This window comes from Lolium perenne, chromosome 7, assembly GCF_019359855.2.
Source record: "Lolium perenne isolate Kyuss_39 chromosome 7, Kyuss_2.0, whole genome shotgun sequence".
Classification (NCBI taxonomy): Eukaryota; Viridiplantae; Streptophyta; class Magnoliopsida; order Poales; family Poaceae; genus Lolium; species Lolium perenne.
In genome coordinates, this window is record NC_067250.2 from 245,430,028 (window position 1) to 245,502,116 (window position 72,089).

At 42.8% G+C, this 72,089-nt stretch overlaps 2 protein-coding genes and 1 long non-coding RNA gene across 4 annotated transcripts in view; all 3 read right to left on the reverse strand.

Annotated features, from left to right (window-relative positions):
- LOC127313155 (uncharacterized) overlaps positions 1–5,675 on the reverse strand; it is a 17,002-nt gene extending 11,327 nt beyond the window's left edge. Inside the window, exon 1 of the long non-coding RNA XR_011748636.1 lies at positions 5,595–5,675. This is a non-coding gene — a long non-coding RNA (uncharacterized lncRNA). The remainder of the gene's footprint in view (positions 1–5,594) is intronic.
- Positions 5,676–29,971: 24,296 nt separating this feature from the next.
- On the reverse strand, positions 29,972–39,461 carry LOC127313156 (NAC domain-containing protein 75). 2 transcript variants are annotated; one of them, XR_007858812.2, is made up of 7 exons: positions 39,044–39,461; positions 38,759–38,951; positions 37,444–38,054; positions 34,032–34,349; positions 33,825–33,926; positions 30,693–30,830; positions 29,972–30,368 (listed from the first exon to the last, which is right to left on the reverse strand). XR_007858812.2 is itself a non-coding variant. In XM_051343705.2 (6 exons), exons 1-6 carry the CDS (start codon positions 39,194–39,196, stop codon positions 30,744–30,746), a joined length of 1,464 nt encoding a protein of 487 aa, XP_051199665.1. In that variant the 5' UTR covers positions 39,197–39,460; the 3' UTR covers positions 29,972–30,743. The 2 variants fall into 2 exon arrangements, 1 of the variants encoding a protein (XP_051199665.1); XM_051343705.2 differs by having other exon boundaries at positions 29,972–30,830; positions 39,044–39,460.
- A 4,149-nt stretch (positions 39,462–43,610) lies between these two features.
- On the reverse strand, positions 43,611–47,968 carry LOC127313158 (deSI-like protein At4g17486). Its single transcript, XM_051343707.2, has 4 exons — positions 47,687–47,968; positions 45,291–45,578; positions 44,150–44,233; positions 43,611–44,050 (listed from the first exon to the last, which is right to left on the reverse strand). The coding sequence occupies exons 1-4, from the start codon at positions 47,817–47,819 to the stop codon at positions 43,935–43,937; spliced, it is 621 nt and encodes a 206-aa protein (XP_051199667.1). The 5' UTR covers positions 47,820–47,968; the 3' UTR covers positions 43,611–43,934.
- Between the last annotated feature and the right edge of the window lie 24,121 nt (positions 47,969–72,089).

The following is a 72,089-nucleotide window of genomic DNA, read 5'->3' on the forward strand; positions in this document are numbered from 1 at the left end:
CAGTGAAGACAGACAGTCAGCCTGGGAACTGCACAGGGCTTGGGCCGGACATTCACCTCATTTCGCATCATATTATATCATTTTTATTGTGGTAGAGGCAGCTTTCGGCATAACCCCGATGACGCTTGTTTAGAGGGAACCCATACTAAGACACACAAACTTCCAGTTAAGCCCTACCCAGATTCAGGTATTGTGGGGGTACCGGTAAAATTGGAATGGTATCGCATCCGAACCCAACCATCAGTGTTTTTTTTGTAAAATTCACCAAGTCATTCACCAGTCATATTCACCTTCAAAATCTTTCAATAGAATGACTCATCATTCCAAGGTTTTCAAAATCATTTCAAATCCCAAGTTCCCAAATGGAGTAGTCACTTTCAAATTAGCACTAGCATCTATGTATGAGGGGGGCTAAGTATTTTGCTTTGCTTTTAGGCTAACTTTGATACTCTTGTACTAATCCAATACTAACCAAGTGAATCATGAATCAAAAAGTACTTTGATAAAACAAAAGTAAATAAAGCTTGTAAAGTAAAGCGGGAAGATAGGATCATAAGCATAAAGTAAATAAGGTAATGCCTTGCTCATAGTGAACTTTGCAAGTTGCAAGATTATTATCTTGCATTGGGGTCAACTTGCAAAGGTCTAGCTTGCATTGGTAATAGCTTGCTAACTTGACTACTCTAGTAAACTTCTTTACTTGACCAAAGTTAACTATAAAAGTAACTCATTTAGAAAAAACCAGTAAACTTGTAAAGTAAAAAACTTGGGATGGGTTCGTATAAGAAAAGATAAGAATCATGGTGCCTTGCCCCAAGGGGCTTTTCACTTCGCAAGAATATTAGCTTGCATGGGTAATAGCTTGCAATAATCTCAGCTTGCAACATTATAACTTGCATTGGTATTGGCTTGCATAGTATTTTAGCTTGCCTTGGTATGAAGTGAGGGTCTAAGTTTTCTTCTCCTCCCTCTTGGTAGAAGTCCTCCTCTTCTGGATACTCCTTGGTACTAGCGCCTAAAATACGAATACGGAGTATACAATCATCATACCAAATTTACATACTAAACTAAGCACACACAAGCTTTACACAACTTAACTAGCATCACCCACTACTATTAAGTGGGTGGATGTGTTCCTCTTATTTAAGAGAACAATAATTTCCTCTCATTATCTTATTAAGGTTTAATTTCTCTCATGAACAAAATATGACCTAGGTTGACCAAAGTCAACCTCTTCATACTCATCATTTAAGAAAATGATTTAAATGAGGTTCCATACCTCATACAATTTAATACTAACATGGTAGTGATTTAATGTCACCAAATACTCAACATGAGATTATATAGACTATGGTCCATACCTCATGTTGAAATACTTGAGACCAAGATTTAAATGAGAGGAAAACCTCTCATATGATTTAACACATAGTTGTAACTAGGTTAACAACTATCATTGAGGTGATTTAATATTATCAACTATTCATTGGTGATCCTAACATTACTTGTACTCACACCAATTATTTTATTCACACAAATATTACAATTGGGGTGCATTGGTTGGGTTGCTTGAGGAAAATAATTTCCTCTCCTTACATAGGTAAATGATAGTTTCCATCTAGTGTTTGAGAGATACTTTTCTCCCATGGAAATATTCTTAAGATTAAATTTCTCAAACAATCATACATGAAATCATGTTGACTCAAGTCAACCATTCATCATCATTTGAGAAATTGATTTAAATGAGGTAGAGTACCTCATACCATTTAATAACACTACAAATGATTTAAATCTCTAAATAATTCATATAAGTGAGTTTGGCCAGGGGTCCAAACATCACATGAATTCATGTGAGACAAGATTTAAATGAAGTATAAGACTTCATAAGAATTACTTAATAGTTCTGGACAATATCAACTAGTTAACTAGCCATATTATCCACTACTTAAACTTGGGCATGATCATGCAAAGTGACCACACCATTTTATTGCATAAACAATTAGTGTAAGTCAAAAGTGAGCTATTGGAGTTGGAATTGACTCAATATATATTTTGGTTGATTTTTAAGAATTATTCTAAGGCAGAAAAGTCCCTGTCTTGTTTATTTTTCTACATTAATTCTACAAATAATTTTGAGATGGGACCAGTGGCATTTGATAGATAATTTCACTAGCTTTCCAAATATATAAAATTCATCAATTTTGGTTCAGTAGATTTGAAACTATTGAATTTCTAAAACCGGTTCAGTATTTAAATTTATACCAAATTTATCTAACCAGATTTGAAAAATGGGCCGGCGGGAAATTAAACGGGCCAAAGGATTTGAAAGAGCCAGGGGCAGAGTTGGGCCGGCCCAGCAGTGCGTCCGGCGCAGCGGGCCAGCTGACAGGGGGACCCACCCGTCAGTGGGCGATGCTTACCGAAACGGTACCGTTCAACGTGCGCCGTCGGATTAGAAGCAGATCAAGTGGCTGGGGTTCGTCGTCGTCGACGATGCGAGAGAGGCGCTAGCACGGCGGAGGTCGGGGGTCGGCGGCGAGCTGGAGCTCCGGCGATCGTCGAAGGGGTGCGCAGCGACGTTGTTGATGACGAGGAACCTCCTGGTAGCAGTGGCGTTTCCTGGGGCGGCCTCCTTCTCCGGCGAGCTTCGGCGGCGGAGAGCGGCGGTGAGATAGCGATTGGGCGGCTCTGGTGGGCACTGCGGCGAGGCGAGGTGGCTAGGCTACTCAGGGAGGAGAGGGGAGTCGAGAGGCGTGCTCAATTTGAAGGGAGGGGTGCTCCTTATATAGCAGCGAGGAGAGGCCGAGGGTGCGGGGAAGGTCGACAATGGCGACGGCATTCTGAGGCGCGAAGAGGCAAACTAGGGGGCGCATCTTGTAGGCGACGGCTAGGCGGAGCTAGAGCGCGTGAAGGCGAGGTGGGGGACGGTCTGGTTGGCGCGCGCGACGTCGAGCTCTGGCGACACGGGCGCGGGATTCCGGCGATGATGTCGACGGTGGCGGTGCTTGCGCGAGCAATGGCGCGTGTCTGGCGGGCGCAGGGTGTGGCGGTGAAGCTCAACGTGCAGCATGGGGGTCCAGGGGAGGCGGCGTTCGTCGGCGTCGCACGTGGCCAGGGTCTGTCCTCGCGTGCATACTTGTGACGCGAGCGGCGTCCTGGCCGTTTTGGGCGCGCGTTGTGCGGACGTTGTCGACGGCGTCCGTGGCCGTGGCGGTGCTAGGCGTGGCTAGGGTGGTGAGGTGGTGCTCGTGGACACCAGGGCCAGGGCTGGAGGTGAAGGAGAAGGGAGGGGGCACGGCATGGCCGGCATGGCTAGAGTGTGGCCATGGCCAGCTGTCCTCCTAGGGGTGCTGTGCAAGGATGAGTTGGAGGGGACCAGGGGACATGTAGGCACCAAGTGGTGAAGGGTTTAGGGTTAGGCAAACACTATTTCAAATAGTGTTGGTATAGTTCCCTATTTGTAATTCCTCAATTTTTCACCAAATTTGGTTGGATTCAATTGATTCGAAAATTTGAGAATGGGGTATTTGAATGAGTTGCAAAAGACCAGAGCCAAACATGTGTGGTGGTGGAATTTAGAAAACCAAGGAAAAGCAAAAAGTGACAAAGTGAGATTGTTGATCATAATAAAAAGTCCCAACTTTGGATGAACCTAGCTATTGATCAAAGATGATTTTGGCATGGTGGTCTTTACCAAAGTTGTTCACCTTGATGTGCTCTTGGATGACATGCAAAGAGTTGGGAAAGTTTAGTTTGAAAAACTTGAAATAGAGAGGCTCAAAGTAGTGACCAGAATATAAATGGCAGATTTGACCATTATTGTATGTGAGCCAAATTTGAGTTTGAAAAACATTTGAATTGGGTTTCTTGGATTCCAATAGTTGTAATCAGTGTGTAGTAACATTGTTCAACTAAGGGTGAAGGCCGAAATGGTCTAGGGTCAAGATTTATAAAAATGGCATACACCATATGTAAGGGTTTTGGGATTTTCTAGCTTTTATTCTTTTATTCCTCTTTGCTTCATTTTGACAAGAGTGAGGTTTATTTGAGGTTAATTTGAGTTAGGTGAAAGGTTCAAACCATTTTGAGACCATGGAGGTGGCTAGGTCAATATTTGATAATTTGGCCCTATGTGTATGTGAGTGAAAATGGAGTTATCTCACTATTTGATTTCTCTCCATTTGATTTGACCTTTCTTGACTCTAAGGTGATTCTTATTAGTTTAGAAACATTTCCAAACCCTTGAAACCATTTCAAATGGTCTTGCTCAAAGATTTGCAAAGTTGGCCAAAACACATGAGAGGTGACAGGTCAATTTTTCTTATTCTTGTAAGGTGCTCCCCTTGCTTGACTTGAGCAAGGTTGAGGGTCACTTTAGGGTTAGATTAGGTTCAGAGATGGTTTCACACCATTTGGTTAGGGTAGAAGTGCATAGGACAAGAATTGGTGAAAATGGCTATGTGTCACATATGCCTCTATGCATATGTGGCATTTGGTTTTTAATTTGGCTAGGCTTGACCCAATTGATGTTGTTGAGAGTTGAAATGGTATATAGGAGTGATCCAACCATTCAATTTCAAGTCTTAGGGTCAAGATCCTCAATTTCACAAATTTGATATTTTGCTCTCATATGCCTCTATGGCACTATTACTTTCTTTTTACCATCTTTTGTTTCACTTTGGATTGGGTTGGAGAAGTTCTAGATAAGGTTTAAGAAGGTTTTCCAATCCTCTAAAGAAAGTAGAAGGCCCAGGGTAAAGTTTTACAAAATAGCCATAGGCAGATATGCCTCTTTCTTAAATAAGATTTTTCCTTTTTATTTTATTTCTCAAGGATTGATGACAAGAGGTATGTGGTTTAGGGTTTAATAAGTTTTGCAATGGTTCACCACTATTTAGCAAAATAAGAAAAGGTAGGGTTCAAGATTTACATATTAAGGCTATAGGCCCACATATGGCTTTTCCTTTATTTTAGGTTTCTCAAAATAGATCCAAATGATTTTTGAAAAGGTTAGGGTTTAGGGTTTTTTTCTTATTTGATTTCTTTCTCTTTTAATTTTATTTGGTTCGTGATCTTCACTTGATCACTTTAGGGTTTTAGGGTTTATCACCTAAGCATACTACACTCATCAGGGCAAAAGCACAAGTAATATGTATGAGCACTAAGCATAGCACTCTATTTAAGAAAAGTTTTTGTTGGTTCTCATTTTTGGAAAAAGGGAATTCATTTTCTCTTTATTTTGAAATTTTGGGGTGTTACAGAGATTCACACACAATTGGATTTGGGTTCAAATTGTTCCTGAAACTCTCACAAATGGGTTAACAAGATTACTGCATGTCTGTACCATTTGCTTTAACTAAGGAGTTACACAACAGATAATGGTTTGAAACTGGTTTGAGATGATTAAGAAAGCATTCAGTAATCCTACAGAATTGGAATCACTCAATTTGGATTAAAGATGGATTTTTGGTGATTTAAAAGCTAACAGCCATGTCTGCAGAACACATAGAACAAGTTTAATTCACCAATAATCTTACATAAATCATAAAAATATGAGGTCAGCTGCATATGAAAGTTATTGAATAGGTGGTTCTTACCCAATTGGTTTCATTCAAAAATTCGTTTCCAAGCTCCTGGTTTAATTCGACAAAGTTAGATCTGACCAGATCTTGATCTATGAACCATTTCAATCCCAGGAGGTCATTTGAAGTCAAACCAACGCCAAAATGAAGGTACTGGAGAGGGCTTTCATTTGCTCAAAAAGGTTTTGTAAAACGGAAGAAATCTAACAAACAGTGATTCTGCATGTTTACAGAACTTTATTTACCATGCAAAATCCGTAATGAATTTGATGATGAGATCAACGCCAAGTTGTAGATATTTTCAATACCTATCTGCGGAACTTTGAATCTCTCGATTTGGATCTGCACACAAGATTTGGCGGATTTTACAAGTTCGTACCAGAATCTGAAACAGCAAGATACAGAAATTACTGCAAGGTTTTGGACGAACTTTGCTCAAGAACTTCAGATCTGAGGATAGCTCAACCTTCTCCATGCTTGGACCAACATGCACCTGCATCAAGATCCAATCTAGTGAGAGGAGGAAGGAGAAATAGGGCTGGATTCATCAAAGATTAGGGGAGAAGAGAGTGAGATGGATGCTCTCATGGTGAGGGGAAGCTTGAGGAAGGAGGGGAGCTTCATCTTGGTGGCTTTCCATGGCCATGGCCGGCCATGGAGCTAAGAGGAGCAGCATTTTCGTGGGGAGTGGAGGAGGAGAGTGTGAGGGAGTGTAGGGTGAGAAGAAATGAAGCAAATGAGAGTGGGGGTGGCCGGCTAGGGGTATTTGTAAAGGGAGAGGGGTGGCTGCCTCCTTTTTCATTGGCCAAGGAAGGTGGCTGCCCATTTATTGATTGGAGTAGTTGGGAGGCAATGCTTGCAAGAGAAGAAAGTGAGGAGGGTGGGCTGGCCGAAATTGTCATGCCAACCACAATAGTCGGCTCCAATTTTGCCAAGAACAAGTGAACAATGTGTGAGAGACTTCCATGTCCATGTGCATAGGCTATGGCATGGTGTTGTGGAGATAATGTGAAGGAGTGACTTTGATAAAAATAAAAATATGAGTAGATACATATAGATAGAAAGGAGTATGAGGGTAACATGTGCCGTGAGAATAATCTCCACCACTTTGGTTGAGACCAACTTATGAAGAAGATAATTCCCGAGGTAGAGTTGATGAATAGAAGTTTTCATTTGAATTCAAAATTGAAAAGATTGGGATTGGCCACATGCAACAATGCATGAGCATGCCAAGGTAGATGGGATGGTGATGGTGGTTTAGTCAATGATAGGGCAAGGTTAAGAGAGATGATGAGAGAAGTAACCATATACCCACAATGATGAATATGGTGACATAAATTATGAATTCATGAGGTCAAGGTGATGATGGAAAAGAATATAAATTGTTCTACAAATAAGAGGTTAATTGGGAGTGGTTGGAAAGTATCAAATGATCATCCATTTGATCAAGAATTGGAGGATGAAGGAACATTATGGGGTAGATCAGAGATGTACACAAGATGTGCAAGAGTTGTCATTTGAAATAGAACTTATTGGAGAAGTATTTGAAACACCTCAATTGTCTAGGGACAATTGGGAATGAATTCAAGTGGGATGAAATTTGAAAGTGTTGAGATAAAACTAGTTGGAACCTAGGGGTTCAAAATATTCTACTTACTTTCTCAAGTAAAGTAGAGTTTTTCTCAAATGTAAAAATAATCAAGAGGGAAAACAAGAGATGGTATAGGTATCATAAACAAGCCTTTTGCTAAAAAGAAAGCAAGATAGAAAATAATGTTTTAGAAATCAGTACTTGGTAGAAATGGGATGAAAAACAAAACCCATTTCAGTTCCTTGTTTTCCTTGAAGAAATATCTTGAAAAGATTTAATAAAACTAGAAGCAGTTTTGTGATCAAAACTAGAGAAGGAAAACAATAGGGTTTTTGAGGAGGAAAAACTAATTTAAGGAGGAGTGTTCTCAAGGGTAGATGATGGCTACAAAATGTATCCATCATTCCCACTCTTGGTTTTGTGAAGATAAACTTGGATGAAAACAAAAACAAGAGGTAAAAGAGGAAGAAGTGATCTGGTGCTGGAACATGGGATAGGATACCAGATCAAGTTGAATATATAAGTTGCAAGGATTGATTGAGACATGCAAGACGTGGAGGTTGAAGAGGGTGTTTCATAGATGGGATCCATGCACTGAGATCAACAATAACAGTTGTGGGTGCTTAGAGATCAATTGCCAAAGTATGGACATTTTAAGCCTGTCAACACAGATGGTCGACATGGCCTCAAAACCAACAAGGATGAGTGGGTATAAGAGAGGGATGTAGCTAGGGGTAGATGATCCCAAGTTTTGAATTAAGTATGATTGAGCTATCTTGTACCACAAAGAGGAAGATCATGATGGCACACTCATGTTACCATCAGAAGAAGAGTTTGATGTAGTAAAAAGGAAAACAATTTTACCTAAGTCACACATGTGTTTTATTAGGTGAGTTGTATGTCTGACCACTAGAGGTGTTGTTCTTTGAAGCAGCTCAAGACAAAACTCAACAGGCAAAACAAGACAATACTTCTACCAACAGATCAAAGCAATTCATCTTAACAGACAGATCAAGGCAATTCATCTAATTGGCTTAAAGAAAAAAAAAATTCCCCCGATTTTTGCATTAAGGACAATTAATCAAGGTTGCAAAAGTTGGGGTGTTACAGAGAGGCTTGAGCCGGCGGCGCGTGAAGCTCACCGTGGCAAAGTTCGCCGGAGATGAGATCTGTCGGGCGGTGCGGCGCGAGGAAGAAGATGACGTGGGTGAGAAGGTGAAAGAATGAGAAATTACCGCGGGCGAGGGTTATATATAGGCCACGCGCGGAGATTCGGGATTCGGATCCAACGGTGGAAATGGAACGGTCGCACCGTTGGATGGATGACACGTGTCTTAGGTCAAGTGCGGTAAAACGATGTGGAGGTAACTTAACCATGCACTCCCGAGATTTCCGGCTAAAGATTTGCATCTGCGAAAATTTAGCGCGAGAAAAAAGGAAGTTGTGCGCGGGAAAAGCGGAGTCTCCGCTGCGATACCTAATCTGAAGACGAAGGATTTCCGAATGAATGAACCCGGAATCAAGTAAGAAGTTTTGAAGCTCTTCAAGATTCTCTTCGTTTCCGAGCTGAATGAAGTCGGAGGAATGATGAATCTCGGAGAACTTCGGGGGCTACTGTTGTGGGTATACTTTATGGGTATATCAACGACATGGCCTGGATCCGGCAAGCCCGGGTGGCCCACCGACGGTGATGGTGGCATGTGGCCCATCGGGCGGCCCAGTTGCTGTTGATCGTGAAGGATGAAGTCCAGCCCAGGAACGAGGAGCCGGATCTTAACCGACCTACGAAGGAGGCCGGATCCGTGGAGGCCCATAAAGTATCCGGATCCAGCACAGCCTAGAAGGAAGGCGGATCCTTGACGTACACGGCAAGATATTGTACCGTAGTTAGGTAACTTGTATTCCGGCTAGGATTCTCCATGTAAACCCTAGATCCGTGCGCCTATATAAGCCGGATCCCGGGAGCCCTAGAGGCACAACCACAACTCATTGTAACAACGCGAAAGCGCCCAGATAATTCCAGACAAGCAGCAGTAGGCCCTGTCATCGTGCAGGTGTTCCGAAGCTGGGTAAATCGCGTACCACCGTCCCGTGTGCACTCCGCCCTATGGCCCCTACTTTCTTTCCCCCTCGTGAGGATCCCTCCTCCGAGGTACCGTCGAATAGGCAACGACAGCGCCACCCAGAGTTGTACCAGGACAAGTTCAAGCGCTCGGTAATCCTGGTTGAGACGGAAGGAGATGAGGACTCTGCGGGAGATCAGGAGGTAGCCGTGGCTGAATGGACTCGGGGGGCAAACCCCGTGTCCTGCAAATGGGTTAAACCACAAGGTCCTGCAAAAGGGTTTGACTTCGACGTAAGCAAAGCTGAGCAGATTTTCGACCTCTTACTCAAGGAGAAGCAGCTGAAGTTACCCGAAGGTCATAAAATCCCTACGGTGCAAGAGATGAACGGAAGGCCATACTGCAAGTGGCATAACTCGTTCACCCATACCACCAGCGACTGCAGGGTGTGGCGTCAGCAGATCCAAATGGCGATAGAACAAGGCCGTCTAATTTTCAGCCAGTACGCCATGAAAGTTGACACGCACCCCTTCCCTGTCGTTAACATGGTGGAGTGCACTTATCCCGGGAGGTGCCAGCCAGGTTTCTCGTTCAGCATCAACATGGTAGGACCTGTGTACCACCCTGGTAAGGACAAAGACGAGAGCAGCCGCTCCCGTGGCAAGGAAGAAGAAGAGGCCGTTCCATGCGACCGGCCCCAACGTAATGACAAGCGCTACATCACAGAGGAGCAAGTGAGGAAAGTGCGATACCAGCGACCTCTCTCCGAGCACCTCCTCAACAAGTATGAGCGTCAGTACGACCACCGCCGGTGATGACGACGAAAAAGATCGTCGGTCTAGTGTGGATAACAGGAGACATCGTCGGTATGATCGAGACGACGAAAGATATGAGCTCCGTGCCAAGGAAAAGTCAAGAGAGCAGGACGACGTGGACAGACACTGGGATTGTCCTTTCTTCAAGCATTGCTGGGATTCAGGGATGAGCCGATTGCCTACAATCGGCAACCGCCGCAGTGTAGACAGAAAAAGAGGGACGCAGGAGACGTGTCAGTGTTCAAGCGTCTAGGGCCTCTCCCATCTCGGAACAAGCAAGCTGAGTCCTCTCGGGTGGAAGATCTCGAGGAGTTAGAAGATGACGATGAAGAAGAAGATAGATACCACCAGCCAAGGTGGTGCCCTGATGGACTCAGTCATTCTCAAAAGCGTAGGGTTCAGCGACTACGTAGCGTAGAGGAAGCCGAGAGACGATACCTACACGCGTTAAGGAAAGCGCGGCCTGATCTGGCCGCGAAAATTCAGCAAACTCTGGACGAGGAGGGTCGTCCACAGAAGAAAGAGTGGCGCCCCAAACAAAAGAAAGCCGATGATAAGACATCGGCTGGCACGAACATGGTGTTCATTCTCCCATCGGAGTTTTGTGCTCCAGGAACAGAAGAGGCGCCTATAGCACAGCTTGACTGTGGCCCACGACAGGTCATCTTTGAAAAACCACGAGAAAGGAGCTACAGGCATCTGAAAGCCATGTACTTAAGAGGTTATATCAATGGGCAGCCTGTCAATAAGATGCTGGTCGACACGGGAGCGGTAGTCAATATAATGCCATACTCCATGCTACGTCGCTTGGGACGCTCTAGCGCAGATCTGATCAAAACCAACGTCACTCTGAACGACTTCAACGGCCAAGCATCAGAAGCGCAAGGCGTTCTGAACGTGGATTTAACTGTAGGCCGAAAGACCATCCCTACGTCATTCTTCATCGTCGACAGCAAAAGCACCTACGCTGTCCTACTAGGGAGAGATTGGATTCACGCTAACTGCTGCATTCCATCCCCGATGCACCAATGCTTGATACAGTGGGATGGAGACGAAGTGGAGGTCGTCCATGCAGATGATTCAGCCGAAATCTCAACGGCTGGCATGAACATTTGGGAAGCGGGAGGCCAAGAGCCGCTCTCCGGGATCAATCTGGACGGCTGCGAGTGCATCGAAGTGACAAAAAACGGGGTGAGGCTGGTCTTATCCACCGGCCTGACAGTATAGCAAGAGCAAAGGCAACAGACATACGTGGCAAGGCCGATCCCTGCGATCGGCCCCAAAAAATAAAAAGTGGTGATCTCGTCTCAAGCATGCCACGTAGTCATAATAAAGCACGAACAAGATGTAAACCTTCATTGAGCAATTCAATCAAAATAGGGGCCGATTCCAGCAATCGGCCCATACTATCCTCGCCATATGTTTTGCCTGTGTTTAACATCGATCTAGCGGGCGACGGAAAGCTAGGGTATGGGTTTACATCGGCTGATGAGCTAGAAGAGGTTGACATTGGTCCTGGGGATAAGCCACGACCAACTTTTATCAGCAAAAAGCTAGATCCACATCTCAAGAGCCAGATGGTAGCTCTGTTAAAAGAATACCCTGATTGCTTTGCATGGGATTACACAGAGATGCCTGGGTTAGACAGGAGCATCATTGAGCATCGGCTCCCTCTCAAGAAAGGATTTCGGCCGTTCCAGCAACGTGCACGTCAGATGAAGGCCGATATCCTAGAAGAAGTCAAGAAAGAGGTCGAGAAAATGTTGACCGCCGGGTTCATCGGGCCGTGCAGGTACGCTGAATGGATTTCCAATATAGTGCATGTACAGAAAAAGGATGGCCGATGGCGCGTTGCCATAGATTTTCGAGATCTCAATAGAGCCACTCCAAAGGATGAATATCCCATGCCAGTAGCAGAGACATTGGTCAATGCAGCTGCTGGTCATAAGGTCTTAAGTTTCATGGATGGCAACGCCGGCTACAATCAGATCTTCATGGCTCCAGAAGATATACCCAAGACCGCATTCAGAGTACCGGGTTCAGTGGGCTTGTTTGAATATGTAGTCATGACCTTTGTACTGAAGAATGCCGGTGCAACATACCAACGAGCCATGAATTACATCTTTCATGATCTGATCGGCAAGTTGGTGGAAATTTACATCGATGACGTGGTGGTTAAGTCCGTCTCCGTAGAAGGACACCTGGAGGATTTGCGATGCATCCTGAACCGAACCAGAAAATTCGGGCTAAGAATGAATCCAAAGAAGTGTGCTTTTGGGGTGACGGCCGGTCAGTTCTTGGGTTTCTTGGTTCATGAACGTGGAATCGAGATTGGCCTGAAAAGCCAGGAGGCAGTGCGCACCATGCAACCACCTACCACGAAGAAGGAACTCCAATGCCTCATTGGCAAAATCAACTTCGTCCGAAGATTCATCTCCAATCTGTCGGGACGAATTGAGCCGTTTATGGGATTGGTGAAAATTAAATCTGATGACGAGTTTCACTGGGGGGCAGAGCAGCAGCAAGCGTTTGACGAGATTAAGGAGTATCTGTCAACACCGCCTGTGCTGGTTCCACCTCAGCAGGACAGACCATTCTGCATTTACTTATCGGTAGCTGACACTTCCATAGCGTCAGTGGTGGTGCAACTTTATGATGGTCTGGAAAAGGTGGCTTTCTACCTCAGCAGAAGGATGTTGGATGCAGAGACGAGGTATCCTGAGATCGAGAAGTTGTGCCTCTGCTTGTTTTTCACCTGCACCAAGCTTCGTCACATCTTTCTGACGGCAGAAATTATCATCATATGCAAATCAGACGTCGTCAAACATATGTTGTCGGCCCCTGTTTTAAAAGGCCGACTTGGTAAATGGATGTTTGCATTATCGGAGTTTGATCTCCGGTATCACTCCGCGAAAGCAGTCAAGGGACAAGCGTTGGCCGATCTCATTGCTGAATGAATCAATACTAATATAGCAGCACTATCTGTGCGTGCATGGGCTATGTTCTTCGATGGATCGGCTTGTGACGATGGTTGTGGCATCGGCATTCTGCTCGTGTCGCCTCGGGGGGCAACTTATTCCTTCTCCATCAGGTTATCTACCCCTTGTACCAACAATGTCGCTGAGTATGAGGCAATACGCAGGGGAATGGAGTTGCTTTTGGAAGCCGGGGCAGAAGCGGTGGAACTTTTTGGAGACTCTAAGTTGGTGATTTCCCAGCTCACGGACGAATACAAGTGCGAGAGTGAGTCACTCTTCCCATTATGGATGGAATGCCGTGAGCTAATGGCACAATTTCGGTACATCAACTTCAATTGGGTCCCAAGATCTCAAAATACCGAGGCCAATGATCTCGCACAGATGGCGTCAGGCTACAAGGACATACCAGACGGGTCAGAAGTTCAGGTGCAGTTCCTGGAACAGGATGACTGGAGAGCCGATATCTTCAATTACTTGAAGGATCCGGCTCGGGGGGCACCTAAACGGATAAGGTATAAGGCCATGAAATATGTCCTTATAGGAGAGGACATGTTCTACAGGACGTTAGAAGGGTTACTGCTCAAATGCCTGGGACCAACCGAGTCTAATCGGCTCTTACACGAGGTGCATGAAGGCGCCTGTGGAACTCACCAATCGGCTCATAAGATGAAGTGGCTGATTAGGCGATCAGGGTTTTACTGGCCCACCATGCTTGAGGACTGCTTTAGGTACTATAAAGGGTGTCAAGCGTGTCAGATGTTTGGGAAAATTCAGATGGTGCCTGCATCAGCAATGAACCCCATCATCAAGCCTTGGCCATTCCGAGGTTGGGGCATGGATATGATCGGTAAAATCCATCCTGCATCGAGCAAAGGCCACGAGTGGATTTTGGCCATTACAGATTACTTCACTAAATGGGTGGAGGCCGTCCCTATGAAGAAGGTAAAATCGGAAGATGTTATCAATTTTGTGAAAGAACATGTCATTCATAGATTCGGGATTCCCCAGACTATCACGACCGATGGAGGATCGGTCTTTGTTTCTAAGGAATTCAGAAAGTTCTGCGATGACATGGGGATTAAGCTGATCCGATCGTCTCCATACTATGCTCAAGCCAACGGGCAAGCTGAAGCGTCCAACCAGAGCCTTATCAAGCTGATTAAGAGGAAAGTTGACGAGAACCCTAGGCGTTGGCATGAGGTATTGTCAGAAACTTTGTGGGCCTATCGCATGTCATGCCATGGAGCTATAAAAACTTCGCCATACCAGCTGGTCTATGGGCAGGAAGCCGTATTGCCTTGGGAAATTACGGCTGGATCGAGACGTGTTACGTTTCAGAATGATCTAACAGCTGAAGAATATGCAGCCCTGATGAGTGATACTATTGAGGATTCAACGGAACTCAGACTTTGGTCGTTGGAGAAGATTAAAGATAACAAAGCCAAGGTAGCCCACGCATACAATAAGAAGGTGAGACCAAAGGAGTTTCAGGTTGGTGATCTAGTGTGGGAAGCTGTGTTGCCATTAGGGACTAAGGATAAAGAATATGGTAAATGGTCTCCTAATTGGCACGGTCCGTACAGAGTCGACCAGGTTTTGAAGGGTAATGCATACATGCTCGAGCAGCTGGACGGTGTAAATTCCCAGTAGCTGTCAATGGTCAACATCTCAAGAAATATTTCCCAAGCATGTGGGATGACGAACAGTGAAATATGGGGGCCGATGCATAAAATCGGCCAGTAAAAATTTTTTTATATACAAATCACAGCCGATGCACAGACATCGACTTTAGAAATATGGATACCAGTACAGCCGATGCACGGACATCGACTTCAGAGTAAAAAAAAACCGATGCATAGCCATCGACTCTAGAGGAACAAGCTCAATTGAGCAGTTAACAGATCATTTTCAGGCCAGAGACCGTGGCATTTGGGATGATTCTCCCATTGGATTCGCTGAGAAGTTGAATCTGTGCGTTTGAGATTTAAGGTTGGCGTGGACACGGATTGGACCTGTTTGGACGGCAATTTGGGGGATCTGATGAAGGTTGCAGATGACCGTGTAAATAGGCAACTGATTTGGCCTTAATCGCGTTTTATGGTAAAGGCCGATGCCCTGCCGTCGGCTCTTTGCACGTTGACTTACTTTGGCTATCGGCAAATTTGATGTGAAAGCAAAATCGACAGAGGAACATTTTCTTCATTAATAGAGGGGATTTCTTACAAAGAAAGAGCCGATTGCTCAAGGGAGGAAGAACAAAAGAGAGGTCTATTGACCAATCTGCTACTACTACTAGACCTATACTAGTAAGTGCTGCTCTACGGGCCGTCGCTGCCCTCGTCGTCGCCGTTGGAGCTGCCGTCGGCACTGCTGCCGGCGGGCTCCTCGTCGCTGCTCCCGTAGCCCTCATTGGGAGCCTCCTCCTCCTCCTCGTCGTCGTCGTCGTCGTCATCTGATCCGGCGCGGAAGCGCTTCGCCGGCGGGTAGTCTTCGAGGGAGTCGTCGTCCTCCTCTTCTTCCTCCTCCTCGGAGGAAGTGTAGTCATCCCAGGAGAACGAGTCATCCTCGCTCTCCGCCTCCAGTTCCCCATCGGTGAGGAACTGGAGGTCATCGTCTCCGCTGGTCAAGGACTTGTCGTCCTCAGACCAGACGGAGGAGTTGTGGTCCTCCTGGTCCCATTCTTCTGGGGCGCGGTGGTTGTGCGCCGCCGTCAAATCCCACTCCGACGTGGGTTCGCGGGAGGAGGAAGATGAGGAAGAGGAGGATTGGGAAGAAAGACCCGACGAGGCGGAGGAGGAGGAAGAGGAAGACATTGCTACAGGAGAAGGGGTTTTTTTGGTGCCGATGGCTAGAACAGAGCAAGGGGATGAAGAGGCGAACTGTTCGGCACGGTTAAATAAAGGGGATATAGTGGAGATTTAATACCATAGCAGTGTCCGAGGAAGTGGTGCCAAAAGAAAAAAAAACTGTCAGATCACGCGGAGAAGTTGAGAAGGCAAGGCATCATGATGAAGGATACTGTGACGGTTCTGCTCTGCCACGACATGACCCGACGAAGAAAAAGCAGAGTGGTTTTGGAATTATCATTACCAAAACCAGGGGGCATGTGTTATCACCAGATTTTAACCAAATCAGAAGTGGGCCGTGATTGAGATGGGCTTGGAGAATATACACGGAAAATATGCATGAATCGGCCTTGTACAAGAGTTTGGGCTAAATTGCCCGTGTATCTGTAAATATAGTAGGATACGTGTCGGTTAGGATTAAAAGGTAGAGTTTAGCTCGTACACGGTTGGGATTATTCCCACGATAGAAAGTCTACGGACTATAAATATGTATCTAGGGTTATTGAGAAAGGAGGACGATCACGTTCACAACAAACCAATCTAGGCGCATTGCCACCCCTTGTTCGAGGGTTTCTTCCGGGTAAGCGCTATGCTGCCTAGATCGCATCTTGCGATCTAGGCAGAATCTTGTTTATTCGTTGTTTATGTGTTGCTCGTACTGAAGCCTTTTTGATGGCGAGCAACACCGTTATCATGGATATGTTAGGGTTAGCATCGGTACTTTCTCGATGTATTTGATTAGTCATGCTATCCCTGAATATCTAGCCACCCTTGTACCGATCTTAGGTGCAAGGGTGGCACCTTGCATAGTCATTGTTTAGTAGATTCGATCCGTTACGATTGCTCCTTGTTCTTCAAGGATTAGTTTGATATCTACATAGTTAGGCCTTGCAAACGAGTTGAAGGATCCAGTAGCACGTAAGGTATAGTTTGCTAGTCCTAGAGAAGATGTTCCGGGAATCAACTCCACGTTGGTTTTTAGGCCTTGTCTAGGGCTGGTTTATTATCATCTTTCATATCTGCCAGGCTCAATTACGTGTAGGACGTTCCAGTTATGTGGTGAAAACCCTAGATCGTCGTCGATCGTTTTAACCTAATATTGATCAAGCAGGACCACCATGTTATCATAGATTTCATGCGAATCATGGGTGGATCGGCTCCTTGAGCCGATTCACAGGACAACCTGAGAGCCGATCGAGGCTCGTATTTAATGTTTACGTGTATGCCATGCAGGAAACTAGTCGAAGCAATCCATCACCTTCCTGACCAGGTATAGGTCAGGTGGCACGCCCTTGCACCAGCATCGGACGTGCGTGCCGGAGCATTGCGGGCCGTCGCTCGAGGGACCAGGGCCCACCAGCAGTCCTGGGAGCCTCCCGGCTCTTCGTGTTGCCCGTCGCTACTCGTCGGTGGGTTTCGGTGGTCAACAGATTACCAAAAACAATTCCCTTAATATGCAACTTGTTTACCATGTTCAAATTCTTGATAATAATCTTGCTCCAATTACTATTAATGAGAAGAACTCTTCTTATGCCAAAATTAATGATACTTCTATGCATATGAACCATGATAAGAATGTTTTAAGTGATAGGTATATTGTGGATTTTATCAATGATGCTACTGAAAGTTATTATGAGAGAGCGGAACATGGTTATATGCATCTTAATAATATTAAGTTTCCCCTCTTTATGTTGAGAATCTTGAAGTTACTCGTGTTTTATCCTCTTATGCTTGTCACTTTGCTCTTCATGAATTCATTTGTGTACAAGATTCCTTTGCATAGGAAGTGGGTTAGACTTAAATGTTTTTTGAATTTACCTCTTGATGCTCTCTTTTGCTTCAACTCTTATTTCTTGCGAGTGCATCATTAAAACTGCTGAGCCCATCTTAATGGCTATAAAGAAAGAACTTATTGGGAGATAACCCATGTGTTTATTTTACTACAGTAATTTTGTTTTATATTTGTGTTTTGGAAGTTGTTACTACTGTAGCAACCTCTCCTTATCTTATTTTTATTGCATTGTTGTGCCAAGTAAAGTCTTTGATAGTAGAGTTGATACTAGATTTGGATTACTGCGCAGAAACAGATTTCTGTCTGTCACGAATCTGGGCCTAACTCTCTGTAGGTAACTCAGAAAATTATGCCAATGTACGTGTGTGATCCTCAGATATGTACGCAACTTTCTTTCAATTTGAGCATTTTCATTTGAGCAAGTCTGGTGCCTCTTTAAAATTCATCTTTACGGACTATTCTGTTTTGACAGATTCTGCCTTTTATTTCGCATTGCCTCTTTTGCTATGTGGGATGGATTTCTTTGTTCCATTAACTTCCAGTAGCTTTGTGCAATGTCCAGAAGTGTTAAGAATGATTGTGTCACCTCTGAACATGTGAATTTTTGATTATGCACTAACCCTCTAATGAGTTTGTTTCGAGTTTGGTGTGGAGGAAGTTTTCAAGGGTCAAGAGAGGAGGATGATACAATATGATCAAGAAGAGTGAAAAGTCTAAGCTTGGGGATGCCCCTGTGGTTCATCCCTGCATATTTCAAGAAGACTCAAGCATCTAAGCTTGGGGATGCCCAAGGCATCCCCTTCTTCATCGACAAATTATCAGGTTCCTTCTCTTGAAACTATATTTTTATTCTGTCACATCTTATGTACTTTACTTGGAGCGTCTGTTTGTTTTTGTTTTTGTTTTTGTTTGAATAAATGCTTGTGTGGGAGAGAGACACGCTCCACTGGTTCATATGAACACATGTGTTCTTAGCTTTTAATTTTCATGGCGAAGGTTGAAACTGCTTCGTTAATTGTTATATGGTTGGAAACGGGAAATGCTACATGTGGTAAATGGTATGATGTCTTGAATAACTTGATACTTGGCAATTGTTGTGCTCATGATTAAGCTCTTGCATCATGTACTTTGCACCTAGTAATGAAGAATTACATAGAGCTGGTTAAAATTTGGTTTGCATGATTGGTCTCTCTAAGGTCTAGATATTTTCTAGTAAAGGTGTTTGAACAACAAGGAAGACAATGTAGAGTCTTATAATGCTTGCAATATGTTCTTATGTAAGTTTTGCTGTACTAGTTCATACTTGTGTTTGCTTTAAACAACCTTGCTAGCCTAAGCCTTGTATTGAGAGGGATTACTTCTCGTGCATCCAAATCCTTGAGCCAAACACTATGCCATTTGTGTCCACCATACCTACCTACTACATGGTATTTCTCCGCCATTCCAAAGTAAATTGCTTGAGTGCTACCTTTAAACAATTCAAAATTTATCACCTCTGATTTGTGTCAATGTTTTATAGCTCATGAGGAAGTATGTGGTGTTTATCTTTCAATCTTGTTGGGCAACTTTCACCAATGGACTAGTGGCTTCATCCGCTTATCCAATAATTTTGCAAAAAGAGCTGGCAATGGGATTCCCAGTCCCAAATTAATTAACAAAAATAGACACTCCTCCATGGTATGTGATTGTTGGACGGCACCCGAAGGATTCGGTTAGCCATGGCTTGAGAAAGCAAAGGTGGGGAGGAGTGTCATCTAAATAAAACTAAAATAAAAAGGCACTCCTTCATGGTATGAGATTGTTGGCAGGCACCCGAAGGATTCGGTTAGCCATGGTTTGTGAAAGAAAGGTTGGAAGGAGTGCCACCCAAAAATAAAAATAAAATGGGAGCCGCTCTTTGAAGGTTTGTCTGGCAAGGGGGTTAGAGTACCCGCTACAATTCGTTGACAACAACAAACACCTCTCAAAATTTTACTTTTGTGCTCTCTATGTTTTCAAAACCAAAGCTCTAGCACAAATATAGCAATCAATGCTTCCCTCTGCGAAGGGCCTTTCTTTTACCTTTTATGTTGAGTCAGTTCACCTATTTCTCTCCATCTCAAGAAGCAAACACTTGTGTGAACTGTGCATTGATTCCTACATACTTGCATATTGCACTTGTTATATTACTTTACATTGACCATATCCATGAGATATACATGTTACAAGTTGAAAGCAACCGCTGAAACTTAATCTTCCTTTGTGTTGCTTCAATACCTTTACTTTGATTTATTGCTTTATGAGTTAACTCTTATGCAAGACTTATTGATGCTTGTCTTGAAAGTACTATTCATGAAAATTCTTTGCTTTATGATTCAGTTGTTTACTCATGTCATTTACCATTGTCTTGGATCGCTGCATTCATTACATGTGCTTACAATAGTATGATCAAGATTATGATGGCATGTCACTCCAGAAATTATCTTTGTTATCGTTTACCTACTCGGGACGAGCAGGAACTAAGCTTGGGGATGCTGATACGTCTCCGACGTATCGATAATTTCTTATGTTCCATGCCACATTATTGATGATATCTACATGTTTTATGCATACTTTATGTCATATTTATGCATTTTCCGGAACTAACCTATTGACGAGATGCCGAAGGGCCAGTTGCTGTTTTCTTCTGATTTTGGTTTCAGAAATCCTAGTAAGGAAATATTCTCGGAATCGGACGAAATCAACGCCCAATATCTTATTTTGCCCGGAAGCTTCCAGAGCACCGAAGAAGGGCCAGAGGGGAGCCAGGGGGCCCCACCCCACAGGGCGGCGCGGCCAAGGGTGGGGGCGCCCCCCTAGTGTGTGGGTCCCCCGTGGCCCCTCCGACTCCGCCTCTTCGCCTATTTAGTCGTCCCTGGCCTAAATCCTCGACCCTGTTCGACGAAACCAGAGAAAACCATCCAGAGCCGCCGCCATCGCGAAACTCCAATTCGGGGGACAGAAGTCCCTGTTCCGGCACGCCGCCGGGACGGGGAATTGCCCCCGGAGCCATCTCCACCGCCGTCTCCACCGCCATCTTCACCGCCATTGCTGTCTCCATGATGAGGAGGGAGTAATTCACCCCCGGGGCTAAGGGCTCCGCTGTAGCTATGTGGTTCATCTCTCTCTTTATGTGATCTAGTTGAATATCATCTATGTGCTACTCTATTGATGTTATTAAAGTACTCTATTCCTCCTGCACGGTGTAATGGTGACAGTGTGTGCATCGTGTAGTACTTGGCGTAGGTTATGATTGTAATCTCTTGTAGATTATGAAGTTAACTATTGCTATGATAGTATTGATGTGATCTATGCCTCCTTCATAGTGTGATGGTGACAGTGTGCATGCTATGTTAGTTCTCGGTGTAATTGTGTTGATCTATCTTGCACTCTAAAGTTATTTAAATATGAATATCGAATATTGTGGAGCTTGTTAACTTCGGCATTGAGGGTTCGTGTAATCCTACACAATTAGTGGTGTTCAGAGGGTGTAGAGTAGTCCTATTATGTGATCATTGTTGAGAGTGTCCACTAGTGAAAGCAAGATCCCTAGGCCTTGCTTCCAAGCATCGAATCTCCGTTTGTTTACTGTTTTGTTGCATGTTTACTCGCTGCCATATTTTATTCAGATTGCTATTACCACTCATACTCATCCATATTACTTGCATCTCACTATCTCTTCGCCGAACTAGTGCACCTATACATCTGACAAGTGTATTAGGTGTGTTGGGGACACAAGAGACTTCTTGCTTTGTGGTTGCAGGGTTGCTTGAGAGGGATATCTTTGACCTCTTCCTCCCTGAGTTCGATAAACCTTGGGTGATCCACTTAAGGGAAACTTGCTGCTGTTCTACAAACCTCTGCTCTTGGAGGCCCAACACTGTCTACAAGAATAGAAGCACCCGTAGACATCAATCTCCATCATCAACGGGCATGATCTCCATCATCGTCAGCGTAGCGTCAAGGTCCATGGCGCCGTCTTCATAGTTGTTCACCTCATGTAGCAACTATTACAACTACTTTGAAATACTACTCAACATGAAATTTAAAGACAACCATAAGGCTCTTGCCGGTTGCCACAATACAATAATGATCATCTCATACATATTCATCATCACATCATGGCCATATCACATCACCAAACCCTGCAAAAACAAGTTAGACGTCTCTAATTTGGTTTGCATATTTTACGTGGTTTAGGGTTTTCGAGTAAGATCCAATCTACCTACGAACATGAACCACAACGGTGATACTAGTGTTGTCAATAGAAAGAGTAAATTGGATCTTCACTATAGTAGGAGAGACAGACACCCGCAAAGCCACTTATGCAATACAAGTTGCATGTTGAGCGTGGAGCAAATCTCATGAACGCGGTCATGTAAAGTTAGCCCGAGCCGCTTCATCCCACTATGCCACAAAGATGCAAAGTACTCGAACTAAATACAACAAAGCATCAACGCCCACAAAACAATTGTGTTCTACTCGTGCAACCAATCTATGCATAGACACGGCTCTGATACCACTGAAGGGATTCGTAGCATAGAAAACAAAAAATTTCCTACCGCAAGAACGAAACACAAGCCAAGATCTAATCTAGAAGACGGTGGCAACGAGGGGATCACGAGACTAACCCTTGAAGATTTCCAAAGCCTACGAGATTAGATCTCGTTGTCGCAGAAGATGATCACTTGCTGACATAGGCATCCCCAATGGGCCTGCCGAAGAAGGTACCCGGGGTTTACTAAAGGCCCACGACCCGAAGGATAAGGAGAATCGGAAGCCCAAGTTGCTAGTTAAGGAAAGCTAGAGTTGTATTAGGAGAGAACACTTGTAATATTGCGGGATGAGTTGGAAACCCTCCCGGACTCTGTAACTTGTGTATCACGAATCCCTCGGCTCCACCTCCTATATAAGGGGGAGCCGAGGGACAAAGAAAACATCGATTCATTGTCTCACAAGCCCTAGTTTTCATATCGTCGGTACTTTTCGGCTGAAACCTTCGAGATCTACTTGCCCTCTACTTCTAGCTAAAACCCTAGTCTACAACCTGTAGGCATTGACAAGTTAATCCCTTGTCAATTGGCGCCGACCGTGGGGATTAGAGGCGTCAAGGATCTGATCTCGATGGCACGTTCAAGATCGTCGACTTCGTCAACAACAAGCAACGCGATGGATCGAGGTAAACAGATCGAAACTGGTCCTGTCGATTTTGCGTACTTGGAGGAGCCTATGGAGATGACGTTCGGACGGTTCCACTTTCGCGTCGAGAAAGAGGGAGCGTATCGTCTCGAAATTCCGATCTCATCGGGATTATCGGCGGTCGATTCCGATTTTTCGAACTCAACATCGTCAATCGAGTCAGGCGAAGAGGAGACTTCATCGCCACGCTTCATTAGCACCAGGGCAAGCGAAAAGCTCGCCAAGATCTTCAGCGACATGTCCTTCGAGTCATCTGCGGACTCAGATATAAGCGGTGACTCGAATAGCTTCGACAGCTTCAACTTCATCGACAGATCTTCTACCGTTGGCAAGGTCTTCACCAATCTTTATGATGATGTCACCAAACCCACCATGGTTCAGATCCAAAATATCATCAGATCTATGCAATCGGAGATCCGAGTCGCCCACAAGAGGAGACATCAGAGAATTTCGACGAGGCGGAAAATCCATATGTCGATCCTGCAGATCTCACGAGAGGTCTAGGAACAAAATATATTGGACCAGGAACACGAGAGATGGTGCGATTTCCGCAGGAAGTATGGGATCGAGTCGCAAGAGCTATTAATGGTACAGAGCCAATGACTGTAACGGCGACACCTGAGGAGTTACAAGCATATCAATATAGGCTTGCACGTACCAGGCGGGAGCTCGAGAAGCAGAAAATCGAGTTGGATAGAAGGCAGGAAGCAGCCTCTGCATCAAGCAGGCGAAGGGTGGAGTTAAGTCGACATTCAGGAACTTCGGGAGATAGCCACAGGGCAGCTCGAAATAGAGCGAGATCTCGGCTGCAGGATATACCAGAGGCGGATAGAGAGAATCTTGTTCAAAACCTCGACATGTCCTTTATGTCGATAGACACGAGAGGGAACATTATCCCTAAGACACCGGAAGCTGGGTATATGGCGACGTAAGCCTTTATCCTCGCATCCAAGCCACCTCCCGGAGATCCTTGCCGCTTTCAAAAGCGCGTAGAAGATCTTGACGGTGCCACAATCGGGCAGCACCTCCGTACTCGGTCACACGTTCAGTGTTGATACGACATCCTTCTCCCCGTTCCAGCGGGCAGCAGAAGTAGTAGATCCTCCTCGGAATCCCGGTAGCACGACGGCGTGGTGGCGGTGGTGGTGGAGAACTCCGGCAGGGCTTCGCATATGTGCTGCGGGAGTATTATGTGGAGGAGGAGAGGCTAGGGTTTGGGGAGAGGGGAGGGGCACTTTGGCGCCGGCCCTTGGATGCCCTAGGTGGTGCGGCCAAGCCATGGGCAGCCCCCTCCCTCTCCTCCTCATTATATAGGTGGAACCCCAAGGGTTTGCCCAAAGTCTTCGAATAAGACCCCAACAGAAAAACTGCCTTATGGACGAAACCTAGAGGGACAGGGACTCTCCCCTTCCCCCTTTACTTGGCCGGCCAAGGAGGTGGATTCCACCATGGACTCCACCCTCCCACTTGGTTGGCTGGTCAGGGTTTGTGGAGTCCCTCCGGGACTCCTCCTTCCATAGTGATTTATTCCGGATAATTCTAGAAACCACCTTTCATAAATTCACCGGATCATTTCCAAACTTGGAAAGTGACTTCCTATATATGAATCTTATTCTCCGGACCATTCCGGAACTCCTCGTGATGTCCTGGATCTCATCCGAGACTTCAAACAAAATTCGAACTCCATTCCATATTCCATATCTACTTAAACGACATCAAACCTTAAGTGTGTCACCCTACGGTTCGCGAACTATGCAGACATGGTTGAGACTTCTCTCCGACCAATAACCAATAGCGGGATCTGGAGATCCATAATGGCTCCCACATATTCAACGATGACTTAGTGATCGACTGAACCATTCACATACGATACCGATTCCTTTTGTCACGTGATATTTTACTTGTTCGAGGTTTGATCATCGGTATCTCTATACCTTGTTCAACCTCGTCTCCTGACAAGTACTCTTTACTCGTACCGTGGTATGTCATCTCTTATGAATCATTCATATGCTTGCAAGCTAATTAGATGACATTCCACCGAGAGGGCCCAGAGTATATCTATCCGTCATCGGGATGGACAATATCCCACTCTTGATCCATATGCCTCAACTCATACTTTCCGAATACTTAATCCCACCTTTATAACCACCCATTTACGCAGTGGCGTTTGATGTAATCAAAGTACCCTTCCGGCATAAGTGATTTACATGATCTCATGGTCGAAGGACTAAGTAACTATGTATCGAAAGCTTATAGCAAATGAACTTAATGACGTGATCTTATGCTACGCTTAATTGGGTGTGTCCATTACATCATTCATCAATGACATAACCTTGTTATTAATAACATCCAATGTTCATGATCACAAAATGATGATCATCTATTAATCAACAAGCTAGTTATACAAGAGGCTTACTAGGGACTCCTTGTTGTTCACATAACACACATGTATCAATGTTTCGGTTATTACAATTATAGCATGGTATGTAAACATTATCATAAACTCAAAGATATATTATAATAACCATTTTATTATTGCCTCTTGGGCATATCTCCAACAACAACACCTCCAAAACCACCATCTCCACCAACTTCTCCAAGTCCACCTCTCCATCAGCAAGATCCAAAGCCATCGGTGCCTCCAGCACCTCCAAAGCCATCGGCTCCTCCCGCACCTCCAACACCATCGGCTCCTCTAGCATGTCCAAAGCGGAAGAGTGCCAATACCTCCAAGTCGACCCCCCTTATCTAAGAAGACGGGAAGTGTGTATCTTGCGGGAAACAAGTTCCGCAGCTTGGAGAACAGGCAAATCAATCGATCCCCCTGCTCAAGGTGTATAATGACAGAACATATGTCTGGCTGATAAAGCGGGACAACTAGGTCTTACATTGGTCAATATCTGCGTGTCGATCCAATGCCCGGCCCTCATGAACTAGCAAGGAAATATGTCCGCGGGCAGCTTCTGGTAAGACCTCGGATGATACCACTCCTACTACAACATATGGCTCAATTGCATGAGTGGTATCTATAACAAATACAACAGGTCGCAATTATCTAATGGTGTCAGTAAAAAAGGAGCATTAATTCCGTGAAGACTCCATATCTATTGAGATTGAAGAATTGTATCAGTTCTTCAATCTAGACGCCCTCGACAAATCTGTCGTCAGTTCTTATTGTTTGTAAGTTATTTATTTTTGTAATTAAGTTTCTAGGGCACACCTCATTCATTGCATTTATCATCACTATATTCTTTTGTACGCATTATGCAGATGGAAGATTCTCGAATGTAGAAGAAAGGGAGTCTATGACATTGGGTTCATTGACCCATATGTCGTTAATTATGCTACGGTATCCCAATATCCCAAGGACACAGAGGCCAACTTCCTAAAGTTTTTAATGAAGCAAAATACCCTTGGGTACATATTATTTCCTTACAATTTCAAGTGAGTGCTTCTGTCTTATATACATATCCTATTTTGCTTACAAACTTATAATTGTAATTGATGAGTTATGCATGCATGCGCAGTTACCACTATCTTCTCTTCGTTATTAGAATTGACCATGCAAAAAAAATCATGTTCCCATTAGATAAAGAACCCGAGGAGTACAGCAGCGTGATTTGCATGCTCAACAGGTAATTTGAATCATTATCACACTATATCGGCATTTGTCGTTCATTTTCTGATAAAATTACTATCACAGATGTTGGAAAGAATTCGTCACAGAGGTGACCGGTCAATGGGCACCGGAGCTGCGTTATGAAAGGCTCCATGTAAGTACCTAGTACTAGTTTCAATATATATACCATTATCATGCTTGATTATTTTTGATTGAATTCTATTCTCGTAAAGTGCTTGAGAAAGCCATTTGGGGACCAACTTATATGCATACTACGTTTCCGAGTTCAACAACATGGTGATTAAGCGACGCGTAGATTACACAAACATTCAAGTACGTCAAAAATATTCACAATTCTTTTTAATTACGATGATTTGAATACACACAACTCATATATTCATATATGGTCTTATTCTTTATAGACCGAAGACATGTGGAGGGACATCCTACCACAGCCATGCCTACGACAACTTCAGCAGGAAATATTGTAATTTTTGCTTACGGAGATCATACCTGAAAATGGAGAATACTTTTACCCGTTTAACCAATTGTAATTCAATGATCTCCATGTAATATAATAGATGCATCAACATGTATGATCGTCGAGCTCCCATGGCTACCAATTGAATATATATGTGTGTGGTCGTAAGAGAAAATATGTTATATATATTCATCAACGTGTGCAGTATATATGTATTACCGTAGAATATGTAATGAAAATAATTGAATAAAAATGGAAAGCACAAAAAACAGAGGCTAGAACCCTAAACCCTGGCATGGACTATAGTCCCGGTTGGTAACACCAACCGGGACTAAAGGTCCGCCAGCCAGAGCGGTCCGTCGCTGCCACGTGTATGACCTTTAGTCCTAGTTTATAAGTCAACCGGGACTAAACGTTAGGGCTTTAGTCCCGCTTTGGTAGTCCGGATAGAAAATCAGGACTAAAGGCCCTTCCAAACCGGTGGAAAAGACCCGTTCTATACCAGTGAGATCAGGTTCTGTTGTAGTCAGTTGGGTTGTTCACATGGGCTTCAGCCATGAGCAACTTGGTGGAACGGAGTCTAACTTGTGTGCTATGTCCATTTGAGGTGTTTTAATTTTTATTTTTAAACCCCGAGCTCCCGATCCACTACTAATACTAACTCACTGAAAGTTCAAACAACACAACTGATAAATAATAGTTGTAATAGGAGTGTAACTGAAAAAATCGCAATTGCAAGTCATGCGTAGCTATAAAACTTGTGCGTAAATGAAAGAAAAATCATAGTTACAACCTGCGTGTAGCTCGAAAAAACCCAGGTGCAGCCCATGCACAATTAGAAAAACGCAGGAGCAACCCACACACAATTGGAAAAATTAGGTTACTACCCACACCCAACTTGAAAAGTCAAAGTTACAATCCATACATAACTAGAAAATTCACATCTACAACTCATGCATAACTGCAAAAAGCACAGTTACAACATGCGCACAACTGGAAAATCAAAGTTGCAAGCTGCGCGTAAGAAAAAAACCTAGTTGCTATTGACGTGTATAAAGTAGATTGCCTAGCCCTTTCCATCAGTTCGGACTATTGGTTCAAGTGGGTAGTGCATGAAGCTTAACATAGTATCAGAGCCCCAGGTCTCGAGTTCAAATCCTGGCTTTCACAATTTATTCTAAAAAATCCCCGCAGCCTCCTGCCGTGTGTATCCGGTCTTCCGCTGTCTCTTTGCCTCTCTGCACGTGTTGACTTGTCTTCTTGTCTTCCCGTCACACGTGAGAGGGGGTGTTGACGTGTATAAAGTAGATTGTCTAGCCCTTTCCATCAGTTCGGACTTTTGATTCAAGTGGCTAGTGCATGAAGCTTAACAGTTGCAACCTACCTGCAGCTGGAAAAAAATCTTTGCAACCGGTAAAAATCATAGTTACAACCCGCACGCAACTGATATTTCCCAGTTTCACATGGATTGTAACTGAGTCTTCACCGGTTCCACTTGGGTTGTAAATAAGATTTTTTTCCGATTGCACCATGGATGTAACTAGGGAGAAACCGAGCTACTACCAATTGCACATGTGCTGAAACTATTTTTCAGTTACACTATGGTTGCAACTTTGGAAAAGCTAAAATTAGGCTAGTTACACATGGGCTGCAACTGAATTTCTTTTAGTTACACACGTAATGCAACTGAGCCACATGAGTAGGTGTAACTGAGATTTTTTTTTAGTATTTATAATGTACCCACTTAACTAATCTATCAGTTTTTTTTTTGCGGGGTAACTAATCTATCAGTTTAAGCGCATAGTATTATGAGTCTCAACTTCACGCTCTTATTTTAGAATGTCAAAAGTGCATACTGCGCAACAAAAAACAAAGAAAAAAATTAAAAGTCATGTACTGCAAAAGCCCACGCTCACAGCAAGCAGCACGAGCATGATGCCCACGGCAAGAAACAGAGCAGCCCAGGACAAGCATCAGCGAGGGACTCGGTACTCGTACAACCCAACGGGCTGCACGCATCTTAGCATAACAAATCCAACGGCTGACGAAGTAACTGGGACTTAATAAAAATTAGTCGCCTGATTTCTAGCAAAACTGCAGTTATTGACTCCTAAATTCCTTTGTGTATGTTATCTTATGGTCTCTGTTGCAGCGAAAGGAGGACAAACAGCAGATGGTTACAGATGGCGGTTGTTGGAGTTGATTATCACCTGGATTTATGTCCTGTGGTGGTCACTTAACAGATTATGTAGTACTTGCAATGTTATTTCACACTGTTGTCGTTGGACACTAACTGTTTATTATAAACTGTTAAGCTTGTTTCATTTCTTTTATGCAGTGGCTGGAAGCAGTATTTGCCTTTAATCTGAAAAGAAGTTGATCCACAATCCATCACCTTTATTCGCAAAAAAAAAAAAAAAAAAAAAAAAAAAAAAAAAAATCCATCACCTTTAACATTTTGAAAAGAGATGGAGGCACTCATCACAGGATCACGGTTTTGGAAGAATCTGAGGAAGGCTTGCAGTATCTCAGGACCATGATCTGCGTGCTCATATTCTTCCTCCACTAAACATGCAAAAGTTCTCTCGTAACTTCAGACGTACCAGGATGCCAGCACCTAAATGGACACATGAATGTAGTGTGCATGGGGAGCATTCAGTTCTACTATTAGCCGGCCATGGTCCAATCAACTGTTTTTACAAAAGCCCCAAAGAGGATGAGCGAAAATATTAGAAAAGTAAGAGATGACAAAAAGCTTTTTCTCTAATAGCAAGCGACATGACAAGCTTTTCCTTGTCCATACATGTGACAGTATCACAAGAGAATATGGGTAACATTTGTTCTCCCTCATGCATGTTGTCACCGAGAAGATATTGGAACCAAAGATATCCCTCTAAAGAAAAGTCAAGATTTGGAATTAAAGCCCCATCACCTTACTTTTTATCTTTGTAAGTTTCCTTGGAGATGGAATATTTCATCGCACATGTGTATCTCGTAAAACTATTAAATAATCAATCATGTGAAGAAATGGACCAATTCAATTGAACAAATACTAGCTTTACAAAGGTATACTTTCTTTCTTTTCCAAAATGTTAGCTTCTTTGCTCAGATATGTGACAAAAATAAAAGTAAAATGGTGTACAATTAACCAATGAAGCAATAATACAATCACAAAGCAAAAAAAAATATTGTATGGTATACTCTGATTAGTTTATACTAACTGGCTGTCAATTTGACCAAAAAGACCACGATAAACGATGATTATCACAATGATTTTGCATTGATCAGCGTGAGCAACCGACGGTTATGACCTCCTCTTGTAATGTCACCTTTGTTTTCTGTACTCTCCTTTATCTTTTTTTTTTCTGTTTCTCCCTTTTGCTTTCCCTGCAATATCATCTTTGTCTCTTTAGACATGCAAATGTAAGCACTCAAATGAAACTTCCATCCCGCTATCTAGACACATTGGGTGAAGAGAAAGGTAAATCTTGAGAGAAGATGTTTGTGTGTGTGGCCGGTGGTGGACTGGGGGATGAAAGCTGGGTTTCGGTTTTGTTGGAAACTTTGCCTTTTGGGTGTTTCTTGGAAGCCACTCCTCCTATATGCTGCAATGCCTGTGTACTTTTTAGTCTTGTAGCCTATTGTTGTATGTATGCTAATCCTACCATGGCAATAATGATGGTGTCAGGGTTTTGGCTGGCCTTTGGGTACCTCTCCGAGACTGGCTACAGAACAAGGTGCATGGCAGATATGTTTGCTCGTTCACCCATGATGATCCTGGTTTTCAGAATGCCAGAAGGATGGGTATTGGCACTGCCATCCTGTGCCCTCCTTGCCACCTGATGTTTCCTGAAAAAAAAGGGCTACATGATTAGAAGTGCTCCAGAGATTAGAGTTAATTGTTTGCTTACGACAGATAATAACTGAATATTCTTCTATAATGCATTAGTTAACATGCATAGTATGACTTTTTGGATTTTCACTAATTTAATATAAATCTTTTTTTAGATCATGATGGATTTTGACATTTCACTGCGGCATTTTTTTACACCACTCGTTTTATGATTCGATATAATTGGTGAAAAGGATCTTAACATCATGTACTAGCAAACAGAGGGAAAGAAAACTCAGAACACGATCTCCAACTATATGGTAAGTGCATTCTTCTATTGTTGTGTAACATTTGCATGCCAAACAAAAAAACATTTGTAGAGCAGATTAAAAAATAAGGTTATCACAAATGAAGAAATCACAAATTGGTCCGTACTACAGGTACCTCAACTATGTTATCTTGACCAAAGTCTTAATTATCGTCTAACTCGGTTGTATCACGAAAATGATATTACATATATATATTTTACTATACATGTCATTCACACATTATATAAAAAATCAAAATAGCACTAAACCATCCATGCCCATGTTAAAAGCGGTACGATCTCTATTCCGAAATACTTGGGGTGTGATACAAAATACTATGCCATTTAATTTATGATGAATAATGTTTTCTCAATATTTGTAAATAAAATACTAACATATAGCTCAAAGAAACGTTTGAAGTTGTGTCTATGAGACCATTTCCATATCTTGCATTGACTAGACTCTCGATTTCTTGATACACTGATATTTTGGAACATATGGTCATATACTCAGGGGAATATATAGAGGAACCGAGTGAGCACAATCATTTCTTTCGCATAAAAAAGAGTACGTACAATCAGTTGTCTAGAAAACACACTTAGAGAAATTGTAGCAGTAGTCCCTAAATAGGGTCGGCCCTACTTCTTGGGGCTACAAACTGTCACCAACTCCAGCAATAGCCCCTGTTTCTCAACCTATATATTTTTCTGAACTCAATCACTTCACATGAGACTCATTATTAATTGGGATACATGTGGGGGTCGGCAGTGGCTGGGGAAATGCGGCGGGCAGCGCATTAAAAGAAAGAACAATAAGTTATAGTCAACTCGCTATAAAGATTAAAATAATATAGTCTTGCCTAGTTGGGGGAGAGAAAAGAGGGGAGAGGAGGTAATTGGGCTCTCATGCAAGATTCATTTCTAGCAAGCGCTTATATGCACTTTGTGAGAATAAAAGGTGAGTCACGTATTAATAAAACACTATATTTTTATAGCCAACTATTATGCATGCTAGCTATAGGTTATACATGATATGGCACATGCTTATAGATAGCAATTGGATATACTATTGAACTTGCTCTAAGAGAAGGAAAACTCAACAAGAACAAGTAGATACTTTTTGGAGACATCCCTATTTAGGGACCCAAGAGGAAGTTGGGATCATAGTAGAGTCGATTGTTTTGCCATAGCCCCTACAACTGTGTACGGATCTTTTTCGACAAGGAGGTTGAGAATCCCCGGGCTCACCTACATTCGGGGGCATCACCAAGTCACCATATGGCGAGCCGGGAGCACATATCCAGTCCAGAAGACACTCAACGTGTACCGCACACATACGCTATAGAAGACGCCTATGATATCATACTGTTGATCCATCTTCAGGTAGAGGTATGCATAACTCTCGTCCATCATATCGCATTGTTGCCGACACTCTGTTGTGCCATATTGCCGAGACCCAACGCCATCGACGTTGTAGATGCCACGCCGCACCACCTCCTCGGACACCAGCATCTGCCGCTAGTCCACGAGTAAGGTCCTACTCCAACACATTGCCCATAAGGAGGAGAACGGCGCTACGCACCTCCAATGTCTGACTCGAAAAGGTCTAGGATTCCCCAGAGAGATTTGGGCAGGAGCGCGAACTGCGTCACCAACGCGGTCAAAAAGGTTACGACGCTCGTGGGCGCCGTAGTCGATTGCTCCAACCAATGCCGGAGCCTGGTATTCACCGATAATGCCGCGCCTACCTTGTTCTGTATCGGCTTGTTCACCTATCACTACATTTGCGAACCACTCCCGCAAGGAGCAAGGCCTAGGACCAAAGCTGACCGCAATCGAAGGATCTGGCAATCTATGGCATTGATGCACCAACGACGGAACACCAGGATGCCCGGCTGCCTCCGAGCCACTCGTCGTACGCCGCATCTTGTTGCCGCATCACAGGGACGGGGAGCTCATTGCAGGAACCGGGAGGAGGTCGTCGATAGGGGAGTGCAAATCTTGTCAAAGGCCACCAGAGGAGAACCACAGCAGCCATCCGCGATATGAGCTTTGCCCGGCCACATCCTCCAACGCGGCGGTATGGTGGAGGAGATCGGGTAGGGCCTTGGGGCTGGCGGGTAGAGTTTCCCCATGTCGCCTGACAGAGGACCCGGTTGAGTTGCTATATAACACAATTACTTCAATTTGGACAGATTGATTCTTCCAGAGTCATGTGTTCTCACTCTAGTTTGGTATGAGCCTGTTACTAAATATAAGTTGTTTTGCGCATTTAATTAAACTTCAAAAATATATTATATTTAGGAATGCATGGAGGAAGTACGTACTACCCTATGACCAAACCTCGGCTGAATCTCGTGTGTCGTAGCGGTGTACCCAAGTAAATGGACACATTTGCAACCAAAAGGTGTACGTACTTGATGGAAAGAATCAGTTAGACTACCATGAAGAGAAACGGGCAAACGGCACACAAACAAGAAGAAATCAGCAGCGCTGGATACAACAGCTAGCACCTCCGTTTCATAATTTTTGCCGCGGTTTTAGATCAATCTTGAAACACAATCACGAGAAGAATTATGAAATGAGGGAGTACAAAATATATGCGTCATTGATAGGAACTTCGAATGTTTAACTCAGAACAAAGTATGCACGTGTAGAGACTAGAGACTAGAGAGAGAGGGAGAGCGAGAGAGAGAATTCTTACTCCTGCTTTTGACCTCCTGGATGTGCATCCCATGATCACCTCTTCGAGTCCAGAAGTCGACCGTCCATCAAACTTCCGCGTTTGGTGTGGCCGCTCATCCTCCTAGTTACGTTCGTTTGAGTGTCAAACCAACCCGTAAGACTAAACTGTATGCTTAGGTACAACGCCAAAGAACTGCATGGAGAGAATTGTATGTTGCTGAGCTACCTGATGATGGTAGCTCGCTGCCCCATGATCGTACGGCTCCCCAACTGGTGCCGTGAGAACGACCGAGCCCTGGTGAGCCCGTGGCGCCGCCATCAACGCGGCGATGGGGTCTGTGGGCGTGCTGACATGGAACGCCGCCGCTGCCGCACTCTGCTGCTCCTGTTGGAGACCGGCGTAGTGATGGTGGCGGCGCCGGTGATCCTGCTCGTTGAGGAGGTGCTGCTGCTGGTGGTGATGGTGAAGCCCTGCAGGACGATGCATCACTCCCTCGTCAACCCTAGATTGCACCACATGGTGATCTGATCCTCCCATTCCCACCTGCATGTAGTTGTACACGTTAATTAATACATCACTTGCACATAACGCGGTACGTGTAAATTGTAGACGTAATAATTAGCTACCTTCATCATTCTCAAAAATAATAATTAGATACCTTCACAAGTAAGATTATATACTAACCATAACTTAATTCTGTTACACTCGAGCGTTTAGTGATTAGTAAACGTATGTCACTGTTTGGTAGATAAAAGGAAAGTGAAAAAAATCAAAGTAACCAAGAACATATTCTTTTAATATCATGTATGCTTATATATAAACATTTAGGTGATGAATAGAACGATCATGCCCTTAATTAGGGTTGCTTGGTGTTTGGACAAAGTGATGCCTAATTAAGTACAGTATTTGATACTGTGCAGATTCTGTACTAGTTGTGTGGTACTAACTTTATCAGCCTGCGCGTATATGCCTTCTTTTCAACAGAATTAATTGCATGACATGAAAATATATGTTCAACAGTCTGTGCATGCATGTAGGTCACAAACATCCATCGATTTAGGTAAGATCTCAACCCTAGCTCGTACTGTTTCCTTCGAGAACTTCTTTCACACCTTACCATTAGTTCATTAATCAGATTGTGCTGAATGGACACAATTGCCTTCACACCCCACAACCCTCCCAGACAAAAATATTGGATCCAATTCCTTGCTACATTCATTGATTAAAAAAAGGGTATCTTTCGTCTGTAAGAAACCTTCCTATATCCTCTAAAAAAAAACCTTCCTATATTAAAAGCAAAAAAATATATGAATTTGTGTCGTCCATATTTGCGAGAACGCGACACGTTCTTACGGCTAGTTACGGAAATATGGAGGGAGCTAGAACCCTTGGATGTCGCATTCTGCTTTCGGTCATAATCTAGTGTTATGATGCCTTAGGTGGTCCTATGCTACCATATAGCTCGGAAAATGATATAATGAGATCCCCAATAAAAAGTGAAAATATTCCACAAGAGTTCTTAACTTATATCTTGTCTGAAGAAGGAAACAACTAAAGAAAATATGTTTTAAAAACAAATACTGAATATACTCTCTCTTAATAGGATTCTTTGTCGAACATGATTATTTGCATTGGTCTTTGTACTCGATTAATTATTCTCCCATGTGATTAAAAATTCAATATTCTTAATTAATGCTCAATAGCTATATTTGGTTGTGTACCTCTCTTGGTGAAACTATGTTTCGATTTTCTCACCCATCTAGCCCAAAAATATATTTCTCGCAATTTTCGATCTAAAACCCCTCTGTAAAATTATGATTTATCTTTAAGTGTCTTTGAACATGACTATGTTGCGGTGGTACCTCCTCTATCTCCTTGCCCGTCCAATCTACATTGTCCCTCTCCATACCCTACTCTTTCTCCCCAACTCACCTCACGGATGGATAGAGGTCATGGCTCCCCATGCTATCCTAAATTCATGCATAATCACTAAAGAGTTTAAGAGAATTTCCTGCAAATACATGGTTTTGCCCCTCTTATCAATTTTTTGATTAATCTAGACCTCTCTAACGTCCTAATAAGGAAATCTTGTCGGTGATCTGGGGGCAGTCATCATCGCTAGTCATCATCGCCATCCACAGTAACTCTCCCTCATATGTGTTCCTTGCCCTCGTCACCCCTCTCTATTAGCTGTTGCTCTAGTAAGCCATAATCCTCCCTCCTTCTTCCTCCTATGCTACAATTGACGGCGGTTAAGGAAGCCACAAATGTTGAGTGACTTCACTCCCAAAGATGCTAAATGTAAAGAATTGCCCTTGATCTTTTTTCTATTTTTGGACATGGGTACATAAAGAGTCTCCCCCACCCTCCCATGTATATCTCTTCTCCCCCCACATACACACACCTCTCCTCTCTCTCCCGCTCTCTATCTACCTATCTATATGTCTATATCTTGATGTGCTTAATATAGCCCTACATGTTTTTGAATGGCAGAGGAAAAGCTAAAGGAAAGCTTATCTCCATCAGTTCTTCCATACAAACGAAAGCCATACCTATGTACCAATTGCATATGTTGTTCGGGGCTACCTATCAATGACCCAAGGTATGGCATTTGTGTCACTGTTTTTTTAGAAAAAAGTGAGATGTGACTTAATTCTCGTCAAACATGAATTAAGTTAATTCTCGGTTAGATAAAAAAAACCTCGTTCTCGGAAAAATATAGGTGGGCACCGGTATTACTGGATACCGAAAATACCGAACCAAATACCATCCAAGATTCTTCAAAAACAATTTAAAATTCATCTGAATTTATAAAAACAAAATTGAGTAAATTACAAGAAAATCAATAAATACCGCGTTGTATTCTCTTATACCGCAGGGTACCGGAAAAATGGGTTACCCGCAAAATATCGTACGAGAAAAATGATGGTTTGATGACATCCTCAAATTTAAAAAGCAAATATAAAAATTAGGCAAGATCAAACGTAATTATATATCGACCTAGAACTAGCAAAAACAAAGAAAAAAGTGGTATTTTGCAAAGTTTTAAATAGCCGGTTATAGCCTTTCAAGAGGCCTGCTACTAGGGCTTTCATAGGCTAAAACGGGAATAGCCGCTTGAAGTCTCGCTAAGTAAATTTAGCCCATGTTTAACCCCTTAATTAGCCACTAAACTTTCCGCTCGGCGGGCCAAAATATCTGGGCAAAAAATTGTTGGCGGCCCAATTGTGCCAAAATCCATCTCTCTCCTAACCTTGTCCCCCAAATCCCCACTTTTCCCCTTCTCTGTCCAAAAAGGACCCAGAGGCGACTATGGCGGCGGCGCGCACCCTCCCACTCCCGGCCGTCCTTGTTCTTGGTTATTCGTATATCTTATGCTTATGAGACTATATTATTATTATGTCATATGTTTTTAAATTATTGATATATGTTAATACAAGAATATATGCTGCCCAATTTTTTTGCAAAACATTAATTAGCAAAACTGCTATATGGCCTTAGCTGCGTTTATAGCTCGGCTATAGCTAGCCTTTTGTAGCTGCTGGAATCTCCGCCGCTAAATGCAATAGTCAACTTCACTTTGAACTTTGGTATTTTGTCAAAATCTTGATATAGGAAGAAATAGATCAAAACTCACCTCATCGAAACTGTTTCTGAGCTGTGTGAAGCTGAAGTCTTCAATGCCAACAGGGGCACCGCCGTGGAACGCCACACTGATGACGTCGGAGGAGGTCATGCCCGGCACCACGGGCGTTGCACCCGCACGACGGTCGACCCTTCTCCTCTCCACGGCTGAGACGCTAGTACTAGCCGCTGAGGTAGATGCCGAGGCTCCGTCGCCGACGCCACACTGCCTCGGCTGTGTCTGGTAGAAGATCTTCGAGACGACGAGCTCGCCCTCGCGCTCCTCCTCGGACTCGCCGAGGTGGTACTGGTGCATCACCCAGTTGGTCTTCTCTGGCTTCCGGTGCTTGCCGAAGTTTGTGTAGAGCACTAGGATCTTCTTGCACCCCCTCTGCCGGCCGCCCACCGCCACAGGCCGTGTCTTGCCGGTCTTGTGCCACCGTGTTTCGCTCCGCTGTTGCTGCGGCTGCACCGCGCCGGCGTTCGCGGAGCCGCCGGCAGAGGAGACAGCCGAAGCGTCGACCGTTGCGGGCGGCTGGATCTTGCGGCGCTTGCGGGTACCGGTGGTGTAGGCCTTGGACGGCCGGTGGAAGAAGTGTCTGCTCAGGCCGTCTTTGGACACACCTGCATGGGCATAGCGGCCATAGCCATGGATGTCAGTACGTGCATGTGAGGATCGATATTGGTCATATCTGTTCTTGTTGATCCGCTTTGGAAAAAAAAAGATAGAGAGAAAAGATCGTCGGCTGTTGGAGAATATAACAACCTTGAGAGGAGGACAAAACCTAACTTTGGACGCTAGGGGCAGATCTCATGTCACAGTTCATTCTAGAGAGAGAAAGGGAGGAAAATGTGCCACGACAACATTGATATCGTACGAGGTGTAGTACCGAGAGATTTGGGTTGTACAAACTTGTTTCCTTTTGTTTCAAGATTGCTACAGTGCACTGGCAAATCTACCTCTAATATAGTTTCTAACTTCCTATATATATACATGGCGATGTGCGTATCAAAGTATTCAAATGTCACTGAAACAAATCCCAAAACACGAATAAAAGTATATCAGAATATGGTTAATGTATATAAAATAGATGAACAACGAGGAGCACAAAAGTAACCGAGCTAGGAAAGAAGAAACTGAAATTGCACAAGTCCAAAAAAAAGTTAACATTGTTCCAGAAAAGAGAGGAGATTTTTCTAACAGTAAAGAACACTTTTCTGGAGATTAGAAACGCACGGTAGCTACCTAGAAACAGATGTTCGAGGATTATTATTATTAAGCTAGAAATTAAACTCTCCAGCAGTAAAATGAAAAGCTAGAAATTAACCTGGCAGTTTCTCTGGGTGGGTGTAACAGATGCCATCCTCCCCCTCGATGGTAGGTATGAACTCATCGATCAGAGGGTGAGACGGGGTTTCCGCCGCCGCCGTGCCGCCGGACCGGACTTTCGCCTCCAGGTGCTCGATCAGCTCCTGATCCGTTGGATCGAACTTCACCCCTGCCGGCAACCCCACCCAATCCTGCACGAACGCAGCATATACGTACACGATCGATTAATCTAGAATTGAAAAACCTAGCAGAAGAGATGTCATCTGGCCGAGGTCGTGCGTACCAGCTTCCGGTCGATCTTGTGGCTGCACCTGGGGCAGCAGCTCGACTTCGACATGTACTTGCGGTGCTGCTCGATCCTAGAGCCGATAAGGTGGTGGCTGCCACCGCCGGCGCTGCCGCTGCTTGCTCCTCCTGCTGTTGCACCATCGTCCATGTCCTGTCACCTCGATCACTGCCAGGGGAACTGTCGTACCACCGGCCTTCCCTATCTCCTTGGCCTATGCATGATCACATGTAAGAGAGAGGATTACTCACATGAAGGAGGGCAGGAGGAAGAGTGCGGATGGGGACAGGAGAGAGATGGGAGAGGAAAGGGGAGACCGGCCGGGGGAAGAGGGGGTGAATGGGGTTTTGAGCAAGTAATAAAGAAGATTTGGAGACCGGAATTCCATGTGTTGATCGCTTTAACGGAAGGGATAGAGAGAGAAAGGAAAAGGTTCTTCAGGTACACACGAAACACCTTTGGACATACGCTAGATCAAGCTGGCCCTCCCTAGCTACACCTATCTCAAAACAACTACACCTATCTCTAGTAAGAGAGAGAGAGAGAGAGAGAGAGAGAGAGAGAGAGCTTCGCACGCACACTTCTCCTCCACACTTAATACTGCTCCTAAATACAAAATAAATTCAGTAGATGCTCGAATGATACTCAAAATAAATATAAATTGCCATTTATGCATTATATTTTCTAAATTTAGGTCATTTTTTGTCCATCCTACAATGGATTTTAAAAAAAAACTAGTCTTGAGTATTGTTGTGTATAGTACTGCAAACTAATGCAATCAAAAAAATCATATTTTATAATTATAAACCCTAATCAAATATATATTAACCCAAAAAATTGGAAAAAGCACAAAATTTAACTTTGCAGTTGTTGGAAAATTACTAGAGAATAAATTCGATAAATCGACACGCCACTAGGAAAGCGAAAATTGCAGGCACGATGTCATCTAGTTTAGCTCTTCTGCATTCACTTAACACGCAAGCTTGGGCTCCTTCATCCGCCACATGTTTCTCAACATGTAGCCTAACGAACACGGACCTTCTGACGCAAGATACCCTGACATAGGGTCACGGAAATGTGGGGCCCCATATGGCGTACGAACATGGCATCGACTCAACATCGCCCCTGCATGCATCAGAGGATCCCCTTCCATATATATTCTAACACTGTTATTGTCATTCACTATGTCACCACATTTGTCATTCAACTGATCAAAGATGTCATTTCAATTGTCATCTTAACCTTTTAAATTAAAATTCTAAATACCTTGAATCAATATGTAGAAACTTAAAGTCAAACAACTTGTGAAATCTTAGTTCACAAATCAGCCAACTTTTTAGTGCTTCCTAAACCAAAACTCACGATTGTCAAAATCAATAAGTTGGACACATTCAGATATGTGCACTCACCTTCTTCAGTGTCACCGTTCTTCGTTGGTGTGAAATTTCACACTTGAGATATCTTGCCCTCTCAGAGTGCTACGGTGTAAGAAAAGCACCACGAAGGATTTGGATGGAGATGGTATCAGTGGATTTGGAGGAGCCTGTGACAATATGAATAGGAGACGGGGGCGAGGTGGATAATAATGAGGTAAGTATTGAATGAGCAACTAAATTGCATTCGTCCGCTTATGATATCCTTCGTATGTGACCAAATCAAGAAAAAAGGACACCCTCTATACGCCCTGTGATAGTGATCGCACGGCTGGTCAAATGTTCTAATTTTATCAACGAATATCTATGTATTGAAGAGTTTATTCTCCAATATTAAATACATACTCGAAAACGTATAGTAATCAGCACCTATCAAATAGCCTAATATTAGCATCATTTTTTGCAGGTACAATTTTAGCATTGTTTTCATTTATTTGTCAAAAGCACCACACAATAATTTTCTAAGGCATGTGCAAAGACGTAGTTCATCCTGCCGGCAAGAATATATTTTTTAGGCTGAACAATGGGTTTCTCCACTGTATATTTTTATATGTAAAAAAGTGTTTACATGGTTCCACTTGCTTGAGAAGTTGAGAAGAGCAACTAGATGAGGCCATAAGCCAAAAAGGAAAAAAAAAAAAAAAAAAAAAAAAAAAAGAAGTCATATCTAAAATTTTCTACCCAAGCTGATATGCCATGACATCATTTCCTCTTGGCTTTGTGAACTAGAAGGGCAATTTCATCCTTGAACTTCTTCCTGCACATGTAAATACTAGGAGGAACGGCCTTGAAGATAAAATCATTGCGGGTGGTCCAAATGGACCATGCGATCAGCAGGATGAGCTCCATGAAAAAAGGCTTTGAAACTACAAGCATGGCACTAGTGAGGATATGCTGAATATCTAACTGATCATGTGTCATGTGCGGGAGGAGACCAAGTAGGGCACAAGTATTGCCAACATAATAAAGCACTATTCAAACGATTATGCATAAGAAGCCAAAAGAAAACCTTATGTTTCTATTGACAACATCCATCCCACATCCATTTCAGAGCGGGAACAGTTCCAACATTACCCATAAGAGTATTGTAAACCTGAGAGACCTTAGCAGTTGCAGTATATCCAAATATTGGCCAAGAATCAAATCGAGTACCAGGCACAAGTTCTTGTAACAGAGTCGTGAATAAAAAAAAATTCGGAAGTCGTGAATAAATTCAGTTGCACCATGGCTTCCTCAGAGAGAGGAAATGGAAACGATCGGACAAACTAGTGGTAGCTAGAGGTTCCTTTCGGGAAATGGATTCGTTCTTAGCAAATGAGAAGAGATGAGGCCAAGTCTCTTGCAAAGTAGCTATAAAACAGCACATATGCTAATATATTGGCTGGAGAATCACCTGATTGTTTCCAACATAAGTTCCTCAACCCACGGAACTAAAGATGGCAGATTGGCGGTCGCTAGATGGATACAATTACAGTCTAGAAGATCGTGCTTAATTACATAAATCGGCGCATTCTGTGCATGAGTGACCCTTTGCCTTCGTAAGTTGATCCTCTTTTTGGTATGTTCCCAAAATATGTTTCATGCACACGATCAGTTTGTACTAAAACTTCAAGTGGGCTGAGCGTGCCGCCTAACCTGCTGGGTGTCCGGCCAGCACAGCCCACTTAATTCCTTGGCAAGCAACCCACCTTGCGACATTGGGATTAGCAGTCAGTAACGTTTGCCCCGCTTACATCCTGCTTGAGTAGACGATGGGAGAGTCACAAACTCGCAGCATCTCTTGTACTGGACGATGTCGCCGCTTACTATGTTGGTGTCGCAGAGTTGGAAGATATTGCCGCATTTTTCATAGAAGGACATCCGTGTCATATTCCAGATTGTCTCGTCTTCGTTTGAGCAACTGTTATTGATTTCTCATCAACCATAAAATACGTTTAACTTGATCTTGTTGCCCTTCCACATGTTGAAAAGAGGACAATGACTCATGATGTTGCTACCGTTACTCTTTCCTATATTTCCCATCAACTCTTTCACATATCAATTTAGAGAGTTTCAGTGTCCAAATTGTGTAAGCATCCTCCTATTGAGCGGTTGTTGGATCGATATTTTTCAAAACAATTCTTATTATACTTCCTTGAGTTAGGTTGACAGAACTGAACCAGAGGTGCTACATCGTTATGTTTCTTAGAAGAACATGTGTGTAGACTGTATGCACTGAAGCCTGCGGTGGCAGAACTTCAGAACTAATAGTCGAGGTACCTGCCACTACCAGATAACATTTCAACGATTCAACTTCTGAACGTTGACAGTTCAACATGCCTTGCGTGTTCATGAGAATATTTCTTTAAACCCTTTACCAGAAGTAAATGGACAGTCATCACTTCAGAAATAACAGTCAAGGTAGTGATAATACAGTTGAAGTCCTCATAGGTTTGACAGTGGATAGGGTTGGAGCTGAGAGATTCGCTGTTGTAGGTGGGCAGATCCACCCTCCTGAGACCATTTGGTGAGCACACCGATTGCAATTTGGCCACCTCAACTACAGCCTTCCCATGTTGTCAAAACAAGCGATTAAACTGAACTCCATGGTAAACTGACAAGGCAGAGCCCTGGTTCTCAGGATGCTCCAGCTCGACTAACTGGATCACTTTAGAGTAGATTCTGGAAGCTTTCAACAGTCAACAGTGTAACCTAACGCTGCAACTAAGATGGGAGAATATAGATGGCTGCTAACGATAACTCCAGAAATATCCCAAGAAAATAGTTCAAAGGAGCCCTAAGGCTTTCAACTCTGTTCAAAGGATGAATTATTTTTAGGGTAAACAGTTCAAAGGATGACTTTGCATAACATTATTAGCATAACACGGAACGATTCCCAATTAATAGCATAGACCAATAGAATAATCTGAGGGAAAAACACAGAATTTATTCAAACTAAACAAACACTAGAGTGGTGTGCAAACTGCCCTCTTAATGCACATTTGCAATATTTTCAGGAATACATAAAAAGAGCCTTACCTTGAATATTTCCACTACGACCTGACAAGAAACAACGTACATCAACAAGCATTTCAAAAGAAAGTCAATTGGAAGCAAGACGTGAGTAATCCAGAACCAAATAATAAACAAGATTAACAAAAGAACCATGCATGGATCATTGATAACATTTAGCAGTTTTCAGGACCCAATATCTACCTTGTTTGACTTGCATTTTTCAAGGAGCAAATGAATTAAGATTACACACAGGCTCTGAGTGGCATACCACCTAGGGAGGTAGGGTATTACAATATTGTATGAGTGGAATAAAGAAACCCAATCGTGACACCAAACCCGCCAAAATAAATATCAATATTAGAAAACAATAGAATGGGCACTTTACATTTTCGAATACAGAAATTACAATGTACAAAATGAATGATAAACTGCACATTGAACTATTCCGTATGGCTTAACTTTCACCTGTGGACTTCCTGTACAATTGCATTTTCAACAAAAGAAGATTGTGGGAGTAGGTGTTTGTCTTCAACGTCATCATCTTCAAAGGGGTCCTTTATGGTTGCGTTGGAGCCATCTAGTCAAAGCCATTCATAAAAAATAAACATGAGAGTGCACATTCAGAATAACATGAACAATAAAAAGAAACTAATAAATCAGGAAAACTGGTATCTACCAGAGAAATCATAGTCTGTGAGATTCTTTGTCTCAGTAGACTCCAACCGCATACTTTCTGGTAGAAGGCAGTTGCAGAACACACCTGAAAATAAATTGGATATTATCTTTCATGACATACTAAGAATGAAAAATCAACTTTATTTAAGATGTGATATCTCCTTGAAACAGAACAGAAGTTGTATACGTTTTTGACATAAAGCATAGGAAACAGAAAACATGGGACAACAATGGTTTTGTGTTTCATTTGCCACCTACGGTTCTAAATGGCATTCCTCATCGTGAAAGACATTGGTGTGATCAATTAGAAGCTTATCGCTTATGTCTAGCTGCACTGTGGATGTATGGTATAGATGTAATTACCACATGTCATGAGGTGCCATCAATGTCGACACAAGGTACTCTAGTGTGAACAGTACTTGCATTTGTTGACAGAACAGTTATTTAGTTACAGCAAGTGGTTTGCTTATATTGCATCCTATTTTTACCTAGTTTACTTTAATTTAGTTTATCTTCAGAATTTGTTAGTATAAAAAAGGTGTTATGTATATCCATTGTTATCAAAATAGAGGATGTGATCTTTTAATAAGGGATAAGATCTTGTTAAGGAAAGTAAAATTAGTTTCTTAGGAGCCAACTTGTTTGTCAGCGTGTACCCTATATAAATAAAGCAATGGACTTATTCTCAGTGAATTATCTTTTAGGTGAGGAAACTAATCCAACCAGCTAACAGCTGATAATGTACCATGTGGCCACTCCATGTTTCATGCATAAACCATGTTCCCTCCCATGCCTAAGCGTTAAGCACTAAAACAGTTCCATGCTTACTCTACTCATCTCTAAATTTCCCCCATCTTTGCAGATACACATATTACGCCGTAAATTTCCCCATAGCCATATAGCATGGCCACTCCGTAAATTTCCCCATAGCCATATAGCATGCCCACCCTCTCTTGCCTAAGAAAGTAAGAAGTGGTCTGCCTCCTTATCTAGAACTCCAAATCGGCTGCCCAGCCAGTTACTCTACAATTGGTGATCAGAGCATGATGAACACAAATTTTGCATAATGTGAATATGCCCTTAGAAGCATAAAATCATCAGAAGGCTAAAATAAATAGATGCACAGGGAGATGACTTATTACCTATCTTAGCGAGTCGGTTAACCCAACCAGGAATTGGCTTTCCTGTCAATCTGGTGCTAAGATCATCAGTGAAGTGGTTACAATTCTTGGAAATGAGGTGGTATGTATCCCCATGATATTCCGATGCCATTCTCTGAATGAAATCTCGAAATTCCGACGGTTGTAGACTTGTACGGCCTATGAAAATCGTCGATCTGTACAGGAAGCCTGGGCAGTTCTTTGGTTCAACCTCAAAAACACCACTTGTAGGATAATCATGAGCTCCAAAACTGTACTCTGAGCCGTGGACTGTTCATCAAGGTAAAATAAGAAAAATTATAAACACTATGTAGACTTTAATGGAAACCACTATGCTCACTGCCAAGTAAATAACTTCACACAAGATGCAAAAACTAAAAGTTGTGTACTGCAGGAGTAGGTCTGCTACTTCTGATCACACCTACTTCGCTGTGGCCAGTTGATCATACATGAGTTTGCTAACAATTTTCATATGTACAGCAGATTTGTTGTGACATAACAAATTTGCTTCTACACCAAAATACTTCTAAAAAGGTTTCATTGTCATCATAGAAGGATGGCAAAGAAAAACAAGCATATTTGTCTATTGGAGGATTAAAGTTCTACTGCTATGCATTTTCATTCCTAATAGATCAACGGTACTGACTCAAATTATAATACCAAATTTCCAATATTTCATTCGTAGTAACAGTAGCTAGAGAAGTGCAGTAGTTTGTTTAAATATATAAAAAGAATGCTTTTTTCTGAGGAAAAAAAACGAAAAGCTTGGACATTTCATCAAAATGCAGAAAGAAGTATGCATATACCAAACATGGTTAGGTCTACAAGATTACAGCAAAGTTTGCCAATTAAAAAGTTTCGCCGTCAACACAAACAGTGACTAGAAGTCATAGTAGTGCTCCGGCTATGTTCGTTTTCATTTATCACACATCACGGAAGACAAATTCATGATACTACTTGACGATAAATCATAAACCTATACACTGATAACCCTAAAGAGGTCCCGTAAAAGACAACCCTAAGGTAGCCCATTTGCATGCTAGTATGCAGGCACAAGAAAAAACTTTCTTATTGTTACTCGAGAAGGACCGGTCAAACCATAAAATCGCACTCCCTCCGTTTGAACTAAACCCACGATAAGAAATATGGAACGGAGGGAGTACTAATTGTTGTGCCACAGAACCGGAATCTTCCCCAGCTGAATTAAAAGAAAAGATAATTGAAAAGACGTCTTGTGTCATCTTCACATCTTCAAACTACAAGTGACAATTGCCATATCGGCCTGCCCCATCTCAACCTTGAATCCTCTAGTTTATAGGTGGCAATTGCACAACTAAGTAGTCCTACAAGTAAAACTAGATAGCCCCTACTAGAAAACTTTGGGGTTTCAACTTGCCAATGTTCTAGATCGGGTTCTTCAACCATGTATAATAGAGAGAAGTTCAATTTACCCCCCTAAACTCATCTCAAAGTTCAGATTACAACCCTTAACTTTACTTTGGTTCAATCTTCAACCCTGAATTCTATAAACCGTTCGGAATTGAACCTTCTACCCTTTTTGACAAGTTTTGAACCAGTTTTTCTCCCTATATATTGTGCCAACTCATCAACATACAACATACACGGTACATGTACTTCCTCTCTCATGATCGTCTTCCTCCCTGGAACGAGGCCATGGCGACCACAGAGGGGTGCCTCCATCGGACAATAACAACCGGCGTCTGCTCTCTACACATCACATGTCGTGCCCAGCCTTCCTCCAACATGGGGCAACCACCACACAGCGCAGCGAGCCGCGGGGGAGACATTTTTATTCCAGCGGGTGAAGAGTTGAAGATGAAGCATAGATTTGAAGATGAAGAGTTATAGACATAGAATACATGTACGCACTATTTTACTAATACAATACATTACGTGACAAGAAAACCCGGCTTAAGACAATGCAAGGGGTGATTATGAACCGTTTTTAGAATTCAGAGTTGAAAGTTGAATCAAAGTAAAGTTCAGGGTTGTAAGCTAAACTTTGAGACAAGTTTAGGGGGTAAATTGGACTTCTCTCTGTATAATACAGACCTCAACATCCCCTAAACCTCCTGGCATTGTCAGTTCGCCTAATTAAACCTACAAGTAAATCGAGATCTAGTAGATTACCCTGCCAAAACCAACTATACACCCAAAAAGGACAATTTTTTTTGTAAAATCGAGAGATGCCCGGACTCCAAGCATGACGTGCTCTTCGTTATCAAATCGAGAAATCGGGCCGGCGCGATGGACCCGACACTCCCGTTCCTATCTCTTCCCCCACCCGAATCAATCCCAAAGCATACCCCAAATCGCACAGAATCCACGGGACCAGGGTCGAGCTGCCCCGCTCTCACCTTCGACGGCGGAGTGGAAGATGCCGAGGCCGCACCAGTGCATGTAGTTGTTAATGGGCGTGAGGTCGTAGACGTTGAGGAGCACCGGGAACTCCCCCGCCGGCGCGACGCCGCCGGAGACGGCCCCGCCCATCGCCCCCGCCCCCTTCCTGCCCCTCCGCGAGGAGATCCGGGGACGCTCGCCGGGGACGCGCGCCCTCCGCCGGGGAGGCCCGAGGTGCTCCTGGGGCTGGCTAGGGTTTTGATCCGATGCGGAGGGAGCTCGGAGAGGAGAGAGACGGGAATGAGCGACGAGTCGAGGAGTCAGAGGCGGGTCACGGTGGTGGGTTGCACGGCCGTGAGGTGACTGCTGGTGGGGTCGGAGGGTATATGGGTCCACCTGTCATTGGGCTGTTCTGGATCCGCGGAAGGTGGGGTTTCAGTGTTGGAACAGAACAGGATCCGTCACGGGCAGGGGTGGGATTAACACGTCGGATCCGACTGGCGTGTGGGGCCAGATTGGGTATCTGATGGGATATTTGGGCTGCACGAAGAGAGTTGAGGAGCTCAGCTTTGGCACCCCATGAACAATAAATTCAAGCAAATACTCCGTAGTAAATGTTATTAAAATTATCTGAATGTTTTTGGCAACAAATATGTTGGAGCATTCCGGGTAGTTTCGTGAAGAAATGACACTCGCGCTGCTCTATGCCAAAAAAAAAAATGCTCTAAAGAGACTATTTTTAAGCTCATTTAGAGTGTTGACTTATGTGAGATGAATTATTTAAGTGAACCTTCTTTGTGTTTGTTATTGATGTATTTGTAGATGTGTGTTACTATTTTGTTTATTTATAATTGTTCTGAGCAGTCTAATATCCTAGAGCATGTGTGAGGCCGCTTTAGCTCCCTTAAAACCAGGCGGGACGAGCAGCCCTATATCAGGCGTAGCCACACTCGTATGTCCTTTTCCACTTAGTTGGACATATCACTTCAGAAAATCGTATCAAAATCAAGCAAGAAAACAGATGCGTTAACATGTAATGGTGTGTGTGTTTAATGGAGTGGAACTTGTAGTACAATTTAGTCCCATAAATGTGGATCCACTCGATCGGTAGGACTTCGTGTCTTTAAACCTAGGCCTTTAGATTTCCCAAAAAAAAGTGTAATGAAAACGAGCTAAAGGTGGATAATCTTCAAGGACTTTCTGCGCCCAGTTCCTCATAAAGTGTTGGAAAATCCGATCCTTTGGAATGGAGAGACCTAGAGGAAGAACAACCTACCGAGACAAGTGAACTGGTCTCGGAGTTACCGGATCCCTTGAGAGAGATGTTTCCAAGGGCCAACTCTGGGCTAAGGTGAGCGCATCCGTATGGTCAGTGCTTGTGACGGTAAAGCACACGTCCGTTGGGAACCCCAAGAGGAAGGTGTGATGCGTACAGCGGCGAGACGTTGAAGGTTGATGGTGGCGGAGTGTAGTGCGGCGCAACACCAGGGATTCCGGCGCCAACGTGGAACCTCCACAACACAACCAAAATACTTTGCCCCAACTTAACAGTGACGTTGTCAATCTCATCGGCTTGCTGTAACAAAAGATTAGATGTATAGTGTGGATGATGATGTTTGCAGAGAACAGTAAGAACGAGTATTGGAGTAGATTGTATTCGATGTAAAGAATGGACCGGGGTCCACAGTTCACTAGTGGTGTCTCTCCGATAAGAATAAACATGTTGGGTGAACAAATTACAGTTGGGCAATTGATAAATAAAGATGGCATGACAATGCACATACATATTATGATGAGTAGTGTGAGATTTAATTGGGCATTACGACAAAGTACATAGACCGCTATCCAGCATGCATCTATGCATAAAAAGTCCACCTTCAGGTTATCATCCGAACCCCTTCCAGTATTAAGTTGCAAACAACAGACAATTGCATTAAGTATGGTGCGTAATGTAATCAACACATACATCGTTAGACATAGCATTGATGTTTTATCCCTAGTGGCAACAAAGACATCCACAACCTTAGAACTTTCCCACATCCCCTGCATTTAATGGAGGCATGAACCCACTATCGAGCATAAATACTCCCTCTTGGAGTTACAAGTAACGACTTGGCCAGAGCCTCTACTAGCAATGGAGAGCATTCAAGATCATAAACAACACATAGATGATAGATTGATAATCAACATAACATAGCATTCAATATTCATCGGATCCCAACAAACGCAACATGTAGCATTACAGATAGATGATCTTGATCATGTTAGGCAGCTCACAAGATCCAACAATGATAGCACAATTAGGAGAAGACGACCATCTAGCTACTGCTATGGACCCATAGTCCAGGGGTGAACTACTCACACATCAATCCGGAGGCGACCATGGCGATGAAGAGTCCTCCGGGAGATGATTCCCCTCTCCGGCAGGGTGCCGGAGGCGATCTCCTGAATCCCCCGAGATGGGACTGGCGGCGGCGTCTCTGGAAGGTTTTCCGTATCGTGGCTCTCGGTACTGGGGTTATCTCGACGAAGACTATATGTAGGCGGAAGGGTAGGTCAGGGGGCGTCACGAGGGGCCCACACGCTAGGGCGGCGCGGCCCCAGCCTTGGCCGCGCGGCCCTGGTGTGTCGCCACCTCGTGGCCCCACTTCGTATCTCCTCCGGTCTTCTGGAAGCTTCGTGGAAAAATAAGACCCTGGGCGTTGATTTCTTCCAATTCCGAGAATATTTCCTTACTAGGATTTCTGAAACCAAAAACAACAGAAAACAACAACTGACGCTTCGGCATCTTGTTAATAGGTTAGTGCCGGAAAATGCATAAATATGATATAAAGTATGTATAAAACATGTGAGTATCATCAATAAAGTAGCATGGAACATAAGAAATTATAGATACGTTTGAGACGTATCAAGCATCCCCAAGCTTAGTTCCTACTCGTCCCCGAGTAGGTAAACGATAACAAAGATAATTTCTAAAGTGACATGCTATCATAATCTTGATCAATACTATTTGTAAACATATGTAATGAATGCAGCGATCCAAAGCAATGGTAAAGATAATGGTTAAACAACTGAATCATATAGCAAAGACTTTTCATGAATAGTACTTTCGAGACAAGCATCAATAAGTCTTGCATAAGATTTAACTCATAAAGCAATAAATTCAAAGTAAAGGCATTGAAGCAACACAAAGGAAGATTAAGTTTCAGTGGTTGCTTTCAACTTGTAACATGTATATATCATGGATAGTTGTCAATATAAAGTAATATGATGAATGCAAATATGCAAACATGTAAGAATCAATGCACAGTTAACACAAGTGTTTGCTTCTAAGATGGAAGGATATGGGTAAACTGACTCAACATAAAAGTAAAAGAATGGCCCTTCGCGGAGGGAAGCATAGATTGCTATATTTGTGCTAGAGCTTTTATTTTGAAAACATAGAGAGAGCATAAAAGTAAAGTTTTGAGAGGTGTTTGTTGTTGTCAACGAATGGTAGTGGGCACTCTAACCCCCTTGCCAGACAGACTTTCAAAGAGCGGCTCCCATGAATTTTTATTTTTATTTTTGGGTGACACTCCTTCCAACCTTTGCTTTCACAAACCATGGCTAACCGAATCCTCGGGTGCCTGCCAACAATCTCATACCATGAAGGAGTGTCTTTTTATTTTAGTTTTATTTCGATGACACTTCTCCCCACCTTTGCTTTCTCAAGCCATGGCTAACCGAATCCTCGGGTGCCGTCCAACAATCACATACCATGGAGGAGTGTCTATTTTTTTGTAAAATTATGAAGGTTAATTAATTGGGGCTGGGAACCCCATTGCCAGCTCTTTTTGCAAAATTATTGGATAAGCGGATGAAGCCACTAGTCAATTGGTGAAAGTTGCCCAACAAGATTGAAAGATAAACACCACTATAAAACATTGACACAAATAAGGGATGATAAATTTTGAATTGTTTAAAGGTAGCATTCAAGCAATTTACTTTGGAATGGCAGAAAATACCATGTAGTAGGTAGGTATGGTGGACACAAATGGCATAGTTTTTGGCTCAAAGATTTGGATGCACGAGAAGTATTCCCTCTCAGTACAAGGCTTAGGCTAGCAAGGTTATTTGAAGCAAACACAAGTATGAACCGGTACAGCAAAACTCACATAAGAACATATTGCAAGCATTATAAAACTCTACACCGTCCTCCTTGTTGCTCAAACCTTTACCAGAAAATATCTAGACTTTAGAGAGACCAATCATGCAACCCAAATTTCAGCAAGCTCTATGTATTTCTTCACTAATAGGTGCAAAGTATATGATGCAAGAGCTTAAACATGATCTATATGAGCACAACAATTGCCAAGTATCACATTATTCAAGATATTATACCAATTACCACATGTAGCATTTTCTGTTTCCAACCATATAACAATTAACGAAGCAGTTTCAACCTTCGTCATGAACATTAAGAATAAAGCTAAGGACATATATGTTCATATGTAACAGCGGAGCGTGTCTCTCTCCCACACAATGAATGCTAGGATCCAATTTTATTCAAACAAAACAAAAAAACAAGAACATACAGACACTCCAAGTAAAGCACATAAGATGTGATGGAATAAAAATATAGTTTCACTAGAGAAACCTGATAATGTTGTCGATGAAGAAGGGGATGCCTTGGGCATCCCCAAGCTTAGATGCTTGAGTCTTCTTGAAATATGCAGGGATGAACCACGGGGGCATCCCCAAGCTTAGAGCTTTCACTCTCCTTGATCATATTGTATCATCCTCCTCTCTTGATCCTTGAAAACTCCCTCCACACCAAACTCAAAACAAACTCATTAGAGGGTTAGTGCATAATAAAAAATTCACATGTTCAGAGGTGACATAATCATTCTTAACACTTCTGGACATTGCACAAAGCTACTGAAAGTTAATGGAATAAAGAAATCCATCAAACATAGCAAAACATGCAATGCGAAACAAAAGGCAGAATCTGTCAAAACAGAACAGTCCGTAAAGACGAATTTTTTAGGTGCTCCAGACTTGCTCAAATGAAAATGCTCAAATTGAATGAAAGTTGCGTACATATCTGAGGATCACTCACATAAATTGGCAGATTTTTCTGAGTTACCTACAGAGAACACTGCCCAAATTCGTGACAGCAAAAAATCTGTTTCTCCGCAGTAATCCAAATCTAGTATGAACCTTACTATCAAAGACTTTACTTGGCACAACAATGCAACAAAATTAAGATAAGGAGAGGTTGCTACAGTAGTAACAACTTCCAAGACTCAAATATAAAACAAAAGTGCAGAAGTAAAATCATGGGTTGTCTCCTGATACGTCTCCGACGTATCGATAATTTCTTATGTTCCATGCCACATTATTGATGATATCTACATGTTTTATGCATATTTTATGTCATATTTATGCATTTTCCGGCACTAACCTATTAACGAGATGCCGAAGAGCTAGTTGTTGTTTTCTGCTATTTTTGGTTTCAGAAATCCTAGTAAGGAAATATTCTCGGAATTCGACGAAATCAACGCCCAGGGGCCTATTTTGCCACGAAGCTTCCAGAAGACCGAATGAAAGACGAAGTGGGGCCACGGGGCGCCGCCACACTAGGGCGGCGCGGCCCAAGGGGGGCCCACGCGGCCCTAGCGTGTGGGGCCCCGTGACGCCTCCTGACCTACCCTTCCGCCTACATATAGTCTTCGTCGCGAAACCCCCAGTACCGAGAGCCACGATACGGAAAACCTTCCAGAGACGCCGCCGCCAATCCCATCTCGGGGGATTCAGGAGATCGCCTCCGGCACCCTGCCGGAGAGGGGAATCATCTCCCGAAGGACTCTACACCGCCATGGTCGCCTCCGGAGTGATGAGTGAGTAGTTCACCCCTGGACTATGGGTCCATTGCAGTAGCTAGATGGTCGTCTTCTCCTCATTATGCTTCATTGTCGGGTCTTGTGAGCTGCCTAACATGATCAAGATCATCTATCTGTAATGCTATATGTTGTGTTTGTTGGGATCCGATGGATAGAGAATACTATGCTATGTTGATTATCAATCTATTACCTATGTGTTGTTTATGATCTTGCATGCTCTCCGTTATTAGTAGAGGCTCTGGCCAAGTTTTTACTCTTAACTCCAAGAGGGAGTATTTATGCTCGATAGTGGGTTCATGCCTCCATTAAATCTGGGACAAAGGATGTAAAGTTCTAAGGTTGTGGATGTGTTGTTGCCACTAGGGATAAAACATTGATGCTATGTCCGAGGATGTAGTTATTGATTACATTACGCACCATACTTAATGCAATTGTCTGTTGCTTGCAACTTAATACTGGAAGGGGTTCGGATGACAACCTGAAGGTGGACTTTTTAGGCATAGATGCATGCTGGATAGCGGTCTATGTACTTTGTCGTAATGCCCAATTAAATCTCACAATATTCATCATATCATGTATGTGCATTATCATGCCCTCTCTATTTGTCAATTGCCCAACTGTAATTTGTTCACCCAACATGCTATTTATCTTATGGGAGAGACACCACTAGTGAACTGTGGACCCCGGTCCTATTCTTTTACATCGATACAATCTACTGCAATACTTGTTCTACTGTTTTCTGCAAACAATCATCATCCACACTATACATCTAATCCTTTGTTACAGCAAGCCGGTGAGATTGACAACCTCACTGTTTCGTTGGGGCAAAGTACTTTGATTGTGTTGTGCAGGTTCCACGTTGGCGCCGGAATCCCTGGTGTTGCGCCGCACTACATCTCGCCGACATCAACCTTCAACGTGCTTCTTGACTCCTACTGGTTCGATAAACCTTGGTTTCTTACTGAGGGAAAACTTGCCGCTGTACGCATCACACCTTCCTCTTGGGGTTCCCAACGGTCGCGTGCTGTACGCGTATCAAGACTGTTTTCTGGCGCCGTTGCCGGGGAGATCAAGACACGCTGCAAGGAGAGTCTCCACATCCCAATCTCTTTACTTTGTTTTTGTCTTGCTTTATTTTATTTACTACTTTGTTTGCTGCACTATATTAAAACACAAAAAATTTAGTTGCTAGCTTTACTTTATTTACTGTCTTGTTTGCATTCTCCATATTAAAAACACAAAAAAAATTTAGTTACTTGCATTTGCTTTCCTTATTTTATCATGTTTCCTCCTAAGTTTATTCTTAAAGATGTACCGGTAGGCCGAGGGTCTATCCTTGGGAAAGATAATATAGAAGATTTTTTCACTCATATTAGTACGGTTGAAGATTTTGAAGATAGACACCTGGTAGAACTTGCTCCTACTTATGAAATTGCTGCTGCTTCCTTAGTACACATGTTAGAAGCTAGATTTGTTAATCTCAACCCCGTAATGCAGCATATGTTCCTTACACTAAGTGATATGGAAGAAGGAGAAAAGAAAGATTTTGTCCTAGAAACCCTTCTTAAAGAATTTGGTGATGTAGCAAGAGAAGCTAGAAAGGTCTTTACTAAATATAATATGCTTGGCTCTTATACAAACTTTGCTAGCACCCTTGAAAAGATGGAAAAAGATAGATAAAAGTACACTAATAAAGTTAATTATGAGGGGGATATTAAAACATCAATACCTTGCAAGCTCTTGGGAATGTGCAAGGCACTAGAAAAGAATTTTGATTGGATTGTTCCTGAAGATTTGTTTGATGAAAGTAGCAAGCCTAAGGGTAATGAAAAGGGAGCCTCTGAAACTTACATAGATAAGATACAATGCATAGTTGAGAAAACTCCAAACCCCACTGTAGATACATCACCTCTTGATAATACTTGATACCCACTTTCTGCGCCTAGCTGAAAGGCGTTAAAGAAAAGCGCTTATGGGAGACAACCCATGTCTTTACTACAGTACTTTTATTTTATATTTGAGTCTTGGAAGTTGTTACTACTGTAGCAACCTCTCCTTATCTTAGTTTTGTGCATTGTTGTGCCAAGTAAAGTCTTTGATAGTAAGGTTCATACTAGATTTGGATTACTGCGCAGAAACAGATTTCTTTGCTGTCACGAATCTGGGCCAAATTCTCTGTAGGTAACTCAGAAAATTATGCCAATTTACGTGAGTGATCCTCAGATATGTACGCAACTTTCATTCAATTTGAGCATTTTCATTTGAGCAAGTCTGGTGCCTCAATAAAATTAGTCTTTACGAACTATTCTGTTTTGACAGATTCTGCCTTTTATTTCGCATTGCCTGTTTTGCTATGCTTGATGGATTTTTCGATTCCATTAACTTTCAGTAGCTTTGTGCAATGTCCAGAAGTGTTAAGAATGATTGTGTCACCTCTGAACATGTAAATTTTGATTGTGCACTAACCCTCTAATGTGTTGTTCTGAGTTTGGTGTGGAGGAAGTTTTCAAGGATCAAGAGAGGGAGATGATACAACATGATCAAGGAGAGTGAAAGCTCTAAGCTTGGGGATGCCCCGGTGGTTCACCCCTGCATATATCAAGAAGACTCAAGCGTCTAGGCTTGGGGATGCCCAAGGCATCCCCTTCTTCATCAACAACATTATCAGGTTCCTCTAGTGAAACTATATTTTTATTCCATCACATCTTATGTACTTTGCTTGGAGCGTCGGTTTGTTTTTGTTTTTGTTTTTGTTTTTGTTTGAATAAATGATTGTGTGGGAGAGAGACACGCTCCGCTGGTTCATATGAACACATGTGTTCTTAGCTTTTAATTTTCATGGCGAAGGTTGAAACTGCTTCGTTAAATTGTTATATGGTTGGAAACAGGAAATGCTACATGTAGTAATTGGTAAAATGTCTTGGATAATGTGATACTTGGCAATTGTTGTGCTCATATTTAAGCTCTTGCATCATATACTTTGCACCTATTAATGAAGAAATACATAGAGCTTGCTAAAATTTGGTTTGCATAATTGGTCTCTCTAAGGTCTAGATAATTCCTAGTAAGAGTTTGAACAACAAGGAAGACGGTGTAGAGTCTTATAATGTTTACAATATGTCTTTTATGTGAGTTTTGTTGTACCGCTTCATACTTGTGTTTGTTTCAAATAGCCTTGCTAGCCTAAACCTTGTATCGAGAGGGAATACTTCTCATGCATCCAAATCCTTGAGCCAACCACTATGCCATTTGTGTCCACCATACCTACCTACTACATGGTATTTCTCCGCCATTCCAAAGTAAATTGCTTGAGTGCTACCTTTAAATTTATAACCTTCACCTTTGCAATATATAGCTCATGGGACAAATAGCCTAAAAACTATTGTGGTATTGAATATGTACTTATGCACTTTATCTCTTATTAAGTTGCTTGTTGTGCGATAACCATGTTCCTGGGGACGCCATCAACTACTCTTTGTTGAATATCATGTGAGTTGCTATGCATGTTTGTCTTGTCTGAAGTAAGGGAGATTTACCGCTAGAATGGTTAGAGCATGCATAATGTTAGAGAAGAACATTGGGCCGCTAACTAAAGCCATGATCCATGGTGGAAGTTTCAGTTTTGGACAAATATCCTCAATCTCATATGAGAAAATTAATAATTGTTGAATGCTTATGCATAAAAGAGGAGTCCATTATCTGTTGTCTATGTTGTCCCGGTATGGATGTCTAAGTTGAGAATAATCAATAGCGAGAAATCCAGTGCGAGCTTTCTCCTTAGACCTTTGTACAGGTGGCATAGAGGTACCCCTTTGTGACACTTGGTTAAAACATATGCATTGCAATGATAATCCAGGTAATCCGAGCTAATTAGGACAAGGTGCGGGCACTATTAGTATACTATGCATGAGGCTTGCAACTTGTAGGATATAATTTACATAACACATATGCTTTATTACTACCGTTGACAAAATTGTTTCTTGTTTTCAAAACCAAAGCTCTAGCACAAATATAGCAATCAATGCTTCCCTCTGCGAAGGGCCTTTTCTTTTACTTTTACTGTTGAGTCAGTTCACCTATTTCTCTCCACCTCAAGAAGCAAACACTTGTGTGAACTGTGCATTGATTCCTACATACTTGCATATTGCACTTGTTATATTACTTTACATTGACAATATTCATGAGATATACATGTTACAAGTTGAAAGCAACCGCTGAAACTTTATCTTCCTTTGTGTTGCTTCAATACCTTTACTTTGAATTATTGCTTTATGAGTTAACTCTTATGCAAGACTTATTGATGCTTGTCTTGAAGTACTATTCATGAAAAGTCTTTGCTTTATGATTCAGTTGTTTACTCATGTCATTTACATTGTTTTGATCGCTGCATTCATTACATATGCTTACAATAGTATGATCAAGGTTATGATGGCATGTCACTCCAGAAATTATCTTTGTTATCGTTTACCTGCTCGGGACGAGCAGAAACTAAGCTTGGGGATGCTGATACGTCTCCGACGTATCGATAATTTCTTATGTTCCATGCCACATTATTGATGATATCTACATGTTTTATGCATACTTTATGTCATATTTATGCATTTTCCGGCACTAACCTATTAACGAGATGCCGAAGAGCCGATTCTTTGTTTCTGCTTTTGGTTTCGTAAATCCTAGTAAGGAAATATTCTCGGAATTGGACGAAATCAACGCCCGGGGGCCTATTTTTCCACGAAGCTTCCGTAAGACCGAAGGAAAGATGAAGTGGGGCCACGGGCGCCGCCACACTAGGGCGGCGCGGCCCAAGGGGCCCGCGCGGCCCTAGCGTGTGGGGCCCCGTGACGCCTCCCCGACCTGCCCTTCCGCCTACATATAGTCTTCGTCGCGAAACCCCCAAGCACGAGAGCCACGATACGGAAAACCTTCCAGAGACGCCGCCGCCGCCAATCCCATCTCGGGGGATTCAGGAGATCGCCTCCGGCACCCTGCCGGAGAGGGGAATCATCTCCCGGAGGACTCTACACCGCCATGGTCGCCTCCGGAGTGATGAGTGAGTAGTTCACCCCTGGACTATGGGTCCATAGCAGTAGCTAGATGGTCGTCTTCTCCTCATTATGCTTCATTGTCGGGTCTTGTGAGCTGCCTAACATGATCAAGATCATCTATCTGTAATGCTATATGTTGTGTTTGTTGGGATCCGATGGATAGAGAATACTATGCTATGTTGATTATCAATCTATTACCTATGTGTTGTTTATGATCTTGCATGCTCTCCGTTATTAGTAGAGGCTCTGGCCAAGTTTTTACTCTTAACTCCAAGAGGGAGTATTTATGCTCGATAGTGGGTTCATGCCTCCATTAAATCTGGGACAGTGACAGAAAATTCTAAGGTTGTGGATGTGCTGTTGCCACTAGGGATAAAACATTGATGCTATGTCCGAGGATGTAGTTATTGATTACATTACGCACCATACTTAATGCAATTGTCTGTTGCTTGCAACTTAACACTGGAAGGGGTTCGGATGATAACCTGAAGGTGGACTTTTTAGGCATAGATGCATGCTGGATAGCGGTCTATGTACTTTGTCGTAATGCCCAATTAAATCTCACAATATTCATCATATCATGTATGTGCATTGTCATGCCCTCTCTATTTGTCAATTTCCCAACTGTAATTTGTTCACCCAACATGCTATTTATCTTATGGGAGAGACACCACTAGTGAACTGTGGACCCCGGTCCTATTCTTTTACATCGATACAATCTACTGCAATACTTGTTCTACTGTTTTCTGCAAACAATCATCATCCACACTATACATCTAATCCTTTGTTACAGCAAGCCGGTGAGATTGACAACCTCACTGTTTCGTTGGGGCAAAGTACTTTGGCTGTGTTGTGCAGGTTCCACGTTGGCGCCGGAATCCCTGGTGTTGCGCCGCACTACATCTCGCCGCCATCAACCTTCAACGTGCTTCTTGGCTCCTACTGGTTCGATAAACCTTGGTTTCTTACTGAGGGAAAACTTGCCGCTGTACGCATCACACCTTCCTCTTGGGGTTCTGTCAACACCCGGATTTTTAAGTCCAGATGCCTATTATGCCATTCATCGCAATCCCAGGAATATTGTTTTTGCAAGACATAATAGATTGATATCACAACACATCATTCATTACAACACATAATTGTCTTACATAGAGGGATCACATGATCCAGTCTTAATACATCATAGTGGATCTAGAGATCTTATTACAAAACACATAACGGAAGCGAAGTAACGGTTGCGGTCCATCTATTCCACAGGCAACTATTGACGTCAGGAGTGATCCTAGTTGTCGTAGACGTCCTGCTGTCCTTCTTCCGGGTTCTGGTACTCCTCTTCATAGTCTGGCCATTTGAATAGCCAGGGACAAAGCCATGAGTACTTTAAAGTACTCGCAAACTAATACTAAGGTAAGTATTATCAACTATGGAAGGGGATGCTAAGCTCTAGTTTCATTTGCATAAAGCCAGTTTTATTTCATAAGCACTTTAGTAAACCAAGACTTTTCATTTGCCTAACTTAACTCAAGTGGGAACATTAGTGTCATTCCCACAACTCAGTTGTGATTCAAAGTCAAAGTCACCTTTCAAACTCAAGTCACAAGTCACCATTCATATTTTTGGAAAAGTTCTGATGACGGAACAGTATGGCCTTTCCAACTGTCCATGACCGCGGGCACGGCTATTCGAATAGGTTTAACTCTGCAGAGGGTGTACACTTGTGCCACAACAATTGCAATAGTTCGTCAGGGGTAACTGGCCCTGATTTATCGTACGCAGTACGCGAACTACCAATCCTAACCTTTCATTTACATACACTAGTATAGGCACCTCTCCCCATGAGCTTGGCCTCCCAGTGAAGACAGACAGTCAGCCTGGGAACTGCACAGGGCTTGGGCCGGACATTCACCTCATTTCACGTCATTTCACATCATTCCTTTTGTAGAGGCAGCCTCCAGCATAACCCCGATGACGCTTGTTCAGAGGAACCCATACTAAAATACATAAGTTTCCAGCTAAGCCTTACCCAGATTCAGGTATTGTGGGGGTACTTGTAAAATTGGAATGGTATCGCATCCGAACCCAACCATCAGTTTTTGTAAAATTCACCAAGTCATTCACCAGTCATATTCACCTTCAAAATCTTTCAATAGAATGACTCATCATTCCAAGGTTTTCAAAGTCATTTCAATTCACAAGTTCCCACTAGAATAGTTACTTTTAATATTGAGCACTAGCAACTAGTTATGAGGGGTGCTAGGTATCTTGGAGCTTGCTAGGCTAAGTGTGATGCTCTTGTACTACTCTATAATTCAACCAAGTGAATTATAAACCAAAACGTAACTTTGATAAATAAAATCAAGTAAAGCTTGTAAAGTAAAAACTTGGGATAGGTTCATAAAGTAAAATGTAATGGTGCCTTGCTCTTGTAGAGCTTTGCACTTTGCAAGAGTATTATCTTGCAAGAATATTAGCTTGCCTTGGTTGAGGTGGTGGTCAAAGTTCTCTTCTCCTTCCTCTTGGTAGAAAACCTCCTCCTCCTGATAGTCTCCGGTGCTAGCGTCTATAAACGAATACGAGGGTAACAATCACCAAACAAATATTAAATGGCTACTTAGCCTTATTGGCTCACTCAAGATGATCTATTATCATCACCAACATTATTCAGACTTAGACTAAGGTTCCTTCTTAGGTTTTGGAAAACAACTCCCCTTATTGAAATGTGGATTAGGGTTTCTCTTTAGTTTGGGAGAAATAATTTCCTCTCATTGAACATTGTTAAGATTTAATTTCCTCAATTCATAAAGGTGAGATCATGTTGACCAAGGTCAATACTTCACATTTACCATTTGAGAAACATGATTTAAATGAGGTTCCATACCTCCTGCAATTTAAATCCTATTTGATTTAATATCCACAAGTGAGCATATATGAGACCAAGCAATAGAGGTCATCACATTACTTTATACCACTTGGGAAAATGATTTAAATGAGGTGCTACACCTCATAGATTTGAAACCCTAATTTTGAAATAGTTTAAATGGGCTAGATTTTGACTACATAGCCAATACTTTGCTCTAGCCCATGATCATATGAAACAACTATAGTATTTTATTACATAATAAATTAGACAACATCAAATGTGATTTATGAGAGGTGGAACCACCTCAAAATAGATTATGGTTGATTTTTAAGATTTATTTGAAGTTTGAAAAGTTACTGATTTGTTATTTTTATTGTAGAGGATCTACGAAGAATTTTGAATTGAATCCAGTGTGATTAGCTAGGTACTTTCATGAGCTTTCCAAAACATTTTGAATCATTAAATTTGGATTTGTACAATCTAAGATATTCAAAATCTAGCAAAGTATCTGTAAGCAAATTAAAGGGAATAAAATTAAACGAAGTTTGAATTTAAACGGGCGCGCGGGAAAGAATTGGGCCGGCCCAGCATGCGGCCTGGTCCGCGCTGCATGGCGCATGCACGTCACGCGCTGGCGGAGCACGCGGCGCGTCGGATCGAGATCCGACGGCGCTGGGCCGTCGTGTTCCTCCCGACACCGCCGGCTTGCGGCGGCGCTAGCGCTCACCTCCGGGCACGGATCACGGCGGCGTTGAGTGCGTTGGACAGGGCTTTCTCAGGGCTTCAAAATGGTATAGGGTTTGGAGGCTATGGCAACAAGATTTTGGGCGGTTTTGAGGGTGGCCGCCGGCGAGCTTCGGGCGTCGGTGAGCGGCGAGGAGAGGAGAGGAGCTGCGCTAGGAGGGAGAGAGGTGAGCTGCTGGGTGGTGTGGTGAAGTCCAGAGGCGCGGGGGAGTTTATATAGCGGCTGGAGGCGCGGGGCGCGACGTGGTCGGCATGGCCACGACGTCACGGTGCACGGCGGGCACGGGCGTCTCCGGCACTGCTGCTGCGTCAGGAGGTGAGCTCATGGGTAGGTTATGACGCGTGAGTAGTGGCGCGGCTGGATGGCATCGTGTGCAGGGCGCACGGGTACGAGGCCGACGTCAGCGTCCTCTCGGGGCGTCGTGTCGTGGCGTCGTCCTGGGGCGCGGGTAGGTCAACGAGGGTGTCTAGGAGATGTGTGAGAGAGAGAGGAAGATGGTGGCGCAGTGGGACACATTGGTTTGCAGTGTGCACGTCGGGTGACATAGGTGTCCTCGGGCTGGTGATCAAGTGACATTGGCATGGATGTTTTTGGTCCAAATCTTGCTCTCCTTGTCCAAGGGTCGTGTCCAGCAGGCTCAGAATTGGAAAAGGAAGCTCAAGGACAAGGTGTGGCAAGGCTGAGGTGAAAGGTGGAGAGGATGGCATGGTGATGTCAAAAAGTGGCCGGCATGGTAGGTTCTTGGATGATATCATGCCCAAATTCTTGTCTCTGGTGTTTGGCAAGGTTGAATGTTGTGAGGGCAAGGTACTAGACAGGGTTAGCATTGTTGGAGAGGACTATGGCATGTACAAATTTAATTTCGGCCAAGAGGAGTGACATAGGTCATGGCATGGTGTGGCATGGTGTCAATGGTGATGATGTCCAAGATATGTGATGTCATGATGAGTGGTTGGAGGTACATGGCACTATAGATGAGCTCAAAGGATAGAAAAGGGAGGTGGTACATAGTTGGTGAGAGTGGGTGTACCTTTATGTAAAAAGTGAATCCTTATGTAAAAACCTCATGTGTGGGTAAATTTTGCTAGGTCTCTTCATGGATGAGCTACAAATGATATTTGGCAGCAAATGGTGGCATTGGTTTGGGTTTTGGGCCAGATTTGTGAAATTTCGAAAAGTGGAGGGAATCTAGAATTTGTTTCAATGTTGCCACTTTGCATTCTTGTATTAAGCAATGGTCAACTCTCTGGTCAAAGTGGTCAACATCAAAAGTGTTCATCTTGATGAGGTCTTAGATGAGGTGCAAAGAGTTGGCAGGGTTTGGTTTGAAAATCTCTTAATAGAAGAGCTCAAAGTGGGTAAGATAATATAAAATGGCCAAATGACCATTATCATATATAAGTTGCATTTGAATTCTTCTTTGCTTTGATTTGGGTTTCTTTAATGCAATTGGGTTTGCTTATCATATATAAACATTCTACAAGCAAGAGATCAAGCAATGGTGGTCTTTGGTGAAGATTTGCAAAATTGGTCTTATGTGTATGTGAGTGAAATTGGGATTATCTCACCATTTGATTTCTCTCCATTTGATTTGACTTTTCTTGACTCTAATGTGGTTCTTATTAGTTTAGAAACACTTTCCAACCATTGAAACCAATTCAAATGGTCTTGCTCAAAGATTTGCAAAAATGGCCATAACACATAAGAGGTGATGTGTCAAATTTCATTATTCTTGTTATTTGTTCATCTTGCTTCCCTTGGGCATGGGTTAGGGTCAATTTAGTGTTATATTAGGTTGAGAGATGGTTTCACATCATTTGGTCAAGGTTTAAAGGCATAGATCAAGAATTGGGTATTATGGCTATGTGTCACATATGCCTCTATGAATATGTTGCATTTGAGTTTTAATTTGACTTGGCTTGACCCAATTGGTGTTGTTGAGTGTTGAAATGGTATATAGGAGTAATCCCACCATTCATAACATGTATTAGGGTCAAGATTCTTAAATTCACAAATTTGCTATTTTACTCTCATATGCCTCTATGGCATTTTTTTGTTTCTTTTTATTTTCTTTGGTTTCAACTTGGAAATGGTTTGAGAAGTACTAGACAAGGTTTATGAAGGTTTTCCAAACCTCTAAACAAAGTAGAAAGGTCTAGGGTAAAGATTTGTAAAAATAGCCATAGGCACATATACCTTTTGCTTATTTAATTTCCTTTTATTTTATTTTAACTAGGGTGGTGAAAAGAGGGGTGAGGTTTAGGTTTTAAGATTATTCAAAGTACTATAACAAGCAATCATGGCAATAGCACAAGGATTAAGCAAGATTACTATGGATCAAACTTAATTGAATAAAAGTTTTTGTTGGTTCCAAAATTTGGAACTAGGGAAGTTCATTTGTTTTATTTTGAAATTTTTTTGGGATGTTACAAACCCTTCCCCCTTAAACAAATCTCATCCCGAGATTTTAAGAAAAGTTAGGTTCCTAAGAGAGATTGAGTATTTTGATTAACAGGAAGACATACTTGGCATGGTCTGGGGTGCTTCCTGAGCTTCAGTGGCATTCATGTGGTAGAGGCGGCCGTTGTTGTTGTTCTGGTTCCTTCTACCTGCGAAGCTACGCTGTTGCTGAGCAGGGGCAGCGGTATTGGCGGCAATCTTGGCAAGTGATACGTCTCCAACGTATCGATAATTTCTTATGTTCCATGCCACATTATTGATGTTATCTACATGTTTTATGCACACTTTATGTCATATTCGTGCATTTTCTGGAACTAACCTATTAACAAGATGCCGAAGTGCCATTCTTTGTTTACTGCTGTTTTGGTTTCAGAAATCCTAGTAAGGAAATATTCTCGGAATTGGACGAAATCAAAGCCCAGGGGGCCTATTTTTCCACGAAGCTTCCCGGAAGTCCGAAGACGAGACGAAGAGGGGCCACGGGGTGGCCAAACCCTAGGCGGCGCGGCCCCACCCTCGGCCGCGCCGGCCTATGGTGTGGGCCCCGTGCCGCCTCTTGACTTGCACTTCCGCCTACTTAAAGCCTCCGTGACGAAACCCCCAGCATCGAGAGCCACGATACGGAAAACCTTCCGAGAGACGCCGCCAACGCCGATCCCATCTCGGGGGATCCAGAGATCGCCTCCGCACCTCGCCGAGAGGGGAATCATCTCCCGGAGGACTCTACGCCGCCATGGTCGCCTCCGGTGTGATGTGTGAGTAGTCTACCCCTGGACTATGGGTCCATAGCAGTAGCTAGATGGTTGTCTTCTCCCCATTGTGCTATCATTGTCGGATCTTGTGAGCTGCCTAACATGATCAAGATCATCTATCTGTAATTCTATATGTTGCGTTTGTTGGGATCCGATGAATAGAGAATACTTGTTATGTTGATTATCAAAGTTATATCTACGTGTTGTTTATGATCTTGCATGCTTTCCGTTACTAGTAGATGCTCTGGCCAAGTAGATGCTTGTAACTCCAGGAGGGAGTACTTATGCTCGATAGTGGGTTCATGCCTGCATTGACACCTGGGACAGTGACATAAAGTTCTAAGGTTGTGTTGTGCTGTTGCCACTAGGGATAAAACATTGATGCTATGTCTAAGGATGTAGTTGTTGATTACATTACGCACCATACTTAATGCAATTGTCTGTTGCTTTGCAACTTAATACTGGAGGGGGTTCGGATGATAACCTGAAGGTGGACTTTTTAGGCATAGATGCAGTTGGATGGCGGTCTATGTACTTTGTCGTAATGCCCAATTAAATCTCACTATACTCATCATGATATGTATGTGCATGGTCATGCCCTCTTTATTTGTCAATTGCCCAACTGTAATTTGTTCACCCAACATGCTGTTTGTCTTATGGGAGAGACACCTCTAGTGACCTGTGGACCCCGGTCCAATTCTCTTTATCAAATACACCCATCGCAATACTTGTTCTACTTGTTTTCTGCAAACAATCATCTTCCACACAATGCGGTTAATCCTTTGTTACAGCAAGTTGGGTGAGATTTACAACCTCACTGTTTCGTTGGGGCAAAGTACTTTGGTTGTGTTGTGCAGGTTCCACGTTGGCGCCGGAATCCCTGGTGTTGCGCCGCACTACATCTCGCCGCCATCAACCTTCAACGTGCTTCTTGACTCCTACTGGTTCGATAAACCTTGGTTTCTTACTGAGGGAAACTTGCTGCTGTACGCATCACACCTTCCACTTGGGGTTCCCAACGAGCGTGTGCTTTACGCGTCATCAAGCTAAATTTCTGGCGCCGTTGCCGGGGAACTGAAGAAAAGAAGACTTCTACCTCCCACGTCAACTACACGCCAGCAAGTAAATTTCTGGCGCCGTCTTGGGAGATCAAGACACGCTGCAAGGGGAGTCTCCACTTCTCAATCTCTTTACTTTGTTTTTGTCTTGCTTAGTTTTATTTACTACTTTTTTTGCTGCACTAAATCAAAATACAAAAAAAATTAGTTGCTAGTTTTACTTTACTTGCTATCTTGTTTGCTATATCAAAAACACAAAAAAATTAGTTACTTGCATTTACTTTATCTAGTTTGTTTTATTTACTGTTGCTAAAATGGCCAACCCTGAAAATACTAAGTTGTGTGACTTCACAACCACAAATAATAATGATTTCTTATGCACACCTATTGCTCCACCTGCTACTACAGCAGAATTCTTTGAAATTAAACTCGCTTTATCGAATCTTGTTATGCGAGAGCAATTTTCTGGTGTTAGTTCTGATGATGCTGCTGCCCATCTTAATAATTTTGTTGAACTATGTGAAATGCAAAAATATAAAGATGTAGATGGTGATATTATTAAACTAAAATTGTTCCCTTTCTCATTAAGAGGAAGAGCTAAAGATTGGTTGCTATCTCTGCCTAAGAATAGTATTGATTCATGGACTAAATGCAAGGATGCTTTTATTGGTAGATATTATCCCCCTGCTAAAATTATATCTTTGAGGAGTAGCATAATGAATTTTAAACAATTAGATACTGAACATGTTGCTCAAGCTTGGGAAAGAATGAAATCTCTGGTTAAAAATTGCCCAACCCATGGACTGACTACTTGGATGATCATCCAAACCTTCTATGCAGGACTAAATTTTTCTTCACGGAATTTATTGGATTCAGCTGCTGGAGGTACCTTTATGTCCATCACTCTTGGTGAAGCAACAAAGCTTCTTGATAATATGATGATCAACTACTCTGAATGGCACACGGAAAGAGCTCCACAAGGTAAGAAGGTAAATTCTGTCGAAGAAACCTCTTCCTTGAGTGATAAGATTGATGCTATTATGTCTATGCTTGTGAATGATAGGACTAATATTGATCCTAATAATGTTCCGTTAGCTTCATTGGTTGCACAAGAAGAACATGTTGATGTAAACTTCATTAAAAATAATAATTTCAACAACAATGCTTACCGGAACAATTCTAGTAACAACTATAGGCCATATCCTTATAATAGTGGCAACGGCTATGCTAATTCTTATGGGAATTCTTACAACAATAATAGGAGTTCACCCCTGGACTTGAAGCCATGCTTAAAGAATTTATTAGTACACAAACTGCTTTTAACAAATCTGTTGAAGAAAAGCTTGGGAAAATTGATATACTTGCTTCTAAAGTCGATAGTCTTGCTGCTGATGTTGATCTTTTGAAATCAAAAGTTTTGCTTAATGAGAATCATCATAATAAAATTGTTACTGCAGCAAATGCCATTCAAGTTAGAATTAATGAGAATATAAGATTAATGGCTGAACTGCGTGCTAGGTGGGATAGAGAAGAAAATGAAAAACTAGCTAAAGAGAAGAATGTAGCTAAAGTTTGGACTATTACCACCACTAGTAATGCTAATGCTACACATGTTGCTGCACCTCCTACTAATACTAATAAAAGAATTGGTGTTAGCAATGTTTCCACTTCTAATGCAAAGCGAAAAACTGCACTGAAACTGCTAAAATCATTAAATCGCTCGTGATAAAGCTGCTGAAATTTTTTCCAACATTGGGGATGATGATCCCATTGCTTTAGATTATAATGGTTTGAATTTTGATGATTGCCACATCTCTGAAGTTATAAAGTTCTTGCAAAAACTTGCTAAAAGTCCTAATGCTAGTGCTATAAATTTGGCTTTTACACATCATATTACAAATGCTCTCATAAAAGGTAGAGAAGAGAAACTAGAGCGTGAAGCCTCTATTCCTAAAAAGCTAGAGGATGGTTGGGAGCCCATCATTAAGATGAAGGTTAAAGATTTTGATTGTAATGCTTTATGTGATCTTGGTGCAAGTATTTCTGTTATGCCTAAGAAAATTTATGATATGCTTGACTTGCCACCGCTGAAAAATTGTTATTTGGATGTTAATCTTGCTGATCATTCTACAAAGAAACCTTTGGGTAAAGTTGATAATGTTCGTATTACTGTTAACAATAACCTTGTCCCCGTTGATTTTGTTGTCTTGGATATTGAATGCAATGCATCTTGTCCCATTATATTGGGAAGACCTTTTCTTCGAACTGTTGGTGCTATTATTGATATGAAGGAAGGTAATATAAAATATCAATTTCCTCTCAAGAAAGGTATGGAACACTTCCCTAGAAAGAGAATGAAGGTAACTTTTGATTCTATTATGAGAACAAATTATGATGTTGACACTTCATCTCTCGATAATACTTGATACACACTTTCTGCGCCTAGCTGAAAGGCGTTAAAGAAAAGCGCTTATGGGAGACAACCCATGTTTTTACCTACAGTACTTTGTTTTTATTTTGTGTCTTGGAAGTTGTTTACTACTGTAGCAACCTCTCCTTATCTTATTTTTGTGTTTTGTTGTGCCAAGTAAAGCCGTTGATAGAAAAGTAAGTACTAGATTTGGATTACTGTGCAGTTCCAGATTTCTTTCCTGTCACGAATCTGGGTCCACCTCCCTGTAGGTAGCTCAGAAAATTAAGCCAATTTACGTACATGATCCTCAGATATGTACGCAACTTTCATTCAATTTGAGCATTTTCATTTGAGCAAGTCTGGTGCCATTTTAAAATTCGTCAATACAAACTGTTCTGTTTTGACAGATTCTGCCTTTTATTTCGCATTGCCTCTTTTGCTATGTTGGATGATTCTTTGATCCACTAATGTCCAGTAGCATTATGCAATGTCCAGAAGTGTTAAGAATGATTGTGTCACCTCTGAATATGTTAATTTTTATTATGCACTAACCTTCTAATGAGTTGTTTCGAGTTTGGTGTGGAGGAAGTTTTCAAGGATCAAGAGAGGAGTATGATGCAACATGATCAAGGAGAGTGAAAGCTCTAAGCTTGGGGATGCCCCGGTGGTTCACCCCTGCATATATTAAGAAGACTCAAGCGTCTAAGCTTGGGGATGCCTTGGCATCCCCTTCTTCATCGACAACATTATCAGGTTCCTCCCCTGAAACTATATTTTTATTCCATCACATCTTATGTGCTTTTTCTTGGAGCGTCAGTTTGTTTTTGTTTTTATTTTGTTTGAATAAAATGGATCCTAGCATTCACTTTATGGGAGAGAGACACGCTCCGCTGTAGCATATGGACAAGTATGTCCTTGGTTTCTACTCATAGTATTCATGGCGAAGTTTCTCCTTCGTTAAATTGTTATATGGTTGGAATTGGAAAATGATACATGTAGTAATTGCTATAAATGTTTTGGGTAATGTGATACTTGGCAATTGTTGTGCTCATGATTAAGCTCTTGCATCATATGCTTTGCACCCATTAATGAAGAAATACATAGAGCATGCTAAAATTTGGTTTGCATATTTGGTTTCTCTAAGGTCTAGATAATTTCTAGTATTGAGTTTGAACAACAAGGAAGACGGTGTAGAGTCTTATAATGTTTTCAATATGTCTTTTATGTGAGTTTTGCTGCACTGGTTCATCCTTGTGTTTGTTTCAAATAAGTCTTGCTAGTCTAAACCTTGTATCGGGAGGGAATACTTCTCATGCATCCAAAATACTTGAGCCAACCACTATGCCATTTGTGTCCACTATACCTACCTACTACATGGTATTTTCCGCCATTCCAAAGTAAATTGCTTGAGTGCTACCTTTAAAATTTCATCATTCACCTTTGCAATATATAGCTCATGGGACAAATCTATACCTAATAATAAAAGCAAAAGAGTTTTCCCTCGGTCGTTCGTCCAATTTTTTATTGGACGGATTTACCCTCCCACCAAATCTATACCTATCTATACCTAATAATAAAGAAAATAAGGTTTCTTGTTCGTCCGTCAAAAATTGCCCCTAAAATTTTATATATTTACGCACCGATGCCACCCGTAAGTGGAAAATACCGGTTCGGTATATACGATCTGTTCCTCCAGCAAGCCAGACCCGTCTCGCTCTCGAGATCGCGGGTCGCGTCTCTTCCACAGAAACTGTCCGGGTTAGTTTCAGGTTCAAATAACGAAGCCACGTGAAGAGATCAAATTGATTACGAGCGCGACGCAGGGGCTACGTCCTTCCTGACGCTTATATATTTAGCCACGTATTAGGCTAGATCGAATCTCACCTTGGCGTTGCACTGGACGTCAGGTGCCGCCGCCGTCGATCGCTTTGACGTCGACTAGCTCTTCGAGGTGTTCTGCAAGGGGCGAAACGGATACTGTCCGGCATGGCGATACGTACGCCGCCGGGAAGCACAGGATGTCGTGGGGCGCTGCCGTCACCTCGACTTCGGCCAGCTCTTCGAGGTTTTCTGGAAGGGCGGCAACAGATACAGTCTCGCGTGATGGCAGGCCGCCGGGCGCCGGAGGCGAGCGAGTCGTGGCTGGAGAAGGTGCTCTTTCTCAGATAGATACGAGGTGATCCTGCATAATAACATCCGGAAGCTTCCCGAGTTCCGTGGGTGCCCGATCATGGCGGCGCAGCTGGAGTCCGTAAATTGGTCAGAAATATAATGATAAGGAATTAAATTCTACATGTGCTGCCTGAGCCACGTTGTGATGAGTGAGCTTAACGGGGGATCCTTGATGCTGCATGGCGTGCTTTAGTAGTTGCCTCCCATGTGGCGTGAGGCCCATCTGTTTGGACTTTGGATACGCGCGATGTGCGGCGCCGGCGACGACGGAGGTTCGCCAATGCGCCTCAAGGTCGCTACGCGCCTACGCTGTCGTCTCCGAGATTAACATGCCCGTCTCCTGCAGTTCGGCTAGGAGCCGGCTGAGGATAGTGGTCTCGTGCGGCGAGGATGCAGGCCAAGCTCCGGAACCCCAGCTCGAAATCCCTCGATCGAAATAGAAAATCAATATCAAAACCCCAGCTTGAAATCCCGCTGGATGTTCCACCAAATATGGACATTGACACGGCCAAAGATCCGCCTTAGGTCTGGCCGCTGTCTCGCCTGCAACCGTGACACTACCAGATACGGTAATGACTTCTCCCGATTTGTGCTAATCTGAATTGTTTGAGATTTTCTATTTTCCAGCTAGATTAGTGGGGATTTAGAACTTGGAATTGTGCTCTATTATTGGGGATTTTTGCTCCGATAATAAGCATCGGAGGGTAATTGTCCGCTGAAATTGTATTCTTTGCATAGGCTCTACCATCATCAGCGTTGGGCGTACGAATCCCGTCATCCGTTCTTCGCTGTGGATCGTCGATCTATCAAGAGCAATTTTGTTAACAGAATAACAAAGCGGACATGATTGGGCAGAAAACAAAAAAAAAACTGGACTATCAACAACAAAAATATAATAATACGACGAAGCAACTGATTTCTTAAGTCTGTTTGTTGTTGATAGTTCTATAATTTACTATTTTTCGCTCCCGTATGATACAATAGTATAGTATACAGATTTTTGTTTAAATATTTGCAGTGAACCCAAATA

Excerpts from the sequence above, each read along its gene's own strand:
- LOC127313156 (XM_051343705.2), bottom strand. The coding sequence starts at position 39,196 with ATGGACGATGGTGCAACAGCAGGAGGAGCAAGCAGCGGCAGCGCCGGC. Across the intron at positions 38,055-38,758 it reads CCACCCAGAGAAACTGCCAG|GTGTGTCCAAAGACGGCCTG; the intron begins GTTAATTTCTAG and ends ATGCCCATGCAG. Across the intron at positions 30,831-33,824 it reads CCAGGAGGTCAAAAGCAGGA|GAAACATCAGGTGGCAAGGA; the intron begins GTAAGAATTCTC and ends CTTTTTTTTCAG.
- LOC127313158 (XM_051343707.2), bottom strand. The coding sequence starts at position 47,819 with ATGGGCGGGGCCGTCTCCGGCGGCGTCGCGCCGGCGGGGGAGTTCCCG. Across the intron at positions 45,579-47,686 it reads CTTCCACTCCGCCGTCGAAG|TCCACGGCTCAGAGTACAGT; the intron begins GTGAGAGCGGGG and ends CTTGATGAACAG. Across the intron at positions 44,234-45,290 it reads TAACCGACTCGCTAAGATAG|GTGTGTTCTGCAACTGCCTT; the intron begins GTAATAAGTCAT and ends ATTTATTTTCAG.